The sequence below is a fragment of the Trachurus japonicus genome, chromosome 17 (assembly GCF_045865225.1).
Source record: "Trachurus japonicus isolate A0001 chromosome 17, Traja_1.0".
Taxonomy (NCBI): Eukaryota; Metazoa; Chordata; class Actinopteri; order Carangiformes; family Carangidae; genus Trachurus; species Trachurus japonicus.
Window position 1 is genome coordinate 28,905,738 of NC_140923.1, and position 72,089 is coordinate 28,977,826.

Here is a 72,089-nt window from a genome sequence, read left to right on the forward strand (position 1 = left end):
GTTAGACTCATCTGAAAAACAAAAACAACAACAGGCCACTTACTTGTGGCTTGTAACATCTTAGTTGCCAAAGTAGCGGCTAGACTTCCCTCATATCTACTGGTTGCTCCGACACGGGGGCCACAGAACCCACCCATGGTACCATGGCTCATTCTATGACGTAAGGGTGGTAAAACCAGGTTCTGTATTTCAACACATACTGCCCATCTATTAAAGGGATAGTTCAACATTTGGCAAATTGGCCCATTGCCAAATCGCTGATGGCAACAAACCGCTGAACGCAACGGCTTTCAGCGGTTTGTATGAATTTACCTCGAAAACGCTCCGTTTCGTATCGTTCCGTCATTAATCTCATAGGTTGGTGGGTTTGTTGCAGGTCACCAATTGTCTACAAAAAGCTGTGGAGTTTTGGGATGATTGTAATTTGCTGAGTTTTACTGTGGGGAAACAAGTAATTCCGTTAGCCACATACGTACTGTCTGAGCAGCAGCTTGCTGGCTCCGCCGTACTGCAAATGGCTTACACCTACAATTAAAGGTAATGAACCTATGCTATGCTATACGCGAATGATGGCATGGGCCCAATTTGCCAAAATGATGAACATCCCTTTAAAACTGTTTCAGGGCCACCACTGACATGACAATACCCAATGATACTGTTATAAGAATTTAATGCAACAGAAACTCTGTCCCAAAGCATTTGCTATTTGTTCAGGGGAAGGCGGAACTGCTATATTGATGTGAACACATGACTAGGGCTACATGTTGTGGAGGTTGAACTAATAGTTATGAGAACATTCCTTGATTGAAGAATAGCACCAAGCGATTGGGGAAAAACAGTAGCCTATAATCACTTAGGACATTACACCTGGCTTCCATGACTTCTTTGTTTGTTTCAGTTTAAGTCATAGTTTCAGAAGGCGAAAAAAAAAAAAAAAAAAAAAAACAAAAAAAAAAACAAACAAAAAAAAAAAAAAAAAAACAAAAAAAAACAAAACAGACACACAAAAAAAAAAAAAAACAAAAAACAAAAAAAAAAAAACAAAAAAGATAAAAGAAACAAAAAAAAAAAAAAAAAAAAAAAAAAAGAAAAAAAAAAACAAATATAATAAAAAAAATAAAAAAAAAAAAAAAATATAAATAAAAATTATAAAAAAAAAAAAAAAAAAAAAAAAAAAAAAAAAAAAATAAAAAAAAAAAATAAAGAAAAAAAATAAATAAAAAAAAAAAAGAAAAAGAAAAAAAACAAAAAACATAACAAAAAAAAAAAAAAAAAAAAAAAACAAAAAAAAAAAAAAAGAAAAAAAAAACGAAAAAGAAAAAAAAAAAAAAAAAAAAAAAAAAAAACAAATTAAAAAAAAAAAAAAAAAGAAAAAAAAAAACAAAAAATAAAACAAAAGAAAACAAAATAAAAAAAAAAAAAAAATAAAAAAAGAAAAAAACAAAAAAACAAAAACAAAAATAAAAAACGAAATAAATAAAAAAATCAAACAAAAAAAAAAAAAAAAAAAAAAAAAAACAAAAACACACAAACAAAAAAACAAAAAAAAACAAAAAAAAAAAAAAAAAAAAAAAAAAAAAAAAAAACAAACAACAAAAACAAAAGGAAAAAGAAAAAAAATAAAAAAAAAAAAAAGTTAATGTCATACAAAAAAGGATTTAATGTGTTTAAATTTGTGTTTTCTGCTGTTTCATTGAAATAGTTGAATAAGGCTACAAGCCATAACAGTACCGCCTTTCTACTGGCCGATTTTGGTGCAGCGGCTAGGATTTAATATGAATGAAACCTTTATGCAGCAATCACAAAAAAAAATCTAGCAATTTTCTTGTCATAGCAAACCAATTTTCAAACTTTCGACAGGCCCCAGGGGGGGTTCCTGCACGAGTGTGCTGAAGGAGACAGGTTTAACTTGACCGTTACAGTAGTTCTGTTTGTTTATCATGTCAGTTTTGGTGTGTTTGTTGGGATTAAGAACATAAATCCCTGGTGATAGGCATGCTGAACAAAGAAATAACAGAGAGAGGAGACGCGCCTGGGGTATTGCAGTGTACAAAAAACAAAAAAAAAAAAGAGAAGAAAGAAACGAAATATGATGTGTCGGGGTAATGGCGGACATGTACCAAAAGTGTGGCTTACCTGCATGTCTAATAGAGGGATGTCGATATAGGGGGATGTCTAAATAGCAAACCTAGCGGAGTAGTCTGCGGGATGTTGAGTACCGGGCGGACCCCCCCCTCGGTTTATACGTTGATATAGATGGATTTTTGTATTACCAAAAAAAAAAAAACCCCACGGCGGCTTCGCGCTTCAGGACTGCAGAAAGAATGGAGCCTTAAACAACAGCGTGTGACGATGGTGCTGACTAGCCAACAGCATTTGCCACTATTTTAGGGACCCCCCCCAAAATTTCACAAATTATGTGTTCAGGGGATCTTAAGACCCCCCTGGCCTCCCGTAGTTCGCACTCTGCACACACACACACCACACACACCACACACAGACCTCTCTTGTCACCCTCGCGCATCCAACCATGTCAGTCAGTAAAATTCCACCATATCTTCGGGCCTGCGTCGAGGTTGGACCATCCATCCCTATGTTATGAGTGCTGGATTTGCTTTTATTGCCTTTGATGCGGGCCCTTTTAAGTTGCATGTTCTGTCACGGCTGACATGTCTATTAAACTGTGCGTAATCGCGCGTAATCCTCGCCGGTTGGAATCACTTCGTCCATTTATTATGGATAAATTAGTGGGAAATTAGATAGTAGCCAACATTAAACTGAGAGTTATAATCCTAATCATTAAAAAGACGACATCCAACATAATACCAACCATTACATAAGTTGAAACATAGTGTACTGTAGGCTATGGCATTGTGAGTGCCTTAACAGTTTATACACAATGAATCTACACTCACTAGCCTATAAGGCGGCCGCTCCCACAAATCATTTCTGTGTGTGTGTGTGTGTGTGTGTGTGTGTGTGTGTATGTGTGTGTGGTGTGTGAGTGTGTGTGTTTAGTATTGTGTGAGGTGAGTTGGAAGCGAAAACTTCAGCGTCGTTGCTGGCGAATCATCTGCTGTCTTGATACCACACTGAGACATATTTTTTCATGAAGCCGTTCAGGTGCTTCTGAGAGTTTTATACATGACGGGCACGTGTGAGGCCGTCAGGCTGATTCTGAGAGCTTAATAAATGCCGGCGCGTAAGACGTGCGAAGCCGGTCAGGCTGATTTGAGAGCTTCTAAACAGACGGTGGTCGTCCCCCGTAACGTGCGATGCCGTTGCGAATGATTTGAGAGCTTATAATAATGACGGCGTTAACGTGCGATGCCGTTGAGATGATTCTGGAGCGCTTTAAATGACGGCCGTAAACGTGCGATGCCGTTCGTGCTGATCTGAGAGCTTATAAATGACGGCGTCCGTAACGTGCGATGCCGTTGAGAATGATTTCTGGAGTTTAAATGCCGGGCGTAACGTGCGATGCCGTTCAGTTTAAACTCTGAAGGCTTAGTGTGAAGACTGATGCGTTTGGTGGCGCGTTATGACAGAGGTTTTCCTCAGACCATATACCTTTTCATCTGAGGTCTGACACTGAAGTCTGATCCTGAGGATGTCCTAAAATGTACACCGTACCTGGGAAATATTTTAATTTGTGGAAAAGGGGCAGAATATGTCTCCTTTAACAGGGAAAAATTGGAAAAACCTCAGGGTGAGCAACAGAGGAGGGACCTGCAATATGTTGTATACAGAGAAGAAAACAACATAGAATATGGAAAAGCAGTAATACAAAAACAACAATTTCAAAAAGTACATGCACACTCAGAATGCATGGAATCCATAATAATATTCTTGAATTGATTAATAAAGGGAATCAAGGCTTCCAGCTGGATTTGTGACAAAAGATTATTCCATTTGAATGGTGTAAAATACTCAAAGGCAGTTTTTCCTATCTCAGTCCTAACATTTGGGGTATTAAGAGCCAAGGGATTCTGAGCACGAGTGGAGTAACTGAATCATTTATAAGTAAATTTGCTGGATAAACAGGTAGTTTGTAAAGAAGGGCCTTATAAATAAACAGTAAACAGTGTTGTTCTCTTCTCAGAGCCAATGAAGTCCAGTCAGTACATTTGACAGTGATGGGTCATGAACCCATCACCAGTAATAAATCTAACTGCCACGTGATAAACTGTGTCAAGTGGTTTTAGTGTAGAGGGACAAGCATGCATAAATGGCATCTCCAATACAGAAAAAAAATGTAGCTTGTGCTATTTGCTTTCTACAGTAATAAGGAATGTAAGGTTTGTTTCTGTAAAATAATGCTTATAAAGGCTTCAGTTTATTTAAAAGATTTTTGGAGATGTGTGTTTGACCTGCGGTGGGTCAGTGCTCGGGCACCAAGCCCTGCTCTGTGAATGGACACTGTTTCTGCCCTGCACTGACTCATGAGTCACAGAAAAGTGACCCACTTGTGCTGTTTGTGGTCTGCAGGCAGGTCTGCACTGGTGTTGGTGAGCAACATGTGAGGATTCCCTTTGACCTGGTCAGCTGACCAGCCTGGAGCGTCGGCCAAATGAGTAAATCAGTGACTACAGCACGGGGCAGCTACAGCCACTCAGAAGTGTAGACCGCCTGTCGGGGGAAATATAAGATAAGATAAGATTTATTTGTCACATGCATAATTATACAATGCACAGTGAAATGTTTTACAGTGCCTGCTTCCAGAAATAATACAATAAAAAGGCACATAATAGCATATATAGTAGCACATATAGTGTTGCATAAATATAAGTACTATAATATGTGCATAGTATAAGTGAAAGTGTGCTGATGTGCAAATGTTGAGAGTCCAAAGGTTGAACAGTAACTAATGGCCTGAGGGTAGGGATGTATAATTATTGATATGTTCACAAGCAAAGTTAGTGGTTATGACGTATGAGCCCAAAAACTAGAATAATTGTCTATAATACTGTATGGGAGCAGATGTGTAGGCACTCAGGTCAGTCAGGTGGAGGTGGAGCTCTGAAGTTGGAGACTCACTCTAGTGGTCAGTAGAGGAACTGCAGCTTCTGTCACCTCAGTGTTGGCTGCAGTTTCAGCCTCAGAGGTTCGTGCTTCATTTTAACAGACGCAAGCAACAGAACATCAAAGAAAAAGTTGAGTGTGAGAGATGTCTAAAACATCTTGACTCCATCTATTTGCTAAAAATGATATTACAGGGTACCAAAGTGAATTGTCATCCATCCAGTAGTATTCAGGACACTTCACTGTTCTCAGTAACTCAGTAACACCATCATTTAAGGACTGTGATGCTATACAAAATTATTTGATTTTATTTACTTCTTCCCACTTCTTTTTGGATATGAAAAATCTAATTTTTGAAAAACATGTCCAAAATAAACTGAAACTAACTAACTAAATATGATTACAGTTGTTCAGTTTACTTTATTCTCAATTAAAGTGACCAACAAAAACACACAGAGATGGTGGATGGGTGTTGTCACACCTATAGCTCTAACAGTATTGTGTGTGACAAGCTTTTTTCGAATAGTGATATCACTTTTGACCACTTAAGAAATGCCTGAAGTGAATAACACTTCATCATGCCACCTGTTAGTGGGTGGGATATATCAGGCAGCAGGTGAACATGTTGTCCTCAATGTTGATGTGTTAGAAGCAGGAAAAATGTTCAGGTTAATGATCTGATCCAGTTCTCCAAGGACGACTGGGTCTCTCATGTGCTGCAGCTGCAGCTCTTGTGGGCTGTTCCCGGTCTGCAGTGGTCAGGATTTATCAACAGTTGGTCCAAGGAAGGAACAGTGGTGAAAGCTGGCCTGTGTGCTCCATCCAACAGACCAGCTGCTGTTGCTCACACACTGCTTCTGATAGAAAGCTGTCAGAACACACAGTGCAGCTCAGTATGTTGTGTATTTAGAAGCAAAAGGACCAACACTACAGTATATAAAGCAGCTGGTCAGAATGTTATGACTGATTGGTTTAATGTCCTACAACGTACAGAGCAAAATCACTAAATTCATTGTTCTTGCTCATCTGCAACACAATCTAGAGCAGTGCTTCCCAACCTTTTTATGCTCGTGACCTCATTCTGACATCACAAATTTCTGGCCGTCAATCAAGATACGCCACCTCAGATATTTTTATGATGCTGCATTTTATTTGAACTCGATTTACTGTATATGCAAGAAAGTTAAAGTATAGAATACAGTTGTTTATGATTGTGTGTGGTGGTGTTTTTAACCAAGATTTTAAAATAATAATAATTAGTTAAAAACTATTTTTATCAGTATTTTTTTTTTACTAGACATTTCAGGCGGCCCCACGTGGGGTCCCGACCCCAAGTTGAAAAACACTGATCTCCCATTCTATACTTCATATGTGGTATCTAATGAGTGGGTGTTTTCTGTTTCTGTTGGATCCAGCGCTGTAGGTGTGCGTGGCCCTTTAAAGGGATAGTTCACCCAAAATTCAAATTTCACTCATTATCTACTCACCCTCATGTCGACTAAGAGCTGGGAGAAGTTTCAGTGACCTCCGTGCCTTCTCTGAGTTACAGGGGGGCTCGGCGCAGCACTGCATGTCCGTATGACGGTAGCGAACGGGGCTCACTTTTCTTCGTCCAAAAACACACACCAAAAAAACATCCAAATACCTCCATGCTGCTTGTCTGTAATGTCCCTCTTGTATTGAAGCCCCGACATGAGAAATTGTTCCGAAAAAAATTAAATAAGTCTATATTTCAAGCTTGTTTGTAGCGGAAGCTCCCAGTGTCTCAGTTCACTGCTCTTCCTGTGTCAGTGCAAATCTCGCGCGATTTGCATTGACACCCAGTTCACGGCTCCGCAAATCGCACAAGATTCTGGCAGAGCAATACTGGGAGCTTCCGCTACAAACAAGCTTAGTAGATAGACTTATTTAATTTTTTTCGGAACAATTTCTCATGTTGTGCATGGCTTCAATACAAGAGGGACATTACAGACGAGCAGTATGGAGGTATTTGGATGTGTCTTTTTGGACGAAGAAAAGTGAGGCCCATTTGCAACCGTCATATGGACATGCAGTGCTGCACGGAGCCCCGCTGAGAGTAGATAATGAGTGAAATTTGAATTTTGGGTGAACTATCCCTTTAAGAGTGATTGTTCTTTTCTCTTTTGTTCAGCTCCACCTGAGACTCCACCCATGAATGCCAAATCGCCTACAGATCTCAAATATCACATGTGGGTCTCTTCTAGTGACTCATGAGTCACTGACAGGGCAGGAAACACTGACCTGCAGGCGGCCAGAATACAGTGTCCTCCCAAACCTGGTCCTGCTGTGTGCTACCTGCTACCTGCTACCTAGGCTTGATCAAAACACTCAAAGTGTTAGAACAACGCTTGGGGTGGAATTTCTCCGTAGCTGAGAGATGTGCTGAAGGGTTTACTCTGGATCTCCTAAATTACAACATAATGAAACATTTTACAGCAGTGACATTCTACTGTTTCCATGGAGACTGTTAATTTGCCGCCATTAGCACTGCAGGGAAGCAGGTAACATTGAATAAGTGCGCCGCTATCCCATCTTCCTGTTGTTGCTAAGGTCTGTGGTACAAACCTGAAGTGATTGCTGAAATTTAAGGAGAAAATCTTAAATACTTACTTTAAGGATTCTCTTGACTTGAGGTGTTTTGTGCTCTGTTTAACTTCATGGAGCAGAGCCTCCTGTATAGTGATTCTCTGAAAACTATAGAGAACCTAAGCGGAAGCAGAGGAGAACCTCGCCAATTTGGAAAAAAATCCCCGATTGAATTGTGTTGTGAGAAAAATATATGACCTTAACCTATTTAAAACATTGCGTTTCATGCCAAAAAATCAGCAGTTTGTCGTAAACATCCGGGAACATGCGCTTCAACTGGGAGCAGCAAAGTCTGGTAGCTCTGAGTTTTTGAGTTTTTACTCAACATTTGCTTTATTTTTGTTGTGTTTTTTGTTATCTACTGATGGATGCTTCTGTGGGGAGAAGAGATTCTTCAGAGATAAGCGTCTTTCATTGACAGATCTGGAGGACACCATCCTGTTCCAGTTGAGATGAAGAGATGCTTTTGTGGTGGTTGTCGTGCTGGGAGGTGGAGATGTCCTATCGGTCCTTTCTGAGTTGTTGCTAGGATACAGACTAAACATCCTGAGGCACTAGAGCACTGAAGAAGGAGGAAGCAATTCTGGACCGCCTGGATCATGGCACCTTGACTGACCAGGAAAGCAGCGGTGGTGGACGGCTCCTCTCTCCTTGCTGCAAGATGGAGGAATGCTGCATTCAGTGGCCCTGCTCCACCTGGCGGTTCCTGCTCCACCTGGCGGCCCTGCTCCATCCGGTGGTCCTGCTCCATCCGGTGGCCCTGCTCCATCAGGTGGTCCTGCTCCATCCGGCGGCCCTGCTCCATCTTTCTTTCTTTTTTTGTGTCATTGTCGCGTGAGCTACTGGACTAATTTGAATTTCCCTCCTAGGGATGAATAAAGTATTCTCTATTCTATTCTAAAACGGCAACGGAAGAATTTATTTAGTGTGAAGATGGCTCTACGCACTACACTAACAGGCAGTGGAGTCGCTGACATGGGAAAGGGCGGCATGTGTAAGAAGCCCTGCTGTAGCTAAATATTGTAGCAAGCTATAGGTAACAAAAACTCAAACAGAGACTAATTCTGGATTTTATAACAGCTCCTTTGCCCCATACAGTACAGTACACTGCTCGACTACAGGAGGAATGCTGTTTATTAACCTCAGCATACTCACACAAAATGCACATAAATAAAGGGAGGTCACTAACCAAACACATTCACTTATGGTATCAAAGTGCTTATTTTCATGACAGTAGACTACTAGAACATTGTAAAATCAGTGCGTAGACAGTATCACTAAAGATTGTGTAGCAGATAACATCTGTGGTGATTTTTAACAGAATTAACTTGACCCTATAGGCTATCCACAAACACACTGTCCCAAAGCATGCTGGGAAACCCCTCCCACCTTCCCTCAACACATTAGAAGATGAATGAATGAATTATAACATTTAAAACAAATACCATAAGGAAGCCCTGTTGTAAATATTGTGGCAAGCAGAGTTCTATGGTACCAAAAACTCAAACAGAGACAAATTCTGGATTTTATAGCAGCTCCTGCGCCCCATACACCACCTAAATAAAGGGAGGTCACTAACCAAACACATTCACTTATGGTGTCAGTGTGCTTATTTTCACAACAATTTTGTAGAAATCAACGTGCAGAACAGTAACACTAAAGATTGTATAGCAGATAACATCTTGAACCTATATCCATAAACGCACTGTCACAAAGCATGCTGGGAAACTCCTCCCACCTACCCCCCAACACCCTAGAAGATGAATGAATTAATTCAAATATTTAAAACAGATACCATAATGAAGCCCTGTGTTGTAAATATGTTTATTACGTGACATGAAGGTTTGAGTCTTCAGTGAGACTCGGTTCTCTACACTCTGGTTAATTGGGTTTCCACCTGCCAGGTTTGTTCTAATGAGCAGCGGATTATAAAGAAAACAGTGGAGACAGTGAACCCTCTATACATTGTTGTGCTCAGACTTCAGTGCACTGTGTTTGTGTATGATGATGTGTTTCTTCCTCCAGCTGTGGGACAGATGGAGATGATGATGATGTCAATGCTGTGAGCACAACTTCAAAAACACTGGGGTGAAGTTGTTGCTGCAGAGGCTGCAGAGTGACAGCTACACCAGGATCTGTCCGTGGTGCTGAAGTCCAGTCCAGAACCGCCATGCAGCCTCAGGACTGGGTTCTGGTTCTGGTTCCGGATCTCCTGGTTCCCATGCATGCGCAGCGGGCTGGGTTATAGGGTTACTCTACAATATAGACCGAGGTGCGGGTGTGTGAACAGAGGATGATGAGCAGAGGCTGGTGTTTGGTTTGTGCTGTAACTGAGCTCAGACGGTAAGACAGGGAGAGAGAGAGAGAGAGAGAGAGAGAAGGAGAGAGTCAGGCAGAGAGAGAGAGAGTGAGGGTGAGGATGATGTCATAGTTTTTAGTCTGTGCCATGGAAGAAGCAGATGGCTGCAGCCTCCCTCCACCTTCTCCTTCGCTCAGGTTCCCACCTCCATCTCCATCCCCAGCATCAGCCTCAGCCTCAGCATCAGGACCGATCCGAGGGCGAAGACTGAGCGAACCGCAGCGGCTGAATCGTCGCGGGTAGGTAGTAGCCTATAGGCCCGGGAGAGGGAGAGGGAGAGGTGGTGGTGGGGGTGAAACAAAGCGAGAAAACCCCCCTCTCTCCTGTCAGTTGGATGCGATCGGATCCTCAACCGAAGGAGAAGTCCAGCGCGAAGACGTGATATGGACCGAAGCGTCGGAGCGAGCGCGGGGCCGCGTCCAGTCCTCCTTTCTGTCTTTATTCTGTATTATGAGCAGGCGGCAGCGTAGAGGAGCTAGTCCTGCCCAGAGAGAAGGAGAAGGAGAAGGAGGAGGAGGAGGAGGAGGAGGAGGAGGAGAGACAGGCAGAAGGGTGTCGACGGAGCGAGGCAGGAGCAGAGGAGAACAGGAGGAGGGGAGGAAGGGAGCAGGAATAATAGAGTAATATCACCAGCTTCTTAGCTATATGATGGCGGCGAAATCGGACGGGGTCCTGAAGATGAAGAAGAGCGACGTGGCCTTCACCCCCCTGCAGAACTCGGAGCACTCCGGCTCGGTGCAGGGACTCCACCCGGGTTGCCAGCCCGACTCCGCCGGCACCGGAGACGGGGACTTCGCCAACGGGGAGTCGCGGTGCTGCGGCGGCGGTGGAGGTGGAGGGGGAGGCGGCTCCAACTCCACGTTCCTCCGCCTGGGCAGGGAGCAGCAGCAGCAGCAGCAGCAGCAGTACACGGTGTGGGACTGCCTGTGGATCGTGGCCGCCGTGGCCGTGTATCTGGCCGACGTGGGCACCGACGTGTGGCTGTCGGTCGACTACTACCTCCACCGCGACTACTGGTGGTTCGGCCTGACGCTGTTCTTCGTGGTGCTCGGCTCCTTCTCGGTGCAGCTCTTCAGCTTCAGATGGTTCGTCCACGACTTCGGCACCGCGGCCGAGGACGGCTCCGCGGCCGAGTCCTCCTCGTCGGCCGCGGAGTGCGCGCACATGGACGGGAACAAGCTGCTGAGCGGCTCGGCCTCGCACGGCGACGTTACCGCGGCTCAACACCAACACCACCACCAACAACAGCAGCACCACCACCACCACCACCCGGCCACGCCGCAGAGGCAGGCGTCGACCGCCAGCAAGAACACCACCACCAACAGCACGGCCAGCACCGCGCTGGGCGGCAGGGGCACCAAGCGCTCGGCCTACTACTCGTTCTGCGTCTGGTTCGGCCAGTCCGTCATCCACATCCTCCAGCTGGGCCAGATATGGAGGTAGGTAGGGTGTGCAGGCTGGGGATGGATGGGTGAAGGGTGGATGGATGGAGGCCTCGGGATGGGTAGCTACCAGTGTGTGTCTGTGTGTGTAACCTGTGTGTTTGTTTGTGTGTGTGTGTGTGTGTGTGTGTGTGTGTGTGTGTGTGGAGTGAGTAAATGAATGAATGAGTGAGCAGAGGACTGTTGGCACCTTGGCACCACGGTGCCCCCCCCCCGCCCCCCCTTCTCTGAATGATGTCAGCTCATCAGGGCTCCAGACTTAGGCTACACCTAATGTCAATATCAATATCCTTTATTTAACCAGGTAAAAAACTCATTGAGATTTAAAACCTCTTTTTCAAGAGTGACCGGCCAAGACGGCAGCACAAAAGCAAAATAGTTACACAACACAAATAAAATACAATCACACATTTCAGGAAAACATGGTTAGACAATGCAATCACACAATCCGATTGAGCTCAATTCTCTGTCTCTTATAATTGACTTGAATTCCCCCAGAGTTACTACAAGATGTGTCAATGTCAAGTTCTTCTGCACATTGTTCCAGGTCGACAGGGCAGAATTTTTTTTTGCCCATTTCCATTCTCACTTTCGGGACCTGCATCTGTATAATGTCCAGAGAACGCAGGCCATATCGGGTGAGGTTTCTACACATGTGTAAACACAAATATGTAGACAAAAGTCCAAGAATAGATTTATTACTGTAATAAAAGTCAGCCAGTGAGAGAGTCTACAGACATTCAAAGATGGACAATGTGCGATGGCATATAAGGAAAAGTGATGTACACTGTAGTTGCAACCAGTTACTTAACCAGTTTTAAGGTTTTAAATGCATAAAAGTACCACATAGGCTAATAGTCTTTTTGACTTTGTCAGGATAGGAATCTATATTTAACAAAATAAAACAAAAAACAAAAAATTCACAAAATTCTAAAATGGTTTACATTTACATTTAGATAGGCTAACGATAAGAACAATAATGAGAGTTAAAACTGAAATCATAAGTGCAAAACCAACCTTTTCATGGATTAGGAAGCCTAACAACATAACCAAGAGATGAGAAACAAATTGGATGAAAAAAATATCATAGTGTATTTTACAGCTGATTTAGGACTCGGGTCAGAACTGACAGCAGAAAGACAAAGGTTAATATTTTAGGTGCACAAGCAGAAAATGTAGGGGCGTGCACAATAAATCCACTTGCAAAGCAAATATTCACATTTCCCTTTCGTTCATGATCCTTTACACACATTGGCCTGACAGATTACATATTATTCTTTGACTGACCTCTTCCATGTTTCACCAGAAAAAGGCAAATTTCCTGGTTGCTCATGTGCAAGTAGATGGAAAAATATACTTGCACTGTCTCCAAAATGCCCCCCTATTTAGGGGCATGCAGCATGGTTACCAGCTGCCGTCTTTAACACCCCCCCCCCCCTCCACAGGGTCGGAACATCAGGTCACTTCACTCCTCTGGAGCAATGCAAGCTGAGCAGGACTGATACTTCTCTCCATCTTGCATTCAAAATGCAAGGGGGGGGGGGCTGTCAGCAGTGAACTGATGCTGATGATATTTTCCTCTGTGTGTGTGTGTGTGTGTGTGTGTGTGTGCCACTGGAGAGAAGCTCCACGGTTGGCCTCACAGCTTCCGGATGGAGCTATATGAATTTGAATGAAGCTCAAACACATGACGGCAGGTTGACAACAACGAGCAGCGCCACAGTCACATATTAAATATCACTCAGCGGCCTGCAGCCAGGCTCCAGGATTGGATTGTTAACATTATTTTTATTATGTAGCGACATCTTCCTTTAATTGGGCAACATCCACCAGTTGGGTGTTTTTTTAATCTGTGATGTGCATCTGGTTTTACGAGCGGATCAGTTGTGTAGCCAATAAAACTTTTAAGTATGGAGTGATTACATCTGTGCACGGCCCCGTTTCCCCTCTGAAAGGAAGAGAAGTAGAAAATGGCCACAAGCAGCAACTCTTATTTCAGTTACTTCCAGATTAATCCCTTATAGTTTGCACATGAATGAAAGAAAAAAGATCAAACTTTAGACTTTACATGTCACATCTCAGCCTAAAAGATATTTAGTCAGATATGAACCAGCTGATTAGACGACGTGGTTCTCAAACATTTTTACATGACGCCTAAATTGACACAGATTAGACCACGGACCCCCATTGGACAAGATTTTGAAGCAAACACCAGAAATACACAAATATTTGTTCTGAGAATGAAGAATGTTACTTTTTTAGTCACTGTACGTTCAAATTAGGGCCAATGGCGTGAATGTCTGGAAATATTGTAGAGAATTTTCTGGAAAAAAGTGCTATTGCTCAAAAAAAAAAAAAAAATCTAGAAAAAGTGGTACAATTAAAAAAATAAAAAATAAAAATTTAATAATCCCCCCCCTCAAAAAAAGTTCAAAATTTTCTAGAAAGGAGTCGACAAAATGTCTAAAAATAAATAAATAAATGAAAGTTCTAGAAACTTTTTTAAAATTTCAAGAAAAAGTTGGGGACCCCATTGAACCCTCTCAAGGACCATTGGGGGTCCTTGGACCACACTTTGAGAACCACTGGATTAGACGATGTGAAGATTTCTCCACATGTTTTTTATCTAAGTGATTTTGCAGAGCCACAGTAATCAGACACTTTTAGACAATGATGGTGACTCATAGTGTGAGATGTTGACTGTTCAGCAGCTGAGCTGAAGCTCTCCATCGCATCACTGTAGATCCGATCGGATCAGATCAGCTGTCGTGGATCTGTCGCTGATCACACCTGCACGTCGCTGGTAGGAGTCCTGACAGCCTGCACGCTGTGTCGAGAATAGATTGTGTATGCTGTGTTACACTGCACTGTAGATGGACTATCAGTATACAGGGTGGTATACGCCTATGTTTTAAAATATAGAGCTGGATGTAAACACTGATTTACCAACCTGCATGGTAAAGTGTGAACCTCTCAGGCCCTCAGCTGGCTGCAGATGTATGTAGAGTCCTAGTCAGAAATGTATTTTATAGCTCATTGACTAACAACAGACTATATTTTGCGCTTCTCCACTTTCTCTGAATCTCTGAGTGTGACAGCAGAGGATGTCACTGTGGAGTTTGCAACTATTTCTGTTTTTTCAAGACAAGACAAAATGTTCTAATTGACAGATACACTGATGCAAACAAGTGCTGGTTGCGTCAGAGAGCAGAGAGCGTATAGCGGTCCTCAGGTCCTTCAGGTGGAGTGTCTGGTCGGTCAATGAAACAGCTGTTTCCACAGGTGATCGGTGGCTCGTATCAGCTGCTGTACAGTGTAAGGATGTGTAGGTAGTGAACTGTTTATGAGGATGGTCCCTGCTCTCTCTGTTGTTAATAATAATAAGGTAACACTTTATAATAATTCACTATTAGGTAAGCATTAAATACTGAACACATACTCATTAGTTATAAACACAGTTAAAAATGCTATTTATAAACTACATACTAATGAGTATTCATGCGTTATAAATGAAGAATTCAGTATTTATTCATGCTTAACTAATGCTTAAAGCAGAAGTAAGCGATATATTTGTGTTAATATAAGTCTTAAATAGTTATATCTTCCGACAGCAATCACTTACATAGAGTGTTTGGACCAAAACACGGGTCTGTCAGTCACTCTGCTCTGCTCTGAGCCGAGGAGAAAACTTTTCTCGTATCCTACAAGTTTTATCCAATGAGGAGAGAGAACGGCATGCAGGGCTGTGTGATGTAGGGACGAGGACCAATAGATCCATGACGAGGGCGGGGGCTGCTAACTCCATCGGCTGACAAGACGTTATGGTGCGTTCAAGGCAGCCCGTAACTCGTGTTTTTCCGACCTGTGAAGTCGTACCAGTTCGATCTGGTACAAGTTCACGGGCCGGAAGTTACGAGTGGCCGTTATAGTGACTTTCACAGGTAAAACAGGTCGGAAAAACACGAGTGGGTTGCCTGGAACGCTACAAAGTCGTAAGTCGTGACGTGAAGCTGTAATTTACGTTTTCAAAAGCCTGCCTGGAACGCAGCATTAGCCAAAACGACCGGATCGCTTACTTCTGCTTTAATAGTGTGTATTTATTATTTCATTTCGTTTTGATTTATTCCATTCATGGTTTATATACTACACATGGTTGCATATTTACATAATGTACACATAGTCACCATAAATGAAAAGGAACAGGATGAAGAAAAACCTATAGTACCTGCCCCTTTCTATTGTTATAATTACATTGGCTTACTATCAACACCAGTATTACACTATTTCAAAAAAATGATCTATCTGTTTTCCCTTTTTTTTCTCTTTCTCCTTCTTTTTTTAAAAAATTTTTTTCTTAAACTGAGATATACTTGTACAACTTTTCAGTTCCTTGCTTTGTGAATGCCATAGTTTTACACCTGCAACAGAAATACACATTTGTTTTAAGCGTAGCCTTACAAATGTATGTTTAAAATCAAGCTTCATAATACATTTTGTTTAAAAAGCGCTTTTCAAAGAACTCAAAGACGCTGTACAGGAAGCAAAATAGTAACGCAATGAAAGAAACCCAGAAAAGCATGAACCATGTTGGTGTTGCTCCTCCTGCTCCTCCTGACCAGTGCTGCAGCTGCTGCAGCTCATGTTCTGCTGATGCTCCTCTGATCTGGGTCCTTCTCATTCAGGCAGCTCCCGGTCATGGTGTCATGTTGCATTGGGTAGGCTACCACCCAGAACAGACTGGAAGCTGAGCTGTTCACAGCCTCTGTTCATGTCATCGGCCTGGACAGAACAGGTGTGATCACATTGTGATGAGGTTAGACTGAGGTCCAACCTGTTTGTTTTTATATATCAGATCAGATAGCTACACTTAATTTTAGAGAACTATCCTTGATTTTTGTTGTGCTCTGTATATGGATTGATTGATTGATTAGTTTAAAGGGATAGTTCAACATTTTGGTAAATTCACCTATTGCCATAATCCTTATAGTTTTAGCAGTAGGTTCATTACCTTTAATTATCGGTGCAAAACTTGTCCACCAGCGTGTTTTGGAGTTATTGGATTGTGTATTTGATGAGGGAAACCAAGAAATTCCATTAACCTCCATAGGTTTTTACAGAGGGGTTTGTTGATATATCATTCACAGCCTGATACAACATTTTATTCCTAAAAACATGGCGAAATTTGTTTTGTTTTTTAGGTCTGGTGACAGTAAAAACTTCTGATTCTAATATGTCAACAAGATAAAACAATAATTTTGAAAGTGGCTTTATCCGTTGTTCAGATTTTGGTTCTGGAAATATGCAAATTAGTGCATATTTCATTAGGCCTAGATATTGCCTCATTTAAATATTTAAACAATTTGACAAAACTTGTAATACAAAAAATATTCATGTAATATTTTTTTACTTAAAGCAGAAGTAAGTGGTCCGGTCGTTTTCGCTAATGCTGCGTTCCAGGCAGGCTTTTGAAATCGTAAATTACAGCTTCAAGTCACAACTTACGACTTTGTAGCGTTCCAGGCAACCCACTCGTGTTTTTCCGACCTGTTTTACCGGTGAAAGTCACTATAACGGCCACTCGTAACTTCCGACCGGTGAACTCGTGCCAGATCGAACTGGTACCACTTCACGGTCGGAAAAATACGAGTTTCCTTGAACGCACCATAACAGTCCTCGTCCCTACGTCGCCACATTCACGGCGTCCCTTGGCTGCACACACAGCCCTGCATGCCGTTCTCTCTCCTCATTGGATAAAAACTGTAGGATACGATAAATGTTTTCTCTTCGGCTCAGAGCAGAGCAGAGGGACTGAGAGACCTGTGTTTCAGACCAAACACTCTATAGAAGTGATTGCTGTCGGAAGATATAACTATTTAAGACTTATATTAACACAAATATATCACTTACTTCTGCTTTAATGTAGGCTAAATGATAAACTTAAAGGTTTCATGGTGATATCTGTTATTCACCTGTAGTGTCTCACTAATCAACTATTGGGCCTAAAATCCTTGTCTAAACAACAAGAACCAAGCAAAGGCAAAGCAATGTTGTCATAGTAACCATGGCGACGGGTGTCGTGTAAACCGTGTTGACTGTTGTAACCATGACAACCAGGGTAGGCACGGCGCTACCACCAACACGACGCAATGACGTACGTTCCATATGGAGACCTCCGTCTGCTCCTGTCTACGACGGAGAGAGTTTCAGAGTTGGTATAGACTACGTGTTTGTTGGACTAGTACTTACAGTAGAGGATTATGGGTCCGTTTGTTCAAGACACCTGCTGATACGTCACAGACATGTCTGTGTTTCCAGCCACAGTCTCACTGTGCTCTGGTGCTGTTCGTGGTGCCAAAGTCTCAGACACATTCGTACAGACACACAGGTGTAGGAGATATCAATTTGTCAGTCTACTTTAACTGACATAATGTAATGATGAATGTGCGACCTCAGGTTCTATTGTTAAGTGTTTCCTAGTGACCTTTCATTCCCACCACTAGGCAAGGCAATTTTATTTGTATAGGTGCATCTCAATCAATTAGAATATCATCAGTAGCCAAAGTCAAACAGCCCCAACCAAGTATTGAGTGCATGTCAATTGACATGATGCACTACTTTTCAGAAGGCCTACATTCCCATATTAAAAATGCTTTTTTGTAATATTCAAATTTCAAATTTCTGATACTGAATTTAAGATCTTAATTAAAGCAGAAGTAAGCGATCCGGTCGTTTTGGCTAATGCTGCGTTCCAGGCAGGCTTTTGTAACCGTAAATTACAGCTTCAAGTCACGACTTACGACTTTGTAGCGTTCCAGGCAACCCACTCGTGTTTTTCCAACCTGTTTTACCTGTGAAAGTCACTATAACGTCCACTCGTAACTTCCGACCCGTGAACTCGTACCAGATCGAACAGGTACGACTTCACAGGTTGGAAATACACGAGTCACGGGTTGCCTTGAATGCACCATAACGTCTTGTCAGCCGATGGAGTTAGCAGCCCCCGCCCTCGTCATGGATCATTGGTCCTCGTCCCTACGTCACCACATTCACGCGCATCCCTTGGCTGCACACACAGCCCTTCATGCCGTTCTCTCTCCTCATTGGATAAAACTTGTAGGATACGAGAAAAGTTGACTGAGAGACCCGTGTTTCGGTCCAAACACTCTATGTAAGTGATTGCTGTCGGAAGATATAACTATTTGAGACTTATATTAACGCAAAAATATCGCTTACTTCTGCTTTAAATGTGAGCCATAATCATTGCAATTAAAATCAATCAATCAAATAAAGACTTGAAATGTTTCATTGCGTGTACTGGATCTATATATTGTATTAGTTTCACTTTTTGAATTGAATTACTGACATAGATGAACTTTTCCATGATATTCAAAAAGCAAGTTATTGAGATGCACCTGTGTAGCTCGTTTTTTACAAACAGTTTGTCTCAAAGGGAATTTCAATGCAAACTTTATATGCATAGATAAGCTGTACAGTTATATAAATATCTATTTTCCTTTTTATTTATTTATTTAATGTATTTATTCATTCATTCATTTCGGACATGTTAGTTAAATCAGACTTCATCACACATCATCTCAGTTTAAGTAATACAGCAACATGGCTGAAAGGGAAAGTGGGAGAAGCAAAGCTTATCTAGTCCCGACCCTGGTACCCTCAGAATACATTCTATTCATCAAAATTTTCTCTTTCGACATTCCAACATAACATGATACAACAGCAGATAGTAGTACAGAGCTGCAGTCCAGTTCAAGACAGTCAAAAAAGATCACTCATAATATGTCTTAATCAGTTTCATGTCGAGGTCTTGCTACACATTTGTTGACCAGGTGTCTTATCTCTGTGTCCTTCACTGGTGTGAGAAACATTGAGTTTGGGTTGCTGTCTCCACCTTTATAAAGAAGCATTTTCTTTAATGCAGCTAATTTATTCCCTTGTTCTGGGAAAGATGAAGGCTACCGGTGTGGGCAGAGTTGTATTTTGCTTAATAACACAATGAATAAATAATAAATTAAATCAGCTAAAAACAACATATGAATACACAGGGAGGTGTAACACTGACAGGGAACAAAGTTAAATGACAAACTTAAAGGGATAGTTCACCCAAAATTCAAATTTCACTCACTATCTACTCACCCTCATGTCGACTAAGGGCTGTGAGAATTTTCAGAGTCCTCCGTGCCTTCTTGGAGTTACGGGGGGGTCTGCGCAGCAGTATTTGTCCATATAATGGTTGTGAATGGATACCACTTTTCTTTGTCCAAAAAGACACACCAAAAAACATCCAAATACCTCCATAGTGCTCGTCTGTAATGTCCCTCTTGTATTGAAGCCCCGACATGAGAAATTGTTCCGCCGGTCAGTGCAACTCACGCGAGATTTGCAGTGTCACAGGAAGAGCAGTGAACCGAGTCACTGGGAGCTTCCGCTACAAACAAGCTTAAAATATATACTTATTTAATTTTTTTCGGAACAATTTCTCATGTCAGGGCTTCAATACAAGAGGGACATTACAGACAAGCAGTATGGAGGTATTTGGATGTTTTTTGGTGTGTCTTTTTGGACAAAGAAAAGTGGTATCCATTCACAACCATTATATGGACAACTACTGCTGCCCAGACCCCTCCGTGACTCCGAGAAGGCACGGAGGACTCTGAAAATTCTCACAGCTCTTAGTTGACATGAGGGTGAATAGATAATGAGTGAAATTTGAATTTTGGGTGAACTATCCCTTTAATACGCATTAAACTGTATGGGCTAGCTGTCACTTCAGCCGTTGCTGTTTAAAGTCCTTGTTACAGGAGACACTCGTTTGCTTGACATGTGTGGTCAGTCATGTGATTGGAGGAGTTGTGGTGGCCCCGCCCCTATAGGTCCTTGGGTCGTGTGTCTCTGAGTCAGATGTGTGAGTGGTTTGTGGGTGAGAGTCACCGGTAACCCGCTGCTACATCAGCGCTGTCTCACAGAGCAGCAGTGTTTAATAGAATAGATGGAAGAAGAGAAATGGAGCAGTTACATGCTAATCATGTGTATTTTTCCTCCGGGGATCCGCACGGCTGAAATACTTCATGTGCTCCAGTGTGTCAAGACTGAGAAAGGATTTCTCTCGCGCTTGGTGCCCAAGTCTTTCTGCCTGATGCACTCAGCAAAAGTATTAGAGAGAATATTGGAAATTGGACAGAAAGATGAGAAATGTTTCTGTCAACGAGACAGGGGGGTTTCTCATGTTTCCAGGAGCTGCCCCAGTGAAAATGGACCCAGACAGTAAAGATGACGGAGGCAGACGGTAGAGAGAGGCTGGTGAGGCTGCGACCGGAAGCATCATGTTTTCAGATTGTTCCACCTCGGAGCTGTGGTGACAGTGGAAATCAGGTTGAGGATACACTACAGTGTGTGAAGCACATTTTAGATTTATAGCTTCTCTGCAGTACAAGATGAACAACAAAGTTGAACAAAGTGGACAGTTTGTTACCTGGTTGGTTCAGGAAAACAACTGTGAGGTAATGTGCTCACTGAAGGTTATCTGGTCCTTGAAGATAACTGGATTTTAATCTCAAGATTGTGACTTCATTCTTATTAATATTATCACTTCTTGTTTGTCAGTGTGGCCCTAATACTCTTAAAGGGATAGTTCAACATTTTGGAAAATTGGTCCATTGCCATAATCCCTATAGTCATAGCAGTAGGTTCGTTACCTTTAAATGTCGGTGCAGCTATTTTTAGAATGGCGGAGGAGAGCTGTGAGCTGCTCAGAGCTACGCTACGGAGGCTAATGGGATTTCTTGGGTTCCCTCATCAAACTCATCAAATACACAATCCAACAACTCCAAAACGCTCTGGTGGACAAGTTGTGACCTTCACATTCACCACGCTATGAGATAATAACAGAACGTTACGAGACAGAGTTGTTTTAGAGGTAAGTTCATGCAAAATCACTGATGCACATTCCCATCGGGGGCAGTTTTTCGGCAAGCAGTCTCTGCATTTGCCTCAAAAACAACTCTGTCTCGTAACGTTCTGTTATTATCTCATAGCGTGGTGAATGTGCAGGTCACAACTTGTCCACCAGAGCGTTTTGGAGTTGTTGGATTGTGTATTTGATGAGTTTGATGAGGGAAACCAAGAAATCCCATTAGCCTCCGTAGTGTAGCTCTAAGCAGCTCGCAGCTCTGCTCCGCCGTTCTAAAAACAGCTTGCACCGACAATTAAAGGTAACGAACCTACTGCTATGACTATAGGGATTTATGGCAATGGGCCAATTTGCCAAAATGTTCATATTGAACTATCCCTTTAACAAAGGGGACAGTTTGTTTGGTGCAGAAAAACAACTGTGAGGCAATGTTAGTTTTTTTTTTTCTGAAGTGCTCACTGAAGGTTATCTGGGCATTGAAGATAACTGACAAACAAAATGATGACTTCATTCTTATTGATATTATCACTTCTTGTTTGTCAGTGTGGCCTTAATACTCTTTAGGATTGTGTGCACTGTGAAGAGCTCTAAATATACTGCACATCCCACCTGCAGTGGGAGCAGAGGTATCTGAGTGTGCTGCTGCTTACTTTAATTTGCATTAAGTCACATCTTAATTACTGTTTTCATTGAGTCAGCTTTTAGTTATGAGATAACACTAGACTTCACATCAGCAGGTACCGATGACGTCCACAGTGACGTCTCAGAGGCTTTAACTGAACCTGCAGTGAATATGATAACACAGACTTAGATTCCCTGACACACATTTCTGTGTGATGTTCCAGTCAAAGGAAATTACTGAACATCGTCATGTTTCTAAAAATGCCACCGAACGACAACAGAAAACAGTTTCAGACCCAGAAGAATGCGTAATCAGTGGCCTCCGAGTATTTTATGTGTAAAGCAGATGTTATCTCTCATTTTATTTGCATGTTTTGTCACCCACATGAAAGAAAAACAGAAACAATCCGAAGCCCCGAGAGACAATTTACATTTTTATAGTAAACTGAGTTATGAACTAAACACTCATAGTGATTTAACTTCATGAATAATAAACCAATTAGAATTGCTACTGATGTATTATAGATAGTTTCAAAAGATGGCCCAGCACATTATTAAATGATATGCTAATCAATACTTTACATTACTGTATTATATTGAATATGAATCACACTTACTTGGCGTGCAGCATCTTAAAGAGCTATTAATGGACATGAGCAGCTTTATTCTGGATCCAGTCAGTCACTGGTGGATTCTTCTCACAATGACGTGAATCAGTCGTCACAGTGGGCCTGCTCTGTTTACAGTCTGTGATATAATATATCATATCATATAATGTAATATAAATGTAATTTTGTAGGCAGCAGCATCTCTGTAGCACAATAAAGCTTATGGTGCTCACGATGCACAATGTTGTGGCACAAGTTACCTTTATTCAAAAATCTGCAGCTCCTGCAATTTAGATTTTGGACTTTATATTCCTACATATCATATCATATCATATCATATCATATCATATCATATCATATCATATCATATCATATCATATCATATCATATCATATCATATCATATCATATCATATCATATCATATCATATCATATCATATCATATCATATGTCTGCTTGTTGTCCCTGTCCTCACTGATGTCCAGACAGACTCAGTCAGAAGCAGATGGAGACCAAACACTGAGCGTGTAAATAGACAATTGCTGTTGTGTTTCAGTCTGTATTGGAGTTCCATGCACCACCCAAATAATCAATAACAGCATTTTAACAAGTATGTTGAAAACTCACTGTAACATTATTGCAAGGGTTGTGTAACTGCACTGTTAAAACAAGCTATAGGGCTGACTGCTGGTTGGAAATTCACAGGTTTTGTACATCAAAGCATTCATCCTGACCCTGTGAGACAATAATTACATGTTACAGCAAAAACACAACTTAGTAGCCTAGTAATTATGTCCAATCCATGTTGTTCCACTAATAATCCACTCTCCTTCCAAAGGTGAACACTTTCTTTTTTTTTACTTATATATTATGATGATGAGTTTATTATGTTAGAATCCAAAGTCAATAATGATGCTGAAACACACTCACAACATTATTAGGATGAGGAACAATGCACACCGTAATTGGAGGTGCTGGCGATGGATAAAGTTGAGAAAAGAAGAACGCCACACACTCGGCTCCAGTTGCAAGAGATTTATTGACAACGTATTGACAACCGACTTGACAAAGGCCTTGTCTGGCCCAACGTTGTCAATAAATCTCTTGCAACTGGAGCTGAGTGTGCGGCGTGCCGTGTTCCTCTTTTCTCACACACTCACAACATAACAGTACCAATAACATTGTTGCAGCAAAGTGAAGAAATTGCTTCTATGGAAAACATTTGAACACCTGAACAGTGCCATCTAATCCTTCAGTCTCATCTGTACCAGACCAGTTCAAAGTGACATGATCATCACCACCAGGAACAATGTGAAAAAGGCCTAGCAGCAGATCACACCCTGAACACTCCTCTCACTCGCTGAAGGATGGCTGACGTGGGTTCACAGAGGTGCACAGCAGTGACGACAGGGCTGTGAGACTGTCAGGTCCAGGACCTGTCTGAGACTGAGCTCTGTCCAGTTGTATCTGAGGAACTAGTTTTAATGCTCCTCACTAACCACTCAGTGTTACACTGCAAAAACTCAAAATCTTACCAAGAATATTTGTCTTATTTCTAGTCAAAACAAATCTCATTATACTTAAAATAAGACTCATCACATTAAAAAGTAGCTTGTTTGTAGCTTTGTTGACTCTTTCAAGCATCTGCCAGTGAAAGCAAGTTTTTTGTGCTTGTAATAAGAAAGAAAAACTTGCTCCACTATCAGATTTTTCTACTTATTTCAAGTGAAAATTAGTTTGAAACAAGTGAAAATTATCTAAAAACAAGTTAATTTTTAGGTGATGAGTCTTATTTTAAGTGGAAAGAGATTCGTTTTGACTAGAATTGAGACATTTTGATAAGAAATAAGACAAATATTCTTGGAAAGATTTTGAGTTTTTGCAGTGTACTTCTGACACATTCACCACTAAGAGGCAATAAACTTAATCTGTGTGTGTGTGTGTGTGTGTGTGTGTGTGTGTGTGTGTGTGTGTGTGTGTGTGTGTGTGTGTGTGTGTGTGTGTGTGTGTGTGTGTGTCGACAAGTCAGGGTTTTAAATGAGTCTTTTGAAAATTAGCTAATTAAAATGTGACTTTACCTTCACTAGCCTACTGTGCAAGAATTAGGATTTGGTCCATCAACATAAACAGTAGGTGGCGCTAATTCTGCAGTCAGGTGCTACCGTGCTACTATTCACAGTAGCACCAACAGAGATGTTGGGATGTTCTCTTTACTTGTGTTGTATTATTAACTGCAGGTGAAGTTTCTGTGTGTATATTTACCTAATATATAATCATTAGATAGCCAGGTTAACCAGATAGCGTTGCACTTGCTTTAGGCCAACAGAGCGGGGCAGCTGCTAGCTCTAGCAGCTTTAGAAAGCTAAAACCACCATAATAAAGTCATCCATCAAATCAGATTTTTCTTTTTTTTTTTAAATTGTCTCTGGGCAGAGAAAATGTTAGCTGGCTCAGCCTTTGGGCAGGAGTTTAACAGTAAACAAGCAACAAACATCCCTAAACCCCCAGAGAGAAGTTGAAAAAAATTGCTTGGAAGAAGCAAAGAAGAAGTAGTTGCACAACCGTCTGACTGTCAAACTTCACATGGCAATATTCACTTCTTATTAAAAAAATTTGGACCCTACAGAATAAATATATAGCCTATATAGGAACAGATACACATTTGTCCTTGACTATGAACAGCGTTTTTCAACCAGAGGTACTCAGACCCCTAGTGGTACTTGGTGTAGTTGCAAGGGGTAACTAAAAATGATAAAATATCATTTTATTGAGTGACCTTTGCAGACATTTATCAATTTACTAAAGCAGTGACCGAAGCCATCATTATTTCAGAAGCTAAGCTCGTTGGTATTTCCCCAGTCCCATATGTTTTGATGGGAAATTAGAGCTGCAACAATTAATTGATTAATCGAACAATAATCGATTATTAAATTAATCGTAATCTATTTTGATAATCGAAGAATCGTTTTGATTGGGGTTTTTTAAAGAAAAAAAGTCCAAATTCTCTGATTTCAGCTTCTTTAATGTGAATATTTCTTGTTTTTTTGTTCCTTTATGACAATAAACTGAGTATCTCTTTGGTTTGTGGACAAAACAAGACATTTGAGGACGCCATCTTGTGATTTGGGAAACACTGATTGTCTTTTTAAATTTACTGCATGACACTGTTACTACAAACTCAACTCTTCCTGTGTTCTTTCCATATGAGCCCAACATGACTTTCAGTGGACAGTCTCCATTAATTTCTTAATAGATTTTATGCACAGCTCCACTACTTCCTGAACTTACTGGACATCATTGGACAAACTGATTCTTTGACTCCTTTTTTGTTTTTATGAACACAAATGACTTATTAATGGAAAAATCACAACATCTAATGCATCACCTCGCAGCTTCCACTGCAATTACAACTAAATGCATCACATCAATGCATCATAGTGGTAAGTGATGGAAAGCTCAATGACAGAGAGCTGCACGCTGGATGTCAAATAACGTTACCGCCTCCTGATTGGTCCGAAACGTGCCGGATGTTTGTTTTTTTTCCGCGTCTCCTGCAGTGGAGGCTTTACTGACATTTAAGTCAAATGATTTCTGTATGTCATCATTTATTCACTGAATCTGCCTCCACTGCACTTCATCATATTTTATACATCAACTTTTCCTCCTCTTCCAAACCATTTTTTCTTATGTGCAAATTGAAAATGTGCATCACAACCAGCTGCATGGAAACAGTTGCTTTTCTTTTCTTTTTTTTTAAAGCAATTTTATCATCATACACCACAGTGTAGTTTGGTGTCTCTAGGGTCAGGTAGTGAGTGTCCCCTTTGTCATCCTCTTCCTCCATGACCTTTGACCTCTTGCTGTGGAGGCTGAGTGTTTTGGGTCTGGTGTTCACAGTTGGCTGATGTTGTCCCGGTGATGTCACGGCGGTCGTGGTGATGATGGTACAGGGGCGATGCTGGTCGGTGCTGACTCCTGGTGACTAAAAGGCTCTGGCTAATGATCTGGAAGAGTCCCACTGGGATGCTGTGACATTTTCAGAAATCCTGAACATGGCGTCCTATCAGTGGGAAGACTCCGCTGATCAGAATCAAAGACTGAGTTCACACTCACTGTTACTGCTACTGGTTAAATAAACAGTTATACAGACCAGTACCAGTTTTAATTAATACATAATTCTCCTCTCCTCTCCTTTCCTCTCCTCTCCTCACCTCCCCTCTTGTCTTGTCTAGTCTCCTCTCCCTTCCTCCCCTTTTGTCTCCTCCTTTCTCCTCACCTCCCCTCTTGTCTCCTCTCCCTTCCTCCCATTTTGTCTTCTCTCCTCTCTGCCCCTCTTCTCTGCTCCCTTCTCCTCTCCTCTCCTCTCCTCACCTCCCCTCTTGTCTTGTCTCCTCTTCCCTCCTCCTCTCTTGTCTTCTTGTCTTGTCTCCTCTCCCTTCCTCTCCTCTCCTCTCCTCTCCTCTCCTCTCCTCTCCTCTCCTCTCCTCTCCTCTGCTCTCCTCTCCTCTCCTCTCCTCTTCCTCTCCTCTCAGGTTGTTTTTAGAAAGCACTCTCATGACTCTCTGCTGTTACACAACATGCCAGCTTCAAGTGCTGCAGCAATCGCGCACACGTTTGACCTGCACCACTTGATTTTTACTTCCTCTATCGGTTCAGACGCACTCGCGCACACATAAGACGCACTGGAACACTAATGCATATTCAAAGCAATGTTTCCCCCCTAAGACTGGCCTGGGGAGGTGGGGGGAGGAGAGGGAGGAGAGGGGTTTGTCTGTGAGGAGCGGTGCTGTGTGTTCTCAAGTCCCCGAACACACTGTGAATGGTTAAGTTGTGGCTTGTTAGGTTATGTGGGTTATGTAACCACTGTCCCACATGAGTGGGGCTCTAACTGATCACATGTTACATTGACCAGGAACAGTTTGGTCATGTTGATGATATTCTGAGCTCTAACAGGCTGCCTGATGTTTTTCTGTGAAAAAGCATCACAGAGGAAGAGACATCTGTCACGGTTTGTCTCTGGTTTCCTGTTCCGTCTTGTTTTATTGTGAAATTCCCTGTGTCTTGTCTTCCTGTCGTGTGCTCGCCCTCTGGTGATTACCTCATGTGTCTCACCTGTGTTCATTACCCATTGTGCTTTGTTGGTTGTTCTGTGTTCAAGTCTGCGTTCATACCGTGTTCCTGCATGTTCCTCATTTCCTTCCTTCATGTTCTTTGTGTTCCCCCATTAGTTAGAGTTTATTTCCATCAGCAACACATCAGAAAAATAACAAAACAAAGCACATCCCTCCAAAAGAAGGGGTACATGAGGCTAACCCAAAGGGTTAAAGGGATAGTTCAACATTTTGGCAAATTGGCCCATAACCATAATCCCTAGTCATAGCAGTAGGTTTGTTACCTTTATTTGTCGGTGCAAGCTATTTTTAGAACGGTGGAGCAGAGCCGCGAGCTGCTAAGAGCTACGCTATGGAGGCTAATGGGATTTCTTGGTTTCCCTCATCAAACTCATCAAATACACAACCCAACAACTCCAAAACGCTCTGGTGGACAAGTTGTGACCTGCACATTCACCACGCTATGAGATAATAATGGAATGTTACGAGACGGAGTTGAACGCTCTTGTCCCAGTGCAGACAGACTTAAGTCCACACCAGAGCAGACGAGCGATCAAAACAACAGACTGTACTCAGTAGAAAGTGACTGTCCTGGTAGAGATTAACAGATAGCCTACAGTGGCATGCAAAAGTTTGTGCACCCCAGGTCCAAATCTCTGTTAATGTGAACAGTTTAGCAAGTGGAAGATGAAATGATCTCCAAAAGGCATAGGCAAGTTAAACATGAAACAAAACAAAGCAGCAGCCTGCAAAAGAATGAGAAACCCAGGAGACTTGAGCTCTCAGATAACTTTGACCAAGGTATCAGACAAGATATTTACTGATAGTTTTGAAAGCGGGGGGTGCTACTTGGTACTAACTGCAGGGCCTTTTCCTTTTCTCTCAGTTTGAAAATGTAAAAGATGAAAATAAAAAATATATAAATATTTTTCTAAATGTAAAGGGAATGTGTCATGTTTTACTTTATGCCTTTTGGAGATCATTTCATCTTCCACTTGTTTAACTGTTCACATTAACAGAAACTTTGACCAGGGGTGCCCAAACTTTTGCATGTACACTGTACATTATAACACAATTATTACACACAGCAAAGGCCTCAATCTGAGGTGAGTGACTACATGCAAAAACACAAAGTTTATACTGTACACTATATATGTTTAGTGGTGTGTCATAAGGATTCCAGTCATGTACCATAGATATTTGATTGTTTTTTGAGTGTTTGTTGTGGTTGAAAGAATTGCAACCATAGGTTAGCGTTGTCGCTATCCCTAGTGCCGTCTAGCCATGGTGTAACTCTGGTTTGTCTGCATCAATTTTAGTCGCGTTTTTTGCTCCCCCCAACACTGGGTGACCATCAGGACAACGATTTAGGGGTCAAAAATGACTGGAATTCTCCATTAATAGGTGATAAAAACCAATCTAATAGAAGTTGGGCTTAAATCTACCTCTGTCCTTCCTCTTTCTTTCCCTCTGTCCTCCTCTCGCCTTGCTCTGCCACGTGCCACTTTATCTGTCATTACAAATTAAAAGTCCTCTGCAGAGCTGTGTAATTGCGACATCTATACCCCTAACACTGCAGCAAGTGTTTATACACTGTAAATCTTCATTACTGTCTGCCCACTTAGTCTGCGCTCTGCTGCACCACAAGTAGAGACTGTTTGTGCTCTGTACCTCCGTAATCTCATATCCATCAGGCCCTCGGCGCTCACTGTAACACCACCTGGAAAGACTGAACACGGAGCAGCAGAGCACGCCGCCGACCAACCATCGGGTGATTTATTCGCCCAAACAGCCGACAGTCCAGACACAGAGGGAAAACATGAAGTGACTGTGAAGCGTGTGTGACATCAGCAGCAGCCCACGTTACCGCAACAGGGATGTTTCTATTTTTATGAAAGGTTATTAAACCAGTCACCAGTAATGCAACGTATCAAGTACATAATTAATTTACACGAATACAAGTACAAACCGTTAGCTACCTCCCGTCCTCCCGTAGTTCCTATCAGAACCTTGGCGTAGGTCTTCAGACCCCGGGGATGTGTTTGCCCGAACACACTGGAGAGGACACAGGGAAAGACATGAGCTTCTCCCCCAGTACGTTATATCACACCTATACTGTTGCACTTCTATTGCACCATTTACTGCAGAGAGAGTACGTTTCACGGTCGTTAACCAATCAGTGATCGGTTCACATTTGTGTCACCAGCGCTGTGTCTTACAGGCAAATGTCAATCAAACATGGAGCAGCCAATGCAACACATGGCACCGCAAAATGTTAAAGGGGACATATTATGGAAATATCACTTTTTGAAGGCTCTTAAATATATATTTAGGTGTTTGTCTTTCCTTCTGGCTCCCAAAATGTGAGAATTGACAAAAAAAATCTGTAATTTTCAGCCTCCAGATTGAAATCGATGTGGTTTTACGAGCTGTTCCCTCAGTTGTCTGGCAGTGATGTTATTAGTTTTCAATTTTGCATAACCCCACCCCTACCTGGTACCAGTAGAAGGGGCGGGGCAAGCAGTGGCTCATTTGCATTTAAAGGGACAGGCACTGAAATCAGCCGTTCTGAACAGGGCTTTTTAGAGAGCTGTGATGTTTGATCCTTGGGGGATTTTGACCAAAGCATGTCACAGACATGTCTTTAAGACACCTGGGAACTATTTTAATTTGTGGAAAAAGGGGCAGAATATGTCTCCTTTAAGATATTCGATGAGTACTCGATAAATGATAGATAAACTGCGTTTTGTGTGCAGCAGTCAGTATCTTCAGTGCAGAGTGGTGGACAAGTGTTAATGTGCCTAGATGAAGTGTCCACAGTTTATGAACACTGGGGGAATTTGTCCTTTGCTGCTAATGAAGGAGCTCTTTGTCACAGGCTCATTTGCAGATCCATAATGCAGCATCACTGAACCAGACAGAATGGACAGTTATTTTATTAGATTTAACTCATCTAGGCTTATTTTAGCTTAGTTTACCTTATCTCAGCTTATTTTGAATTGATAATATTTAGCTTTTCTATATTAAAATGTGTAAAACAACTAAACATATGTTCTACAGTACGTATATGGATCTTACAGTATCCCAATGTTTCTGTCCCTTTCATTAGTCGCCTGTTTATGACATCATGCCCTCTATGATCATGTGTCTCACAGACGCTCAACATTGACTTTGATCTAGTTTTAAGCCTCATAGACTTTTATATCTGTGTATTTGGAGCAGATGAGTCTGGATGTGAAGTTCTCAGAGAAACAAGCTGAGTAGATGTTAGAGCTCAGCTCCAGCTGCTGGAGACGTCCAGCTGTGTCCACTGAAGAGCATCAGTGACTCAGTCAAACTGTTTTATTTTAGTGTTTCTACTGGTTTTAATCTCCCGGTGTGTTTGTAATGGAGAGGAGGTCCATGTTCTTACTGGCTAACAACATTTTGAAATAAGAAAAAGAAAATCTGTCGGTTACTGTCTTGATTTAGAGAGTTTTTTTTAGGGTTTCATAGTAAATCCTGGGTGGTAGAAATAAAAAAGAGGAAGACTGTTGTCGCATAAGACATTGTCAGATGGTCCATCAGTGGATACAACTGCAGCCAGAGAGTTTCCTATGGTCCTTTTCCATTAACATCAGAAAAGCTCCTGGATCCATAATAAGATACTCTGAATATATAGATTAATGCGTATTTCTAAAATTATATTACCATGGTAATAACGGCAGTGCTGATGGTGACGGTCTGACTTGAAGGCTGAATGTGAAACTCAATGACCCCACTCTGGTTTTCAGTGGATGTGAGCGAAGCAGTCAGAACTGGGACACCGTGAGGCGCTTGAGTGGCAGGTTAACAAGTCTTATCTGTAGACTTAGAAAGGCCTGAACCAACACACACACACACACATACACACAGTGAGAGATGTGTCAGGTCCATCTGTCCGCGAACAGGCTGCAGCTTTTAATGCCCTCAGCCCAGATTTAATTTTCAAATTCTTTATTGACAACGGAACTTCATTTCACGGCCCATTAGCATGCTGCTAAACGACCGCCATGTGTTGGTTTTATTGAGGCAATGGAGGAAGAGCAACAATGGAAGCGAATGAGGGAGGCTGACCGAGAGAGAGAGAGAGAGAGAGGCGCACACGCACAGAAATGTAGGCCACAGACAGAATAAAAGTAGAAATGAATTCACTTCATTAACCGAGCTCTCGCCTCAGGTCTGCAGAGGTACAGTCGGAGCTGAGTCGCCAGGAGCAACACAGTGAGCTGCTCAGGCGATGTCCATGGTGCAATCCAGTCTCTCCCGATGCAACTGCACTGTGGAACTATAAGTCTAAACTGCACATAAAAAGCTGGTGTGTTCCTACCTTTAAAGGCACTTAACCTGCTCTCAGAGTTTATCGTAGGCAATGAAACTAAAGTCGAGCTCCGCTGCAGCAGGAATCAAAGGTTTGTGTGTGCGGTGTGAAATCTGTCATTGTTTTCTCCACACGTTACTGTGACGATGCTTTTATTTTATTTAGCTTTACGACTCGGTACGACAAATTCTGTTTGAGGCAGAAGGCCCTGCCTCCTGTGATATTGAGCAGAACCATTGATTGTGAATGCTTTGAAATTGTGAGCCCCGCTGCTGCTGCTGCGGGCATGTGTATGTTGTAGCCATGTAATGTCATGCTTTATTGGGTTTAGAGTTCTCAACAGGCCTGAAAATTAAAACCAGACCCGGCTCGGCTCAACAGGCGGGTGTTGAATCCCGGACCCAACGCGCTCCGACTGAGTAGGTTTAATTAAAAAAGAAAAAGAAAGGAAGCCCGAGGCCAGACCAGACTCATTTGTATATATTTTCGGGCTGGGTTTGGGCCAAGAATACAAACGAACCAGTGTGTACAGGCGGGTTAGTCAAGCTGTCCCACTCGATTTGGGTTTAGAGGGCCTGATCATGTGCCCCACCCTCCAGCCTGCTAAGCTAAAGGGAAACTTAAAGGGATAGTTCACCCAAAATTGAAATTTCACTCATTATCTACTCACCCTCATCTCGACTAAGGGCTGGGAGAAGTTTCAGAGTTATCCATGGCTTCTCTGAGTTACAGGGGGTCTCAGCGTAGCAGTGCATGTCCATATAACGGTTGCAAATGGATACCAACTGTCTTCGTAACAAAAAGACACACCAAAAAACATCCAAATACCTCCATGCTTGTTTTGTAGTGGAAGCTTCTCGAAGCTCCTCTTCCCGGTTCGTCAAATTTGGACAAACTGGGAAGAGAACAGACCCCGGTTCGTCACATTTGGACGAACCAGGGTCTGTTCTCTTCCCAGAAGAGGAGCTTCCGCTACAAACAAGCTTGAAATATAGACTAACTACTGACTAACTGACTAATTTTTTTCGGGACAATTTCGCATTTCGGGGCTTCAATACAAGACGGACATTACATACGAGCAGCATGGAGGTATTTGGATGTTTTTTGGTGTGTCTTTTTGTTACAAAGACAGTTGGTATATTTGCAACCGTTATATGGACATGCACTGCTACGCTGAGACCCCCTGTAACTCAGAGAAGCCACGGATAACTCTGAAACTTCTCCCAGCCCTTAGTCCACATGAGGGTGAGTAGATAATGAGTGCAATTTCAATTTTGGGTGAACTATCCCTTTAACGTGAGACACTATAGGGTAAACATGTAAACTAACAGATATCACCAATGAAACTTCCCAAGTTCATCACTTACATTAAGTTACAAGTTTTGTCAAGTTTTATGTTTAAATACCTAAATTAGGCAATATCTAATTCAATCAGGATAGACCATTTACGACAAGAGAGCCAGGTTTGAGGATGAAGATGAAATTACATTTATTGTGCACGAAATAGACTTTGGCGCTTAGACCACGGGTGTAGACCAGCTGAGTAAACTGATCTGGGGATGAGAAGCTTGCATCTGAAGTAGTTATATCCCCCCCGGGCCTAGACACTGGTGGTGGTAGGGAAGCTTGAAGTCGCCTGATGAGGGAACTTCTCGGTTGAAGATCCAGGTTAAGACAGTCTGTATCTTGATGGAGGTGGTGCCGGGGTGGAGGTGGGCTGAGAGTTTTGCAGGAATGACGGCTGGATGACAGGAGAGAGAGAGAACTTTTAAATTTGACGCTAATGACTGATTGGTGGAAGGGAAAGAGGATGGCAGACTGTGATTGGCTGAATTATGAGAATGAGGGTGGAGCGAGAGGATAGCAGGAAAACAGGGAAAGGGCTTTGAGGCGTGCTTAAAGAGATAGTCTTCCTGTCTGAATTTTCGCTTAGCTTCATTTAAATATGCGCTAATTTGCATACATTTCCAGAACTGAAATCTGAACAATGGATAAGCCACTTTCAAAATTCTTGTTTTATTTTGTTGACATATTAAAGTCAAAAGTTTTAGAGAAGGGATTTTGGATATCTCTTTTTATCACTCTGTAAATGAGAGAGAAAAAAAATCAATTTTCGCCATGTTTTTATGAATAAAATGTTGTATAAATCAGGCTGTGAATGATATATCAACAAACCCCTCAGTAAAAACCTTTGGTGGCTGACACAGTGTCAGTAGTAGGAGGCCAAAAAAAAGAGTGGTTGGTTCCTCCTCTGAAATTTTTTTACTATAGAAAAACTTTTCCATTCTATTTCTGGTGCCTTTCAATCAAGCTTCAATTAAGCTCAATGCTCCAGAAAGACTTAATAATGCCTTTAAAAGCCATGCACGGCTGAATACATTTTGAAAAATTCATCTTAAACTAACCAAGCTTATATAGTGACAGTATGTGAGCAGACAGCAGATCCACCCACCTGGGTAGCTTATGTCAGAACAGTGTCTGTGCAGCAGGTGAGAGCAGAGAAAACATGGAGTTTTATTTCTATAGACTCTGAATAAGGAAGACAAGTGGAATGGATCTGAGAGGTGTGAGAGAGCAGGAGAGTGACGGTGCTCTGGAAGTACCAACCAGATGCACTGAATTAAGTGGGTCCAATATTATTGGTCTCAAATGGGTCATGATCCTGTCTGGACTAACAGGGTTTTATCAGTTTTATTTAGCTCTGCCCCCCCCATCCTCACAAGTTGACAGGATTGGCTCATCAGGTTTGTAATGTATGAATCTCTGACTGTGACTGGTTCAGGTTAAACTCAATCAGAGGATCTTTAAAGGTTTGTATGCAGCGTTCAGACTGACACTGGGCTGTTACTTTTGTCAGTGAGAGAGAAAGTGTTGGCTGGTGTTAAGATTAAGATCTTTATTATCATTGTGCAAAATACTGTTGGAGTTGGAGCAAAACCTCCAGATGCAGAAAAAGAAGAGCAAAAATAATAGCTCACTAAATTTACAGAAATTATTTAAAGTGCTTAGGTCACTATACAATACAAGCTTAAACACATAACAGTAAAAGATAATGTAAAAATAAAATGCAGATGTAATCACAAGTAGTGTAAGTAATATTTGCAGTTAAACAGTAAAAGTGACAGGTGCTGAGGTGTGTATGGTCGACTGCAATACGATGTTTGTGTGTGTTATTCAGTGCAGTTACTGTATGTTAGTGTGCAGCGCTTCAGGCTAACTATTTTTACGAGGAGCACAGTGCGCCCTAATTTGAAATCTTTGGAGCAAAAAATAAATAAAATTTGGGGGCGCACAAATCGATTCGCAAGGCAAATACTCACATTTCCTTTTTATTCATGATCCTCACACACATTGGCCTGACACCTGTAACGACAGATCTCAGATTATTTGAGTCGCTCCTTCCACATTTCACCAGTGTTAAAAAAAAAAACAGCAAATTTACTGGTTGCACCTGCCCAAGTTGATGAAAAATGTACTTGCACCCCCCATTTAGGGGCAGTCTGGATCTCTGGTGTGTGATGGTTGGATGTCGTTGCTGCGTGTTCAGCATAGTAACAACCCTGCACTCTTAGAAATAAAAGTGCTAAGTAGAACCATATAAGGTTCTTCGGCTTGTTCTCATAGGAGAACCCTTTTTGGCTCCAGGTAGAACCTTTTATAAAGGTTCCGACCTAGAACCCAACTTAAAGGGTTATACCTAGAACCATCTGTCAAAGGTTACACCTAGAACACCCAATGAGAGGTTCTACAATAAACCCTTTTATGGTGTATTGGTTTCACCCAGAACCCTTACTGGGGGTTCCATCCAGAAACTATCCGACTTCTTACGGTTTCATCTAGCACCCACACAGGGAGTTCTACCGAGAACCCTTGAAATACCCTTTCCTTTGGGGAAAGGGTTTTTAAGGGTTCTCTGGATCAAAATGGTTCTTACTGGAACCCTTATTGTTACCAAGAACCCTTGAAAAACCCTTTCTTCAGGAAAGGGTTTTTCAGAAGCAATTGGTTCCAGGCAGAACCTCAGCCCTTGTAGAAGAACCCTTTTGGAACTCTTATTTCTAAGAGTGTGTGATAGAAGCTGTTTTTCAGTCTCGCTGTGTCCTATAACACTTGTCAGACGGCAAGAGGGTGAAAAGCACCTCTGTCGATGGTTGTGGGTTTTTTTTTTCTTTCTGTAACATGACATGTTTTACCTCTGTCTGGCTGATGCTGAAGTGTGACGTGTGTTTCCTCCAGGTATTTCCACACCATCTACCTGGGCATCCGGAGCCGTCAGAGCGCCGAGACGGAGCGCTGGCGTTACCACTGGAGGATGGTCTATGAGTTTGCGGACGTGAGCATGCTGCATCTACTGGCCACCTTTCTGGAGAGTGCTCCACAGCTGGTGCTGCAGCTGTGCATCATCATACAGACACACAAGTTGCAGGCCGTGCAGGGTAACACACACACGCACACACACATGTTTGTCTTGCTGCTATACTGTACACTGCTTTCCATAACCTGCAGCCGTCATTGTTCATGGCTGTAACTGCACCTGTATTATTAATTATTTTAAATATAGAACAATGTAAATGAGCAGATCAGTACATTGATTTCTGAACTTTGACAAGTCTTTGATTTGCATTTTACAGATTAAAATCTTTATTTCATGTAGAGAAGTGGTTCTCAAAGTGTTTTTTTTTTTTTTTTTTAGAAATTTTACCAGTTTCTTCTAGAATTGTTTAAAACCTTTTTGAGAAATTTTACCACTTTTTTCTAGGATTGTTTTTGAGAATTTTTTTTCTTTTTGAAACCTTACCACTTTTTTCTCGAATTTTTAAAAAACTTTTTTTTTGAGAATTTTAACCACTTATTTCTAGAATATTTTAATGTTTTTGGAGAAATTGTACCACTTTTTCCCAGAAATGTCTCTACAAATTCACGCCATTGACCCTAATTTGAACATATACATTGATGTTCTTCACTCTCAGAACAAATATTTGTGCATTTCTGGTGTTGACTTCAACATTTTGTCCAATGGGGGTCTGTGGTCTAATTTGTGTCAATTCAGGGGTCCTCGATGTAAAAAAAGTTTGAGAACCACTGGTATACAGCACTTTTACAAAGTCCAAAGATTCAAAGCTTTTAACAAATAAGGCAGAGAAAAGTAAAGTTAGTAAAAGAGGACTTAAAGGAGGTCACAGGCTCGGTCGACCCGGTTTCCTGAGGCGGATCGCTCCAGAGCCTCGGGGCCGCCACTGCAAACGCTCTGTCGCCTCTCATTCCTGTGAAAGACGGCTCTCGGTGCGGGTTCAGAGTCTGGCGATGAGTGTCTGCAGCTCATGTGTTGTCAAACTGATGAAGATGTTTTCTGAGTTTGTTTGTGTTTAAGTCAGAGTGCACTGAGCTCTCAGGGTTCATCGCACCTGTCCCACCTGTCTCATCTGTCTCACCTGTTTTATCTATTTCACCCATTTCACCTGTGCAACTAGACCCAAACTAAATGTTTTCCTACAGTGGGATCGACATCATGTATTGGCGCCACCTCAGTAACATTTCTTCCAAATATTCTTATTGAAAAAACAAAACAGTCTGCCTTTTTAAAACAAACAGTGTCATGCATCATGAAACTATCACCGTGTGTAAATAGTAAATATCTTGTCTGATACCTGGCTCAAAGTTATCTGAGAGCTCAAGTCTCCTGGGTTTCTCATTCTTTTGCAGGCTGCTGCTTTGTTTCCATTTTTCACTCTGAAACTGTAGAAAACAAAAATAATACACTGATATTCCTGAAAATATTGCAAAAGAGTGTTTCATGTTTAACTTTATGCCTTTTGGAGATCATTTCATCTTCCACTTGGTGCCCAAACTTTTGCATGCCACTGTATGCATACATACTTACAAAAACATATCAAAATGGCAAATAAAAGAGCTTTCTCCGATTAGAATGTCATCATGACCAGTACGTATACAACTGTTTATTATGCATTATCATGTACAGCAACTGGGCAGTACCTCTAAGTTTGTGAAATTAGAAATAAAGGGTTGCAATTTGTGGAAAAACCTTGTCCGTACATCCTCTCAACGTACTGCATATTTAATATTCTAAAGTTTTAGAAAAAACATGGTGTTTTCAAGCCGGAAGGATATTTAAAATAATACATTTAATTTTAACGCACTTTTTCAAGTGCTCATAGATAATTACAATGTACAATATCAAAAAATATTATGAGAATTAGTTAGTTAGTAACGAAGCAAAACAAACAAAATACAGAAAAGATATACACAATAAAATACAGTAAAGCACAGAACAGAAAGGATCAGAGAAAACAATTACAAACGGAGGACAGGGAATTAGTAATTAGTGATTTGAAGTGATTCAATGGGACAAGTGAGTTTAACTTTAGAGTTAGCTGTAGATGATTAAATAAAACTCGACTCGAAGATAGAAGAACAGAAATTAGACACATTTAATTACACATTAAAAGCCAGTTTAAAAGGTGGGTTTTTAGAAGGGATTTGAAGGTGTGGAGGTCTGTACAGTCTTTGATGAGTTTAGGGAGTGAATTCCAGAGAGTGGGTGGGGCCGCAGTAATGGAAAAGGCTTTGCAGGCTTCCAATTCAACAGTAAAGAATGATAAATAACATGTTTTATGTGTGTGTGCTGTAGGAATGACAGCGGCGGCCTCCCTGGTCTCTCTGGCCTGGGCCCTGGCCTCCTACCAGAAGGCCCTGCGAGAGTCCCGGGACGACAAGAAGCCCATCAGCTACCTGGCCGTCATCATCCAGTTCTGCTGGCACTTCTTCACCATCGCGGCTCGGGTCATCACCTTCGCCCTGTTCGCCTCCGTGTTCCAGCTCTACTTCGGCATCTTCATCGTGCTGCACTGGTGCATCATGACCTTCTGGATCGTCCACTGTGAGACGGACTTCTGCATCAGCAAGTGGGAGGAGATCGTGTTTGACATGGTGGTCGGCATCATCTACATTTTTTCCTGGTTTAACGTCAAGGAAGGGAGGACAAGGTGAGTGTTCAGAGTGATGCACCTTGAATAACAATCTGTCAGTCACTTCACTGTTTCCAATCAAACCTTTAATAAACTTAATATAAGTCTTAAAGGGACAACGAGGAGTTTCTAATCGGTTATAAAAAAGTCTCACGTTAATGTGGATGAATCTCCGCTACCCACACTTGTTAATGGGCCCATTTTCGATAAATATATCGATCTGTCTCTATCGTTATTTTGTTACTATTAGTGGTGGCGGAGATGCTGGTCGAGCCGACCAGCGTTTCTTTACTTTCAGTTTCGCAACGAGTCATGAGAATAACGTAGCTGAATGAAACTGGCCAGCGCCGAAGCATTGACTGTAAGCGCCGAAGCAGTCTGAGTTCACATGATCTCACTTTAATTCCAACAAAATTGACTTTATATTAAAAAAACTAAATGGATTAAATATTACCGACCCTTATAATTCCCCCGGGGTGGTTTTCAAAAGTATCTCCGCCGAACAGGACGTCCTAGACCTGCAGTATCCGGACATAGCCTACAACTTCCTGATCAACTAGGCTACTCTACAAGCATACAAAAGCTGGCTTCTTGCTCTTAGTGCTCCACAAAATGACACAAACAGTAAAGACGGTGACAAAAAGAAAAGAAAGAGGCAAACACATAAGCTGTGAGTCTCCTTCGCCTCCAGCCTTTTCCAAGCTGACCCAGAGCCGGTCGCGGCGCACCGCCGTGGGCTGATCAGCACCGGGGAGAGCTCCCGGCACCCCGGACAGCTACGAGCTAACGTTAGCCATGCTACACTGCATTAACTGGGATGATACGACACTTACCCTTCTAGTGAGGATACAGCAGGTTTTTGCTGGTAGATTCCACAGCTGGATGTTCATCACAAAGCCAGACTGCGTCCACGTGTAACCCTCCAGGCTTTTGTATGCTTTTGGAGCAGGGCGATGCAAAGTTGATCAGCTAGCTGTGTCCGGATACTGCAGGTCTGGGACATCCGCCGGCGGCCGGAGATACTTTTGAAAAGCACCCCGGGGTCGGTAATATTTAATCTATTTAGTTTTTTATATATAAAGTCCACTGTCGTTGGAATTAAAGTAAGATGTGAACTCAGACGGCTTAAAATCTTCGGCGCTGGCCATTTTACTGCCTAAATGTTATGCAGCTGTTCTCCTGGTCCACCGTGATCCACGTCTGCCCTCCTCCTGCACTATCTACATGTACAATCACATTGTTTACGTTGTGTGTTTTAATTAGGGCCCGTTTATAGCCCGTTTGAGAATAATCGGTAATCGGCCAAAACGCGCCGATTGTCGCAGATATTTTCAGAAATAAAATGCAGGGAATAAGACTTGGTTTTACTTTTACTTTGGAAATGTCCCCCCATTTGAAAAGATCCCCCGACATTAGGCTATTAATCCTGTAGAGGGCGCATCCAAGTCCATCCACTATCCACTAACCACCTGACAGCACAGCAGAGTGATTGATCTGCAGCAGGACACGCTCCGCCATAGCCTCGTCACTCACACACATCACACAGCTTATTAACAACTTGATTAACTGTTAACTGTCTCAAAACCAGTGTTGCAGCTGGCTTTCTTTTTACTTTTTACTTCTTCTTCTTTTTTTTTTTACCACGGTCGGGTTGTGAATTAATTAATTAATGCTCGTGACTCCGGCCGTGTTGGGTCCGAGATCCAACAAGCCGGTCGGGTTTTACCGTTACCGGCAGTATGCCCGTTTATCACCAATAAACACAGTGGATGAGGTGGGTGAGTGACTGAGCTCAGGCTGTGTAAAACGGGGGGGCGGTCTCTGACTGCAGCGGGACTATCATGTCTCTGCTCCGTTACACTGAGACTGGCCGCCGGTGAGCGCTTTTGGGACCGGCTAGTCGTTGAAAACAGCGGTGATACGTGCTTCCACTTCGAGATCAATAAACCAGAAACGTCTGGAACAACACTGGAAAAAGTCGCTTTTGATTTAAAAAAAAAGAGAGAGAGAAAGAGACCGCTGTGCTGTGTAAAAACAACAACAACAACAAAGAAGTGTCACATGTCATGACTTCCTGTATCTGGCCCTTCAAAATCAAAGCCCTATAGTCTTTCATATACAGTTCAGCCATATTGATTTTGGCTTAATTTTGACAAGACAGGGCTCCAAATGTTTTTTTTTTTCCTGCGACCAATCGACCAATGAAATTTTGGTCGACCAGTGCTTGGTATACTATTTGGGGGCAGCCCTAATTTATATATTATATAAAATATATAGATATTACTTAAATTAATACAATTTTAAAACTTTATTTAAAAAAAATAATAATCGGCCGATTAATCGGTTATCGGATTTTTCCCCCCCTAATAATCGGCATCGGCCCCAAAAAATCCATATCGGTCGGGCCCTAGTTTTAACTAGAAAAAGCATTTCCAAGAATGGAAATGGTGTGACTGCTGACAGCAACTGAACGCTGTTGCAGAATTAGCAAATAGTGCAAGCAGTGATCACCATACAAATGTTTGACCAAGGTCGGAATCGAACCCACATCCTCATGGTCATTAGACTTCCACTCTGCCTCTAGGCCACAGTGCACACACAGTTGCAGAGACTGTTGTCTGTTAATGATCTGCACACTGTCAACATCAAGAAAGCTTGAGAGTCAAGCTTGAATGACTTAGAATGAAAATTTCTATGAATTTCAGGCTGAGCACTAACCATATGGCCACAGAGAACCTGAGTTACAATGAGCTTTATACTATGAGGAATCAAAGACTGTCCAATGACAGCTGAATAATTGGAATCAAAAGTCAAGCAATGAAGTGAAAAGACTGAGGCAGGAATCGAACCCATGACCATATGATCACTAAACCTTTACTCTGCCACTCGGCTACAGAGAGCACACTGCTTTCAAGTCTGTTGTCATTCATTGTAATGTGATGATGTGCTGCAAACTGGTACGAGTAATCAAGGAGATAACAAACACCTGTAACCAATTGAAGGCGGGGGAGGAGAGCAGAATTCAACATAACATAACAAGAATTCTTCCCTTGGATTCGAACCAGTGACCTTAGGGTTGGCAATCAGTTACCCTACCCCCTACACTACAGTGGAGTTGTGAAGAAGAGAGGTTGAGACTTTGATGAATGTGAGATTTTTTGTGAAAAAGTTAAATATTTGAAAAAGTATAAATAGTTAAAAAGAGAAAAGTAATGCCGATAAAGTTCAAAAAAAGCTGCACGTTTTGATATATGAATTGTTGAAATAGCACAAAGTATGAAGGACTAGAAGAAGACCGTAAAAAGGCGGAAGAAAATGGCCAAACAGAAGAACAATAGTGTGACTGCTTCAGCAGTCACACTAATTAATCCTGTAAACACACACAGTGTGACCACGGTACCGGCAGAGTGACAGGCAGGCTCATTGTTAATGTGCAGAGGGATGAAATGACAGCTGTTACTCCCCACAGTGACTCCCGACACGTAAACCTAAGTTAGTTGCTTCTATACTGAAAAAGTCTGACATGTCAAGCTTTAGGGTGTATTAGAGGACTAATTTATCTGTCTAACCATCATAACTATGACACCTGAAACGGTAAACACAGCTGATCGATCGAAAAAAATTAAGCTGGAGTGAATTTTTTCCGTCACTGAAAACAGCTGGTTCTTGAACGTAACTTACCGGTCAAAGTAAGACGTATCCTCAATATGTTTTGCAGTTCTGTTGGGTCATACTACATGCTGACACAGTTAGACATGTAAGACTTGTATGGGCTTGGAGAAAATCGCTTTGTTAATTTCGTTCCGCACCCGGCTCTCCCCTGTATCTACTCTATGAAAATCTTCTGATTACTGCCAAAATGGCGTCGCTGTCAGTTTCGGGGCTGCGTGACGTCATCTCCCGGAGCTCTATACTTCCTTGTATCCCACAACCTTTATCCAATGAGGAGAGAGAACGGCATGAAGGGCTGTGTGTGCAGCCAAGGGATGCGCGTGAATGTGGTGACATAGGGGCGAGGACCAATAGATCCATGACGAGGGCGGGGACTGCTAACTCCATCGGCTGACAAGAAGTTAGCCAAAACCACTGGATCGCTTACTTCTGCTTTAATTAACAAAGATTACATTATGTAATTTCTGAATATTCTATTGTATACACATAGAGAGTTGTCCTTTGTAAACTCTGTGTATTTTTTTTTGTTTCACACATATGGGAGTGACTACAGTATAATGGTGATGATTATTCTCTCAATCCAATACCAATCGATACCTCACATTATCCTGTCTGCCACCTTTTTAAAAGTTACGGAGCGATAATGGTCCACACTTTTTACATCTCTGGTCTTATCAGCGACAGCCATACAAGTCACATTCACCCATTCACACACACAGTAGGCTATACAGGGCTTTTCTCAGACACGCACATTCACACCCTGAGTGTGACGCACTTAAATCAGGCTTCCTTTTTTCATTCACTCACCCATAAAGGACGTGCAAACGGTTCGAACCCCACCTGGGGCAGTCTGTACCGTAACACAATGCACAAAACACAAATATGTGATCAAATGGCAAATGCCAATGTGGACACTGGAGATGCACATTAAAGGGATAGTTCACCCAAAATTCAAATTTCTCATTATTACTCATTATCTACTCACCCTCATGTCAACTAAGAGCTGTGAGAATTTTCAGAGTCCTCCGTGCCTTCTCTGAGTTATGGGGGGGTCCGCGCAGCAGTATTTGTCCATATAATGGTTGTTAATGGATACCAACTTTATTCGTCCAAAAGGACACACCAAAAAACATCCAAATACCTCCATACTGCTCCTCTTGTATTGAAGCCCCGACATGAAAAATTGTTCCGAAAAAAATTAAATAAGTCTATATTTTGAGCTTGTTTGTAGCGGAAGCTCCCAGTGTCTCGTGATTTGCACTGACCGGCGGAACAATTTCTCATGTCGGGGCTTCAATACAAGAGGGACATTACAGACGAGCAGTATGGAGGTATTTGGATGTTTTTTGGTGTGTCTTTTTGGACGAAGAAAGTTGGTATCCATTGACAACCATTATATGGACAAATACTGCTGCGCGGACCCCCCCCGTAACTCAGAGAAGGGACGGAGGACTCTGAAAACTCTCACAGCTCTTAGTCGACATGAGGGTGAGTAGATAATGAGTGAAATTTGAATTTTGGGTGAACTATCCCTTTAATGCCAGGTGTCTGATCAAACACAATTTGATCAAATTGTATCCAGATACAATCTGGATATGAGACGCATGTTAATGCCAGGTGTAAACGGGGTGAAAGGGAACTCCTAAATACAACATAACAACAGCTAGCACTTCCACCAACACATTCACCTGTCCTAGTACAACTGGAGACCAGTGCTTCATGTGTTTCTATCTGACTGTTTCATTCCTTCTCTCTGCTCAGGTGCCGGCTCTTCATCTACTACCTGGTGATCCTGGTGGAAAACGCTGCTCTCAGTGCGTTGTGGTATCTGTACCGGTCACCTCAACCCACCGACGCCTTCGCAGTGCCGGCACTCTGCGTCATCTTCAGCAGCTTCCTGACCGGAGTTGTATTCATGCTCATGTACTATGCCTTTTTCCATCCCAACGGGCCGCGCTTCGGACGCTCGCTGAGCGGCCAGGGTCTCGACCTGGACCCCACCGCGCAGTTCTCCACGCTACCTTCGGAAGGCGCCACCAACTCCCTGCGCTCCAACAGGGGCGCCACCACCACCCTGGAGCGCGACATGGGGAAGTATTCCGAGCGGGACGGCTGCATGCCGGTGTTCCAGGTACGGCCCACCGTGCCGTCCACGCCGTCGTCTCGTGCGCCGCGCCTCGAGGAGACCGTCATCAAGATCGACCTCTGCAGGAACCGTTACCCGGCCTGGGAGCGCCACGTGCTGGACCGCAGTATTCGCAAGGCCATCCTGGCCATAGACTGCTCCCTGACTCCTCCACGCCTGCAGTACAAAGACGACGCTCTGGTGCAGGAGAGGTTGGAATATGAGACCACTTTATAGTTCCACCCTGCTCTCAGAACCTGGACAGGGGTTAATTATCATAGAAACAGCAACAGGAACTGTGGCAATAAGCATTTGTTACTACCAATCTCACTCTTCATCTCTCACTCCCCCTTTTTTTCTTTCCATCCCTTGGCATCAGTGACCGTAGAGCGTTGGGCTCCATTGGAGGACCGATCCGCCGCAAATTCAGCCGATGTTGCTGGATGTATCTGGGTTCTTTTGTAGGGTTGTTGCTGTTATTTTTACTTCCACTCATCAGGGAAATCCTGTGTGGTACAGACTAAATGTAAAGTCCACAGAGTGCTTCAACACTCAAACCCTACAAGAGGCTGATGCGCTGTTTGGTTGAGTTGGGGATAAACGTCCATCTGGGTGAGTTTTAACTCGTCACACATTTTTCCCTCCTTGACGTGAAAAAAAACTGCTGAAATACACAGAAATCCTTCTGATGAGACGTGGGGGAGGAAATGATCCCTCATTCATCACCAGTACTAAACTGTCATGGCTGTCTTAACGCGCTGACGTCCCACTGTTTGAAAGTTTTACTGATTGTGTGATGACGATCCCATAGCGACCGCAACCGGGTGGGTACTTCCATCAACACGCACACGATAATGCTCGTCACTCCTGTTCTCTTAGTGCCAAAAAAAAAAAGGTTCCTCTGAAGCATCCTCGCACTCCTGAGGATGCGGAACACCTTAGAGATGGCTGTGTGGTCCGACACGTCCTCCTCTGGCCTTGACGCGTCGTTTCCTCCTGGATGATTGTCTCCGCCGGTCAGATGGACAACTACAAGGCGAAGACAGTGGATAAAGTAGCATCTACACTCAGTCATTGTGTTTTTGTTTGGATGAAATAAACCAAACCCAGGCTGGAGGGAAGGACGGGGAGCAAGAACTCAGGTGCAAACAACCTGACGGACATGAGCTCGCGTTTTTTTTTGCCAAGAAAAAAAATCTTCCTGGCAGCTCAACTCAACTATTTGTAGTCGAGCAACATGAAACCTGGCTGAGCATTGACGCCGGCCTCTTGCTTGTCTGTGGCTGAGAGAAGAAAACCGAGCGAAGGGCCGAGAAGAAGACAAACTAGCGGAGACGACAGGAAGTGGGAATGAGTCGAGGCTGGGGAAGAAGAGCAGACAAGCAGCCGTCTCAGCCATCTCAGCCAAACCACTCAACCACCAGGATGTACAGTACTCTGATACTACATGCAGCATTTTTTTTTACTTTAGAGATAATGTAGAAGGAACTGATGTTACTGTAATTCTGTTTTTGTGGTTCAGTGTGTATGTATCGGCAATAGTGTGTGTGCGCGTGTGTGTGCGCAAGTACACGTTTTTGTTACCTCCTGGAGACCTTTTCCAGTATAAACACCGACCTTGTTGGGACCAGTCGTCCTCATAGGGACCAAACCCTGGTCAGAATGAGGTGAGACATCATTTCTGAGTTCTGTGGTCCTGGTTAAGGCGTGAATGGAGGTTGGGTTAAGGTTATGGTTAGGCATGGCATATTATGATCAAGGTTTAGGGATAAGGGTGTCCACAATGAATGGAAGTCAATGCAAAGGCCTAACAAGGAAGAAAAGTTGTGTGTGTGTGTGTGTGGCAGCTCAGACATGTGGTTGGACACCTGACTCAACTCTGTGCCATTAACAACGAGGGTTCACCTCGACACTTCGACGTCACCTTTTAACCATGTTGCATCAAATCACAGAGCACATACGATGGTGCTGCTAGTGTTGAATGAGAAATGCCAACAGAGTGAGTTGTGGGTGAACTGTGAAAGCTTGGTTGAGGTCGAGGCTGATGACATCTGGACATTAGGACACATCTGGTAATTAAACGTATCAAGTGGGTTTTTTTTATGCTAACCATTCGTCCAATAATGTTCATAAAGTTTACGGTCACATGACTGAATGTCCAGAAGGTTCCATCAGATCATCCATTCATGGTCCTGGATCGAGACTAAGAGTAGGTTCAGACTACATGATTTTTTTTGTCTTTCCTGATGGTTTCCATGTCAGATTAAACGATCACAGTGACATAAATTTGTGCCGTGTCTTGGTCGGAAGACTGGCAACAAGTATGACCCAAACCAATCATCGATCACGACCCTGTGCGAGTTCATAGGTCATCGGGGAGGCGTGGTAAGAAACTGTCAATCATAGCTAGCTACTGTACTGTGTGCAATGCTAATGTTCTTTTGCTTGGAAACGAGGAAGAAAAGTAAGAAAAAACAATGGTGGAGCCGTTCCTGGTCTGGTGAAGAGGACAGTATGACTGTCTGTCCTTCACAGGGAACATGAGGCAACGTTAACCAATGTGTTAACTCAAAACTATTAACTTAGACTGTGCACATGTTCACTGTGTGTAAACAATGTGTCAAAGCGCTCTGTCATCCACATCATAGTAGGAGATGTCAGACTGGGCGAAGAAAAATTCAAAAACATTCTAACATGCTAGACTTTCTGTTGGGGCGTGGTGGAGCGCCCTAGACACAAAATCGCTGTTCGTCAGTTATGTTAAACTTCATCATTCCCAAACGTTCATAATCTGGCCTGATGCTGGAAATGTGTCATCCACGACAAAATCGTGTGACAATCGGCCTGAAATCATGTAGTCTGATACTTTCTTAAAGACCCCCTCTGATGAAAATCATGTTTTTCGTGCTTTTCACATGTTCCTGTGGCATTTTTCTGATGTTAAAGGCTGGCTATGGCTGGCTGGTTGCAGAGCAACGCAGTCTCCGCCCACCACTCAGAAGCGCATTGCTAATGAGCTGCTGGTGCTCTGCAGAAGGAGAACCCTGGGAAATGGCACAGGTTTTGTGATTTTGGCTAAAAACTTCATAACCACAATTTAAAGACCACAGAGAATGCTTTAAAATAACCAATAAGGGTCATTGGAGGGGGACTTTAAAGGGTTAAAGCCCTGCTAGCGTCACCTTGAGACAAGGTCGTGTTGTGTTTGAGGTCATAGTTGTGGTGCTGAATATGTAAGGATGGATGATCAGGGCCCCACTGCTGACCTTCACATGTGTTGACAGTCTGGATGTGAGTTTTTTTTAACATTTCTGCCTGATTGGTGAAATGAAAATGAGGGTCAGGGGTTTGCGTATCCATGGTGTTGAGGTACCCTGCCTTGATCAAAGTGTAGGACAGGGGAGGGAGGAGACAAACCCCAGGCTTCAGGTACCAGCAGAGCATCAGGGTGCCCTTCAACATACTGTGCATGTGTGAAAAAAAAAGAGACTGCAACCGCACTACACCCCCTCCAACCCAGACAGCTTGACTTTCAGGGAATGCAGGGAAAGCCAGAGGCAATGACATCATCACACAGACGAGCTGTCAGTCAAATGCACCATGTATGATTTATATCGTCGATGCGTTGCCCCTCAAACACTTAACGGCCTGTGCGTGTTTAAAATGTTAAATGTGTACACAACGGAAAGTCCCGAGCTGTCGTTTGTGTTTCGTTGACGTCACAAGTGCAATGTCTGTTGTTTTTTTTCGGAGGATGAGGAAGAGGAGAGAAAAGCACAAAACAAGTCAATGGGATAATCATGGCATGAGACTGTAGACCTTCATCCTCCTTCAACAAACCAGCCACAGGTGCACTGAGCTCCTCTGACCTCATGGTCTCGTCAGTATCAGCTCTGTTCGCTCATGTCAAAGACTTTTATTCAGCCCATCACCTTATGATGGTTTTAGTGACACATCTAAACAATTTGAACTAGTTCTTGTGTAGCCCACTTTACCCAGACAACAGGACGATCCAGTGCCCTGAGAGAAACTGGGATCTTCTAGATGTTAGCTGATTAAATAGAAACTTTAACGAACAACTTATAGTTTTTATATAATAACTGTGTTTTGTTTGTTGGTGGTAAGACAAAGAGGTAACACTGGAGTATCTTGAATGATTTGAACGTGACAGAGACAGACTTTAAAGGACCACGCAGGGAGTTTTCACTGACTTTACATGACAGCCTGAGGATGCTTCAGAAACTTGGATGTATTTTGTCTACTGTTTTACTGCAACCACAACTCAAGAAAACATCATCTGTATCTGTATATGTAGTATCTGTGTTGATTATTGTCATGCTAATGACTTCAGATCCATCTGCCATGTTTTCCTCCTCGGCTTTATTTTATTGAAAGTGTCGAGCCATAATTTCTCAGTGTAAATCTCAGTGTAGTTTTACATCTCCTCTCTCAGGCTTCACTCTGGAGCTCAAGTAACAACAGGTCAGTGTCAGCCAATCAGACGAAAGGAGGCTGTAAGGCTCACTTCTGGCTAATGATAACTGCTTTGTTGTGACATCACAAGGTCACAGGAAGTCCTGATGCAGGACAAAAAAACCCCAGTAGTCTAATCTTTGTATGACTGAATTATTCTGCATAAGACCCTGATTAATACTCATAGTAATGCTGCATTAGCATCAAAACAAATCATAATACATATGTGACCTGATCCAGCAAAATGAGTCGCAGTGACCCAAATTTCAAAATTGAGATTTTGGTATCAATGGAAAGAGGAGAAAATAAGCTTTAAAATGATACCCTAGTCAAAGTCATACATTGGATAGTTTTTAAGATATGGCGATTTTAATGATGGTCTTCCACTCACTGCTTTCGATTGAAAACCTGAGAAAAATGCGTTCAAACAATTTAGAACGTCTCTGGTTTAAAGCCTTCTGTGAATCTGGCGTCTGTTCCTTACCATGTGATTACACATACCTTGTAGAGGCAACATTCAATGACCCTCGGAAAGCAGAATGTATCTATTCAGATGCTGTTTACAGCTCGTCTCTATCATAAACGGTTCAGAAGATATTTCATGTTTAGTAAAACATCTGCAAGCGTTAGCATGCTACGTTCGGTTTAGCATCGATGCTAACGCTCGGTTTAGCATCGCTGCTACCGCTCAGCTGAGCATCTGGCCCTGTACTACGTGATTTCACGTGGCTACCCTTGTTGTCATAAATGCACCATTCAAGGACCCTCGGAAAGCGGAGCATCTGACGATTCAGATGCAGTTTACAGCTCGTCCCTATCAGGTTTAGAAGTTATTTAACCTAATGTTGTGCTCCTCTCTAGAGGGTTAAAAGTTGTAAGTCAACTTTAATCGTCATTTACGTGCCTTTCCTCAATTATCTGGACTATGAAACTTTGGGAGATTGTTTTTGAATGTCATTTCTTTGAAATTAGCAAAAAAAATTTTTTTTGAGTTTTTATTGATTTTCCACGTTATCAGCTGATTATCTAAAAATAGAACGTTGCGACTTCCGACTCATTTCGCCAGAGCGGGTCACATATGTAGTCTAAGAAAAAAAGTGGAAAAGTCAGGGGGCAGGGGGCCACTTTAGTATTCTTTCAGAGAGCCCAGAATTCCTAGCAACGGCCCTGTCCTGAAGGCTCAGTTTCAGAACACAGGCTGTGTGCATTTCTCTGTGGACTGAGGCTTTGACACTTCCACATTGTTAATATAGAACCTGCTTTATAATCAAACTACACATGGACATCTATACCTGTATATCACTATCAGGATCACTTACAGTTTCATACAACATGAGAGGAATCCAGTGGAGGCCGCAGATAAACTACATCCAACTATCTAAGAACGTGCAGCCTGTCAGAAAACATTTGTAAAGCTTTGATGTAGACGTGATGTGCAGTTGGAGGTAAAACCTGCTGTGTGGCCCTTTAAGTGTGTCATACGTTTTATTTGTTTACAGTGCTTGGCTGCTTTTATCATAAGTTCAAGTGTCTTATTCTTTCAGTTGTGACTCATGAAACAGTTGAAAACATAGTTTTTAGGTTTATTTGTTTGCCTTGTTGCCACCACACAACTCTGTGTGTGTGTGTGTGTTTGAGTGTGTGTTCTCATCAGTGTGTGTGTGAGTGTACAGAGAACACTTTCAGCTGCTTTAATCACAGATCCTTTAAATTATTATTTGGCCTTTTACTTGATTTGGAGCTTTAGGTTTACATAAGGTGAACTCCACTGATCCTCCATCTGACTGGACTGTTGGTGGTCAACCTGCAGCGTGGCTCATGTAGACACCGGGCTTTGTTCTGCTTTGTTTCGTTGAACTGTCCAATAGAAAAAGCACAGGTTTCAAGACGGCACAATACTGTTAGACTTGGAGAATGGACGGCACGCACTGTACAAGGCTGCATTTAAACAGCACATGGACACATGGAGGCATGAATCAGGAAGTCTTCACCTCAAATCTATTCATTCTTATACTGAATCATTTCCACACCATGTGGCTCAACAATCACTGGACCATTGATCCTAATTTACAAAGGGTGGAATATTTCTGTTCAATTTACAAAAAGATTTCATGGGCTTTTGGAAATATACCAACTTTCAATGGAAATGATTGGGAATTTATGGGAATTAACTGGAAATTGGGGGTATTTTGAAGAAACTGTATCATTATGCAAACATGAAACATTTTGTTTTGGCCATGCAAAAAACAACAACATTAAAATACATGACATTTCAACAGATTTATTTGTGAGTAGAGCTTCAAAACTTTAATTCTTGTAGGCCTATTCAATTGTGATTGAACGACAAAGGCCTCTCAAACTTCTCATGCCCAGTTTCTGCATGTTCTACATTATTATACATAATTATGTGTGTATGTGTATCTACTGTATATCAATCTCTATCTATCTATCTATGATACAAAATTAATAAATGTAAAACATGCAGGAATTAGGCTTGAAAAGTTTGAGGTTAGGTTTGATTTAAAATTTTGTATTTTTATTCCCATATATTCCCATTATATCCCATGGAAAGTTTCCAACTTTGAAAATTGCCTGGAATTTTGCAGCCCTAATCCTAACTCACCAGCAGAGGTCGTCACTGGGTTTATCTGTGAATCCCCTCACACCTGGAAGGGAGTTGATGAAAGCTGTGTTTTAAACAATCAGTTGAGACGATGAAGCTCAGCAGTGATGATGAGGATGATGATGATGATGATGATGATGATGATGATGACGATGATGATGATGATGACGATGATGATGATGATGACGATGATGATGATGATGACGATGATGATGATGATGATGGTAATGAGACATCTTCTGTCTGTGTAAATGCAGCCTTTTGTTACTTCAAAGGGACATGAAAGCGTTTCGGTGATACGTTTTTTTGTTTGTTTGTTTGTTTTTTGCAGTGTCTCCCTACTGATCCAGTGTAGCCTTCGTTAACTCATCACCATCTCGTGAACACACATATTGAAATATATGATGTATACTTATATCTACTGAACATAAAACTACCTCAGTTTGTTTCATGGACAGAATACCCTCCACCCTTCATCTGCAATAGAATTACTCCACAGCAGTAAACTGTGTAACACTGGTGGTAATGATTTTGATGAAATTGATGAGAAATGGACTGCTCGCTTATTTTCAGCTTTGCAGAAAATGTGCCAAACTGAAACAACAGCGTTTTTCAGAACTTGATTCACGCTGTGGTTCTCCAGATGATTTCCATCTTATTCAAAATTGGTTTCAATTATTCATTTATTCTAATTTCGGCGAGATTTTTAAAAATAAAACAGGATTTTCATCATGGCTCCGCTGCAATTCCATGCAGAGTTTTTGACCCTAAATATTTTTTGCAGCAGAAGGGTGTGGTCTTTAATGTACCACAGGTGCTCAAGTTCTCCAGGATCTGAGTGGTGGTGGTGGTGGGTATCCTGCTCACTGCAGGAAGTCTTTCATAACCAGGACACACATCAACAGACTCCCTCCCTCACTCGGCTCATATCTCTTATAAGCTGCTTTCTATGTTTAGTTTGCCTTAAAGAGAACAGATTTCTATTTTTGTCTTTATTTCCACCTCATCACCCGGACTTTGTTTGAGGCTCTGCTGAGGGCACAGCTTGGTTTTCTGGTTAGCCCAGTGTGTGTGTGTGTGTGAGAGAGAGAGAGAGAGCGTGTGAGCGCATGTGTGTGTTCTTACACTATTCAATAGCATAACATGTCAACAGCAGTTACTGTGCTTCTACTAGGGACTGAGTCCCCACCCCCCACCCTCCAGAACCTGTTGCCTCTGCTGAGGTCAAACAGCTGGTTCCCCTTCACAACAGAGGTGTCACTAAGATGTCCTCTTTGGGGTGGGGGGGGGGTATTTGGATAATTTGGGTGGGCAACAACAAACATTTTTTCAGGGGTGGGTCATTAAAGGAGACATATCATGTCTCTTTTCCACAAATCAAACATCACATCTCTTTTCATCCTCTCAAAACAGCCCTGTTCAGAACGGCTGGTTTCAGTGCCTGTCCCTTTAAATGCAAATGAACCACTGCTTGCCCCGCCCCTTCTACTGGTACCAGGTAGGGGTGGTGTTATGCAAATTTGAAAACTAGTTACATCATTGTCAGACAACTGAGGGAGCAGCTCATAAAACCACATGGATTTTAACGGGAGTCTGAAAATTACCGATTTTTTTGGCCGGAAGGCAAGACAAACACCCAAATATAAAGAGTCTTCAAGAAGTGATATTTCGATAATATGTCCCCTTTAAAGAAACATGCAGTTTGCAAAACAATCAAACTCAAGTGTGAAACTATACAAGACTACTGATACAATTTATAAGAACTAGAGAAAGAATGAACAACAATCATGGGAGAATAGAAAAGCGGTGAATTTTTAAATGACCAATGACAAAATTTAAAAAATATGAAAGAGGTTTCATTGGATGCAGATTCATCTGGTTAGGCAAGGCTTATCGCTGGGTGGGCAATGGCCATCCCAGCCCACCTCTAGACACGCCCCTGCTTCACATCATGTGTGACAACACTATGAAGACACAAGACATGTAAAGCTTTGTTCATCAACCACCTTCTCCTTGTGCATCTTCATCCTGCTGCCAGTGTGTGATAAAGACTGAAAGTTATTCAGGCTCATTACATTAACATTGAAATACTGAAAATATGACAGAAACATCATATTGTAACAGACATACTGTACATACAGGCTTAACTCAACACCTTCATTCAGTGGTTCACACCTGATGGCTCATTAATGTTGGTGGCCCATGTGTCTGATACTGTAATAATAACACACAGGCCAGGTGATGCCTTCTCACAACTATTTTCATTTTAATAATAATAATACGGAGATCAGTTTTTATTTCTCTTCTCCATCATCTGTCTCTGACTCTTTTAGTGCACAATCAGACTGAGAGAGTAAACACATGCTGTATAAGATGTGATCCAGACCCTGACTCCAAAATATATAAATGATCAAATTGGTCTCAGATGATCATTTAATCTCATTTTGGCAGGAGTCTTTCAGAAAACTGGGTTTTCATCCATCCTCGATGCTATACCCCAGGGCCCAGGCTGTGTGTCTTCTGAGTGTCTCTGCTGTACAGGTCTGGACCTGCCCTGCAGACACACAACAGGCTCAGCTGGCTGCTGCAGTCTGGAGGCTCAGGAAGACCAGATCTGTGGTGCAGCAGCAGCCTCAGTCCAGTCCAGATCACTCAGCCTTAGTAGAAGCACAGTAACCAGCAGGCGAATAATGATAAGAGTCCAGTCACACTTGTATAATCATCCTGTACAGATGTCTGTGTAGAGAGTGGGTTGAACATGGAGTACCACAGGTAGTGAAGCGATCAACATAAAAAGCTTATCTGTAAATAAATGTATGCAAAGTGTACATGTTAAAAAAGAACATTCCTCTCTTTGAGTTCTGACTGTGAAGGGTGTCTTTAGAGGTCAGACGCCACCGCGATGGCTGTAACTATGACGATATGCTACAGAGAAAAAAAAAGATTAAATGTGGTGTATGTGGTGTATTAAAAAAAAAGATACAAATGTTTAAGACAAAAAAATTGGTCTTTTCAGTAAGTTGCATTGTGTGATGAAAGTTCAATGGGGAAAATACATTTTATTGTAAAAATAAATCAAGAGTGATGAACATGATCAAAATGACATTTTTGTATATATGGGATTTTTGTAAATTTTTATTTGAATCTAATGCAACACAAACTACCAAAATTCATTTAATAAAGTACACTGTGGTCATTTTTTTGAGCTCTAGTTTCTTGTTTTCATCTGGAATTTGGTCTGTGATGCCGTGGTATTACTGTCCTCCTGCTCATCATCATTATTATTGTAGCGTATTGGTAATACATATTAGGGGCCAGGCAGCCTAAGCTGCAGGGCACAGCAGTCTTCTTCCTCTTCTTAGGAAATTGCATACATGAGAAATCGAATCACCAAACTTTGCACAAAGGTCCAGTCCCATGGCAGATTTGCTCAGCTGCATGCAAATGTCAGCTTTCACCAAAATGTATCCCTAATACTTTAGAAACTTTTGTATGATTAAATCCAGGGTAAGTTATGAAGTATATCACTAAAACTTATTAAACCTTTCTTGTCCCACAATTTTTTGCTCAATCGACACCAAATTTGCTGCACTGCATCTTCAGATGCTCCTCCACAAAAACACCACCCAGCTTTTTGATATTTGAAAAATTGAGCCTACAGTGCATGAAAACGTTTGACTGTAAACATATACCAGTCAGTTCTTGCTAAATACATTTTCAATCTTCCTGAAAAAAAAGAGACAATATTTTGGAGTCGTGGTCGATGAAGTTTAGCAAATATCAGAATCTCAAAACAAAACATTTTGAATTCTGCTCTCATGTGAACAACTGCAGTCAATGTAAGAGTGGCATTTATAAACATCAGATTTTCTCTTATGAAGCAAAACACTTATCGTTAAAAACAAATCACCAACATTTCCATGCTATATTTTCAGATTTTTGTCTTTACAGCTATTTAAAATCTGCCTTGACAGCTGGCTTAGTCCATGTGTGAAGTATTTGTGTATTTTTACTATTATATATTTAGCTTTTGTTTTAATCCGTTTTTAAAGCTGGTAAGCTCTTCTTATATTATTCAGTTTGAGTTTAGTTTTTATTAGTGAAATTTCAGAAAAGTGAGAGATGTGAGTCTTTGGTGGTTGGACCCATCATCATGTCGTCATACAGTATGTGAACAGGGGGTGAGGCTCTGTGGGGTGGGGGTGGGTCTAAACCCTGATGGGTGATGGTCCTGAAGGTAGGAAGAGGAGAATGAATTGGAAGACTGGAGGTGGAGGAAGTGGAGGAGGTCACAGTGATTCACCTCTGTATGAAGAGATGGAAGCTGACAGCAGGAGAGAGGAGAGCACGTTTAAATGCATGACAGGGAACCACTTGATTGGCTGCTTGAGACTGTGGAGAGATCTGATTGGTTTCAGAACACTTGAAGTCAGCTGATTACGAGGAGTGGGTGAGAGAGGGAGAAAATGAGACTGTGAATGGAAGAAGAAGATAGGGAGTCCTCGTGACTGAACTTAGTCCGAGCTTCATAAAAGGGAGAGGAACTCACATGACACGTCTTATTAAAATAGATTTATTAACCACTTGAACTGGATCTCAATATTTAAAAGTGCAACATTTATATTATATCGACATAATTTAAAAATATCATCTCAACATAAACATGGAAAAAGGCAACGAGTTCACAGAAGTAAAGCGTCCAGTTGAACTTCAGTCAGACACACAAAGGCTTCTTCTCTCATGTCTCAGTTGGCAGTGACTCTGAAGACGACATGTGCAAAACCACTGGTTCACGACATTAACTCACATGCAAATATATATATTTACACTGGTTATTACACTTTATCTCTGAAGCAGAAAAAGTTACACAACACAGGTTTAGTTTGCAGCTCTGATGGAGAAGCACTGAGGATCACATTACATCATGATTAACATCGACACACGAGTCTGCACTGATGAAGTGATGAGTCAGTATTTCTGTTGATATGATAAATACAGTGAGAAGGTACGTGGAGCTTTGTGAAGGGAAACTGCACAGGTAGGAAAGGAAGTCTGGCCCAGACCAGGACTGGAGGACGATGCCTCCACACCTGGCTGCACCGTACCTTGCACACAAACACAGAAGAGCCTCCAACTGTCAGTCAGTTCCAGAGGGTAGCACCTGGAATCTGCCCAGATGTGGGATCATACTGGACCAGACTTTGTCCAAAGGAGCTGAGTAGATGTTGGAAGTTTCATTTTCTATCTGGTTTTAGCAGTCTCACACACACACACATACACACACACACGTTTTCCACCTACAAAGCTGCTCATGAGCGGTGACAGTACTGTGCTTTTACTGGCCATGATTTATGAACATCAGGACACAACATCTGCATCTATGCTTCAATTCCAAAAATACTCTGCTGAATAATAAATGTATTGTGCTTTGGATAAAGATCTGATCAGTTCACTTGTGTTGTGAAGGACCTCCTGAAATCTACACTAAAACCTTTGTCTGGACCCTGACATCCTGACACATCATCAAACATATCTTTGTTTTTGCTGTGTGCAAATCAATCTTCAACTTCCCCATGCAGTTTAGAATGACACCCTCACAGTTATTCAGTCCCTCTTGATTAACATTATGTTGATAGACTCATAGATTCAGAGCAGCATTGAACCTCCCAACAATCAACACAGTCTAAATATTAAAGGACCTATATGGAAGTTTTGCTATTGCTACATAGCTAATGTTAGCATAAGCTGTTTACTCATACTTGTGTAGTATAGTAGCAGCTCCAGGTTTAGGACAGGCTGGATTCTACAGTGACACAGTATCACCATCAGTGATGAAAATGTCAGAGTCCAAGTGGAGCTAGCTGGTTAGCATGCTAACGTTAATGGAAGAGAAGAAGTGACAGACATGAGTTAAAGGGATAGTTCACCCAAAATTCAAATTTTCAGAGTTATCCGTGGCTTCTCTGAGTTACAGGGGGTCTCGGCGTAGCACTGCATGTCCATATAACGGTTGCAAATGGATACCAACTGTCTTCGTAACAAAAAGACACACCAAAAAAACATCCAAATACCTCCATGCTCCTCTTCCTGGTTCGTCCAATTCCGCTACAAACATGAAATATAGACTTATTAAATTTTTTTCAGAACAATTTTGCGTTTCGGGGCTTCAATACAAGACAGACATTACATACAAGCAGCAACCGTTATATGGACATGCACTGCTATGCCGAGACCCACTGTAACTCAGAGAAGCCACGGATAACTCTGAAACTTCTCCCAGCCCTTAGTCGACATGAGGGTGAGTAGATAATGAGTGAAATTTGAATTTTGGGTGAACTATCCCTTTAACACTGGTGTTTGTTTTCATCTCAGAGACAGGTGTCACTGTTGCTGCTGGTGAGTAAAGGGGCAAATTTTGATGCCAAACCTTTCATCAAACGACTCTTCCAGATTGGTGAGTAAACAGCGGGTAATGCTAATGTTAGCTACACAGTGATAGCAAAACAGTCCCTTGAAGGTATCAGAACCTAAAATGAACTCCAAGCCTTGACAGACAGCTGCACACTGCAGAGATCATCACTTCAGTGACAGTGGACGGTTCACTGATTTAAAAAAAAAGAATATACATGTTTGATACATGATTGATGATGTCACCAGAATTCAAAACTGAGAAATCAATCATATGAGGAGTTTTCTACCGTGTCTCTGTGATTTCATTTGAAGTCAATTATATTAGAAATATCAGCAGATTCGTACAACATTGGACAAAATCATAGGGACATACATTATACTATAATTCTATACAACACAGAGCACAGCTTCACAAAGACCTGGTCTGGAGATGAATCAACACCTCAGTGACCCAGGCCATGTTTGCAATCATAACCTCTGGACTGGATTTCACTCACAGGAGGTATTATCATTTATTATTTTGTATTTAGCCTCTGTGGCAATTTACATGAATATTATACAAAATTTATCTTTATAAAATATTTTTGGAAAAAGCAGCAAATTGTTCCCAAAAAAAGTATCTGGACACCAACTTCCCTCTGTCCCTGCTCCTGATAGTCACACCTCCATGTGACAGCTGGTTAAATGACTGTGGCAGTCTCCAGGAAGTTAGACCTGAAAAGTGTTGCCTATATATATTATTTTATCCATTGATTAAAAGCTAGAAAAAGTCAGTGTGGTCAATGTAATAATGTTAATCTCATCTGCACCATATAATCATTAATAATAATAATCATTCTCTGTGTAAACTCACTGACCCGATATACTGACTGAGCAGCATCATCATCCTCCTGAATGTTCTGATATCACACTCTTATAAATAAACTGTCCAAATCCTGCGTCTTTTAACTAAGGTTGCCATGGTTACTACTGTTACACAGTGTTCAGGCGCACTTTATATAACTTAGGCTCCCTTCAACTTGGCTGAAACAGACCCATTACCCAGTGGCGTTCTTAAAGGGATATTTCAACATTTTGGTAAATTTGCCTATTGCCACAATCCCTATAGTCATAGCAGTAGGTCCATTACCTTTAATTGTCGATGCAAGCTGTTTTTAGATCGGCGGGGCAGAGGCGTGAGCTGCACAGAGCTACGCTACGAAGGCACACGGTATTTCCACGTTTATGTCATCAAACCGGAAATCACTCTCCCGAGCAGCTGTGTCTAGAATGTAGTTTCGGTTACGCATTTGCCTCGAAAACAACTCCATCTCGGAACGTTCCATTAATGTGCAGGTCACAACTTGTCCACCAGCGCGTTTTGGAGTTGTTGGATTGTGTATTTAATGAGTTTGATGAGGGAAAGGCGGAAATACAGTGTTTCCTGCAGAGCTCACGTCTCTGCCCCGCCAATATAAAAACAGCTTGCACCGACAATTAAAGGTAATAAACCTACTGCTATGACTATAGGGATTATGGCAATAAGCCAATTTGACAAAATGTTGAAATATCCCTTTAATCGCCTGACCATTGCTATGACAACATCAAGGTACACAACTGAAAGTGTGTCACACTGTTAGCAACAGCTAGTGATCACCTTTCAAGAACATCCCCAATGTCTGTCTGAACCTCCAGGGACTGCAACAGCCAGTCCTACTGCTGAGTCATGGATCAACAGTAGTGCTCACGTTCATTGAAAAATACTGGTGATAAATACCTGGGAGAAGCTCCATTTCTAACCTGACAGTGTCTACTGGTGGAGGATTTGGTGTCGAAGTGAAAAACTAAATCTCCTACTTGACAACGATTCAGATTTGACCTGTAATCTACAGAGACTTCATGTCCAGTGAGATCAGTAACACCTGTGTCGTAACACATCTCCCAACGTCTCCCACTCTGAAGAGCTGATACAGTGATGTCGTACTGGGAAAAACAGTGATTTATCACTTCTGAGGTTTCATTAGTGTAACGTCCAATATCAGTTTAGGAAGTCTGGCTTTCAACAGATGCATCCTGGGAAAAGGAAGTCCACGTAGACAAAAATACACATCTTAAAAACGTGCAATATAAACACGACGTACGTGAAAGGAGCCTCTGCTGCAGTCAGTCAGTGTTGTCTGGGGAGGGAAGGGGGGGCGGTGAGGAAACCGTGCAAATATTCCACCAAACCTGCAGTGCTCTGACCACACACACCCACGCACACACACACACCGCACAGTCGGTGTGTGTGGTGGTAGTGGTTTCCGTGGCTGTTAACGCTCTTTGTGTTTGGTGTGGAATCTTTCCAACAAGGCTCTCAGGATGTTGCCAGGGATCTTCTGGTGCTGGTCTATCAGAGCACGCACTGCCTGCTGCACCTGCACACACACACACACACACACACAGCATTAGGTGAAGCCTTTCACTAGTGCTGTGGTTAATGGTTAATGGTTTGTTGACCAATTTACAATGACAAAACTATAGTAAGTGTCTGTGTCCTTCCTCTCCTCGGCTGAATGTGGTTATTGCGGGGGCAGCCTCAGGTTAGTGCTCCAAGCAGAGAAAACCCACAATGGAAGAGACTGACCTGGACTAATCAAACCCTGTGGTGCGTTTACTTCCACGAGAAAAAACAGGCTCTGTAGAGCTGGTTTCCTTCAGACAAAAGATGTTTAATGTATTGAAAATGTTTTTAACTTGATTTTTTGTGACTATTTTTCACATTTATGTTGTTCTTCATCTCAGTGTACAATGCACGCAACTAACAACTTTAACATATTTTAATCGTCATTTCATGCCTTTTTTGCGTAACTTAGTAGTTGGAGAGGAGAGAAGAGAAGAGGAGAGGAAAGGATTGGAGAGGAGAGGAGAGGAGAGGAGAGGAGAGGAGAGGAGAGGAGAGGAGAGGAGAGGAGAGGAGAGGAGAGGAGAGGAGAGGAGAGGAGAAGAGAAGAGAATAAAAGAGGAAAGAGAGGAAAGGAGTGGAGGTGAGAGGAGAAGAGAAGAGAAGAGGAAAGGATTGGAGAGGAGAGGAGAAGAGGAGAAAATAAAATAGAACAGTAAATGAGTGGAGGTGAGAGGAGAAGAGAAGAGGAGAGGAAAAGGGTGGAGTGGAGAAGAGAAGAGGAGAGGAGAGGAGAGGAGAGGAGAGGAAAGGATTGGAGAAGAGAAGAGGAGAGGAAAAGAGGAGATGAAATGGGTGGTGTGGAGAAGAGGAGAAGAGAAGAGAGGAAATGAGAAGAGAAGAGGAGAGGAAAGAAGAGGAGAAGAGGAGGAGAGGAAATGAGAAGAGAAGAGGAGAGGAAAGAAGAGGAGAAGAGGAGGAGAGGAAATGGGTGGAGAGGAGGGGAGAATAAAAGGGGAGAGAATAGAGGAGAAGAAGAGGAGAGGAAAGGAGTGGAAGAGGTGAGGAGGAGAGGAGGGGTGACTCAGTGGCTCACCTTGTGTGACCATAAAGACTTTGTCCTAACCCAGATTAACCCCCCCCCTTCCCCAATCTCGCTCTGTCCCTAGTTTCCCTGTTGCTCTCTCACTGTCGACCACCTAATGAGCAGTAAAAACTACTGTTGTTGCTCACTTTCTCTGCCAGCTCTGCAGCTTCTATGTTGGGGTCGTAGGGGATGGGGTCACCGAGGAAGGTCCTGAACTTCACAGGAAATCCTCCATAAACAGGAACAAAAGGTATACGGAACCTCTCATACATCCAACGGAAGAACCCTGTGAGAGGGACAGAGAGAGGGAGAGGGGGGAATACACCGACACAACAAGGTCACCATTGTGTACATGTACACACCTGTGCTGTGTGACTGTGTGCTATGTGCTTTGTGGTTTCACTTACTGAGCGTTCCCAGAGACCTGAAGCCTTCCCTCACATTCTGAGTAAACATTGGAATGACTGGCTGAAAAAGAGAGAGAGCGGAGGAAGAGAGGATCAGAGAGGAGGAGGAGGAGGAGGAGGAAGATGCTGCAAGTGTGTAGTTTACAGTATGCTGTGAGGAAGATGAAATGTGTCAAGGAAACACTTAACACTTTTCCTCCACCAGGTTGAGCTGGTTGAATCTGATCAGTTATTTTCATTGCAGACACTACGGACTTGTGTTGCTTCCTGAGAGCCATTTTATTCAGGAATCCTGCGAAATGGTCAGTCAATTCATTTTTTTTTTTTGGTGGGGGTATTTTCAAATCATGTTGCTTTAAAGGGATATTTCAACATTTTGGCAAATTCACCTATTGCCATAATCCATAATCCCTGTTTTAGGAGTAGGTTAATTACCTTTAATTGTCGGTGCAAGCTGTTTTTAGATTGGTGGGGCAGAGACGCGAGCTGCTCAGCTAACGCTATGTAGGCTCATGGTATTTCTAAGTTTCTTTCATCAAACTAAATACACGATCCAACAACTCTGGTGGACAACTTGTGACCTGCACATTCACCACATTACGACACATGAAGCAGATACTCAGAACTACTTTTGCTTTTGAAGTCACTCTGCCGAACAGCCGTGTCGGGAATGTAGTTCCGGTTACGTATTTACCTCGAAAACAACTCTGTCTCGTAACGTTCCATGATTATTTCATAGCGTGGTGAATGTAGCGTTTTGGAGTTGTTGGATTGTGTATTTGATGAGTTTGATGAGGTACAGGCAGAAATACAGCGTGCCGTGCAGAGCTCACGTCTCTGCCCCGCCGATCTAAAAAAAGCTTGCACCAACAATTAAAGGTAATGAACCTACTCCTAAAACTATAGGGATTATGGCAATAGGCACATTTGCCAAAATGTTGAAATATCCCTTTAATACTTATCTAAACTAATAATAAATGTTCAATAACCTGTGTGTATAATGTGTAATGTATAATGTTCTTGTTTAGATCACCTACATTTTAGTGACATTATTACAGACTGCTCAAATACAGGATGGATGGACATGGATACTGTTTTGCACCTCAAACTTGGGGCCCCGGGAATTATGATTTCGTAGAACATCATGTTATTATACAACAGTAATATTAATGTTAAAAAAAAAAAAAACTCATAAAGAAAGGTAAGGGGAAATGTACTGAATATATATACCTTTATTTACACATGTATCAATTTCTTTTTATTGTTTTTTGGGGGGTATATGCTTCACATGAGAGATGTCTAACAGTTATGGTATTATTATAAATAACCACTAGTAGGAAATATAATTTAAAAAATACAAAGTATCAAAAAGAACAAACACTATATAAACTGTAGCCTCACTGACAGCTATAGGAGACTTCACTGACCACTCACCACTTGAGAGTCGATGGCCACCTGAGCGAAGCCTTTGCGTTTGCCCCAGAGCAGGGGGTAGGTCTCGTCGCTGAGCAGAGCCTCCCTCACCCCTCCAGGAGAAATGCCCAGCAGGTGGCCGTTCCTCAGAGCCCGCACACACTCCTCCTGAGGGCCGTGGATGACGCTGAACACCTCCAGCAGCAGCTTGAAGCCTGGAGGGACAGGACAGGATCAGATGAGACGGGGCGGAGACAGAGTGGAGCTGAGGGGGAGGGAAGAGAAATTCCAGAAAAACCAGTTGAGTTGCGGAGAAAAGTTGAGTATGTGGCTCTGTGTTAGGGATCGTACGTTATGTGTGCCATACTCACAGGAAACACTGGTTCATGTGACCACATTTATTTATTACACCATTTTAGGTTTTTTCAGTGTTGGTTCTTAGCTTATTTATTAAAGGGACAACGAGGAGTTTGTATTTGGTTATAAAAAAGTCTCACATTAATGTGGATGAATCTACGTTACCCACACTTGTTAATGGCTCCATTTTCGATAAATATATCGTTTTGTCTCTATCGTTATTTTGTTATTATAATTAATGGTGGAAATGCTGGGCGAGCCGACCAGCGTTTCCTTACTTTCGGTTTCACGGACGCTGCCTGGCGGTTCATGATAATAACGCCGCCGAATCGCCGTTTATGGCCGGAACTACGGCGGTAGCTGATCGTCTTCGAACCTCTGACTTTAATTCGTGATGAATGAAAACATTCTGGGCAAGACGTCGGTCTTGCGCCGGTCCAAGAATTTCACCGTGTGCGCAGAGGCTCATGGTAAATGTAGTATGAGAACACTTTGCTTTCCAAAACTCCTCGTTGTCCCTTTAACTACCGGTATTTATTTTAACACTGGTCCTGGGAAACACTTTTCCTTCTTTGTGTTTTTAACATGCTGAATGACAAATAAAGATTCTGAATGCTGCAGCAGCTGTTTTCTTCTTGTTGATGTTGCTGTTCCTTTTTGATCAAATGTAGAAAGAGACTCTAGTGTAAGGACCCAAAGTGCTTGATGTGAAGTAGAGCCCTGCAATCCAGCCTGAGCCCAACGGGGCCCCGCTTATTTACACCCTTGGGGCCAATTTTCACATCACAGCTCACAGCTTCAGGCTGTATCGAGCTTCTCTTTATGTTTTAGACATCCATCAATTAAAATAAGCTTTGTGAAGTTAGCAATGGTAAAACAAAAAGAACCAGGTTGAAATTAACTGAAATTAAGAATGGCCCTGTTCTGTGCTGAAGCCTTGACTTTGATGCACAGTGGGAGGTAAGAAAAGCTGTTGATTTTTTTTGTTATTATTATTATTATTATTATTATTATTATTATTATTATTATTATTATTATTATTATTATTATATGTTTACCATAGTTTGCTGTTTGCCTTTTTACAGTGGTGGTGGTGGTGATAATAAACTTATATTGTGAAGTGACTGAGTGGTGTCTGCTGTAGGCAGGTCACGTGATGATTTGAGAGGCTGAACCATAGACTGTAAACTGATTGAACGTGGTCAACTCAGCCATGAGTCACGTGGCCGATCGTCACTAAAAACATTGATGTGATTTGATCCAAACATTTTTTTAAATTAAGTTAATTTAAAGAAATGAACAGAAACATATCCACTTTGCAAAGCAGATTAACAATTGTGCATTGAGCCTTAATACTTGCTACCTGCTTGATCTTTATCTATCCAGTCAAGCGTTTTTTTCACAACTCACAGCCAGTCTTAAGTGGTGGTGGTTAAAAACAATCCAGCCAAGAATGATCTGACAGAGTTGTTTTTTAAAATTTTATTTCTTAACACCAGCTTGACCTTCATCTATCAGAGTTTTTTTCTCAACATGAGACTGGACATTACATACACACAGTGCCGCCGGGACAACACTGCACTGAGGGCGGTGGGAGGCTAAATGTTTATTCAGTGGATATGTGAAATCCTGTTCTATTGCAACTATTGCAAAGAGAGGAAGTCCACGACGCAGGCTGCCCCAAAGGTGGGTGGTGGAGGTCAAGGAGGCCCAGCCTAGTGTGGGGAGAGGAAAGTGGACTCACATACAACCCATGACATATGTCTCCAAAGGGGAAATTCTTTTCCACAATAACAGGTGCATTATCAAATGTCAATAGCAACCATGACACTGGACATTACATAGACACAGCGCAGCCAGAACAATGTGGGGAGTCCTGTTCTGTTGCAACTATTGCAGGGAGAGAAAGTCAACTTCCAACTCCAGTGACTCAGGCTCCCCCTAAGGAGGGTGGTGGTCAAGGAGGCCCAGCCTAGTGTGGGGAAGGGAAGGTTGACTCACAAACAACTTGTGATGCACAGCCCATGACATATAAAAGGACCCAGCAGAGCTCGCTCACACACAAGCTCCCAACTGAGAATGTCTTGAACAGCAGTGTTGGACAGCAGGACCTGATGAGGCCATTGATGCTTACTATGGATCTGCTTCTCAGTGGCATTTGAAACGGACACAAGCTCACATACAAGTTCCCAACGGGGAATGTTGCCGAAGAAAGGTGTAAAAGACTGACAATCCAAGACTCAGGCTTCATGGTCAAAGGAGACACGGTCGAGCTTGGGGAGGAGAGAATCGACAAAGACACTTTTTCTTGTTGCTGTGAACATGGACAAAAGGATCAAGGTAAGTTTTGGACGGCAGGACCTGATGAGGCCATGGATGCCCACTAAGGATATGCTGCATGCTGTAGTGAAAAAGGGCCATTGGTCTTTTTGGCAACAAAATCCTCGCTGGCCTTAGCACACACCAACATGTTTGTTAACAGTGTGTGGGGAGAGTATGATGGAAGGAAGGAGGCGAAAGTCACTACGGCAACACAGCGCAGATACATGAACTGGGGCTTTACTGTAATTACCCTAGTTAGAGTAAAAAATCTATTTTACAATTTTACCTTTTTAACATCGTTCTAACTAAATAATTGCGATTACGATTTAAAACCGAATAATCAAACAGGCCTAATTTGATCCAGAGGACACAGGATGGATGTTTCAACAATAGGGCTGCATCAGTAATTGTGTTAAGAGGGAAAAAAACAAAAAAACACACAGCTCCAGTCGAGTTTGGGTCCAGAATTCTGATCCTGGGCCTTGGCCGGGCCAGGACCAAGATATGAGTCTCTAGTCTCAAGCATTCATGCAATATGCATCCATCACACCTGATAACATTAAACAAAACAAAACACATCATGTCGTAGGTGCTCGGTGCTCGAGTGGTTCCAGAGCACGTCCCATGTTGGCATATGCCTAAAGGTGCTGATCGCCGGTTCGACTCTTGTTGCGCATTATTCCCCCAGTTCCTCTCCCTGTGTTCCTGTCTCATACCCTGTCCTATCAAATAAAGGCAGAATGTGTCTTAAAGGTATAATGTGTAGGAATTCCCCCCATCTAGTGGTGCGGTTGCATATCGGAATGTATTCTTGATGTTGCATTCACGTGAAATCGGGCAGACGTCAGACAGACAACAGACGCTGTATGTAACAGGATAAACAAGCGTCTATGTAAACAAGTGGTCCACCAGCACGAGGCAAAACAATACAGGCGTGACAATATGTTGTCATGGTGATGTATTGTTTACCTGACCCACGTTTTACCGCCTTTCTCTCGTCCAGTAAAATGACATCCGGTTGGTTTGCCGACGGCCGTCTGCCTGACTGCACCTGAATGCAACATAATTTTACTGAACGTAAAAAATGGCGATGCAACATGGCAGCCTCGGTTCGGTGCATCGCCCACTTATGTATTTGTAACAACTTGTAACAACTCATTCTAAGGTACGAGAAAGCTTTCATTTGTATGCGGGTGTGATTCCACTTCAGTGAAATACGTATTCATGAAAGCTATATTTGATTTTTTCTAATAAAAAGCCAAATAAGTTACATACTGGGGCTTTAAAAAAAACAAAAAACACAACATGTTGCAAGAAACTGGGCCCCTCTGAGGCTGTGTTGTAATATTCCACCGGACATCTACAGTACATCAGTTTCAGATCACTCTGCTTGTATCTAACAGGCAGTGTGTGCGCTCTGTCCACCTGTGTGTGTTGTTACACATTACTTTCCAGTTGATGTGTGAGCACCTGGGATCTTGAAGAGGAAGTGGTCGGCCACAGAGTGGCAGGTCCGTCCCTTCTGGATGATGACGCTGGCCAGGAAGTAGTAGTAGTCGATGGGGATGGCTCCGTGGTAGTAAACGATGAGCGCTGGTCCTTTGTCAGGGATCTTCTCCATCCCATGGATCTCGTAGCCTGACGACACATCCATGTTATCACTTTACAGGCTGATAAGAGCCGTGGGCTGGCAGATCAGTAACATACTACTAAAAACATGCAATGAGACATAAGATGTGTGATGTCACAGCCTCTTTCCCATAGACCTAAATGCAGATGTCACCTTAGTCACTGTTACTATGGAAACACTAGCTGAGCATCTCTGTGACTAAGGCTCCTGTCATCTGACCCTCGACAGTGAAGCCTAGAGAAAGCTTTTCCTCTATACTCAACTGGACCCCATCAACATTTCCATAGCTGCCCCAGAGCATGATGGGATGTTAAAGGGAATTGAATTTTCACTCATTATCTACTCACCCTCATGTGGACTAAGGGCTGGGAGAAGTTTCAGAGTTATCCGTGGCTTCTCTGAGTTACAGGGGGTCTCGGCGTAGCAGTGCATGTCCATATAACGGTTGCAAATGGATACCAACTGTCTTCGTAACAAAAAGACACACCAAAAAACATCCAAATACCTCCATGCTGCTCGTATGTAATGTCCGTCTTGTATTGAAGCCCCGAAATGCGAAATTGTCCCGAAAAAAATTAAATAAGTCTATATTTCAAGCTTGTTTTGTAGCGGAAGCTTCTCGAAGCTCCTCTTCCCGGTTCGTCAAATTTGGACGAACTGGGAAGAGGACAGACCCTGGTTCGTCCAAATTTGACGAACCGGAAAGAGGAGCTTCCGCTACAAACATTCTTGAAAAATAGACTTATTTAATTTTTTTCGGGACAATTTCGCATTTCGGGGCTTCAAAACAAGACGGACATTACATACGAGCAGCATGGAGGTATTTTGGATGTTTTTTGGTGTGTCTTTTTGTTACGAAGACAGTTGGTATCCATTTGCAACCATTATATGGACATGCACTGCTATGCTGAGACCCCCTGTAACTCAGAGAAGCCACGGATAACTCTGAAACTTCTCCCAGCCCTTAGTCCACATGAGGGTGAGTAGATAATGAGTGAAATTTCAATTTTGGGTGAACTATCCCTTTAGCTGCTTCACTGTACACTGTAGTGAACCACTCTTGTTAACATTTCCATGTTTTTGCATATTCTGTGTGATAAACTGTTGTCTGTTTCTTGCCTTGCCTCCACTCATTTATTTGTTATTTACATATGTCGATGTGATCTTTCAATTTCATTTATAAAGGAATAGTTCACCAAAAAAGAAATTATGTCATTGTTGACTCACCCTCATGCTGATGAATACTCGTAGTAGTTTTGTATTCCTCAAAGTGCGAAAACTTTATGTGAGAGTCAATAGGGCCCAACACAAAAAAACACCCATAAAACTACACAAAAAAACAAATATTCCTCCATAATGCTCGTCCGCTGCAATCCAAGTGTCCTGAAGGGATATAGTCCAGAGTTTACCCGAAACGACGCAGCATGCATCGCGTGAATGTGAGAGCGCGCCCCAGGCAAATTCAATACAGGACTGTTTAGGCTGTAAAAATGTCCTAAATGACGTTGTTTGGAGTAAACTCTGGACTATATCCCTTCAGGACACTTGGATTGCAGCGGACGAGCAGTGTGGAGGAATATTAAATGGTTTTTGTGTAGTTTTATGGACGTTTTTGTGTCGGGCTCTATCACTCTCATATAGAGTTTTGATCCTCCCTCCCAGGTCTCCAGATGCACTTTGAGGAATAAAAAACTACTCTGGAGTATTCATCAGCATGAGGGTGAGTCACTAATGACTGAATTTCATTTTTTGGTGAACTATTCCTTTAAATCCATGAAGAGCTCTAATGGATTTAATGGAATATTTAATTAAAGGGTAGGCATTTATAAGCTATATAGCTTCAGCCTACACCTTTTCGATCTATTTATGAGTTGAACGAATGATGGTATTATGGAAGGTTGACTGACTGTGATTGATGCTCAACTGTAAACAATTTTGTGTAAAAGATCGAATAAACTACTACTACTACAAAATCAACAAGGTGTAGATTGTTAAAAGAAAATGCAAATAAAAAAGTAATAAAATGTAAAAAAGCGGTCTGAATGACTTGGATGATCTAAACTGTATGAAGACTGAGCTTCTTTGACAGCAACGTTTCCTCTGGGATCAACACAGATCTGTCTTGTATGAATATGATGTTAACTGTGTCAGTACTGAGCTCAGCATCTCTCTCCTCTCACGGTGACAGTAGGTGTGTGAGTGTCTGTGAACAGACAGGACCTCACCGTGCCATATGGCTCCATGGCCGTCCCACAGAGTGGCCAGCGTTTTCCTGGCTCCGTCCCACAGGTTGTTGCAGTAAGCTTCCCTCAGCTGATTCTTCCTCTGTCAGAGGAGAACATCAGGGACAGAGTGAAAAGCAGCGAAAGCAACAGATTGTTACTTTCTGTGTCTCAATGCAGCTGTTTATCCTTTTGTTTAAACTACATGGGGCATGTCTCTCAACACATGAGGTGAAATGTTCAGAAGAAGCCTCACACACATACTTCAAAGAAGCGAGACCATATCACTCCCATTCTGGCATCATTACACTGGCTCCCTGTTCACTTCAGAATACACTTCAAAATTCTTTTGATCGTCTACAAATCCCTTCATGGCCTCGCCCCTTCATATATCTCCGAACTTCTTACCCCCTACACTACCACCAGAACCCTCAGATCCTCAGATCGTGGCATGTTGGCTGTGAATCGCTCACAGAAAAAAAAAGTCAGGGGGCCGGGCCTTTTCTGCTGCAGCCCCTCGACTCTGGAACAGCCTGCCAGAAGCCAAAGCCGACTCTGTTGAGGCTTTCAAGAAGCTCCTTAAGACCCATTTCTATGTTTTGGCTTTTAATTAGCACTTAATCTGTTTTTTTGATAACGCTGGGATTTAACAATTTAATAATTTGTATCTCTTCTTTTGATTAATTGAAGTGTATGATGTTCTTGCATTGTATTGATGTTGGTTTATGCCTATGTGACCTGTTGACTGTGAAGCACTTTGGTGCAAATGCTCTTTGCTTTTAAGGTGCTATATAAATAAATTAAACTTAAAACTTTAACATACAGGTGCATCTCAATAAATGAGAACATGAAACTCATATTATATAGATTCATTACACAGACTGAAATATTTCATGTCTTTATTTATTTTCATTGAAATTAATATGGGTCACATTTAATGAAAACCTGAAATTCAGTAAATCAAAACATTATAATATAGTAGAAAAGTTCACTATTGCAACCTAATGGTGTCACACTCTAAACAGCTAATGAACTCCCAACACATGCAAACGTTTCCTGAGCCTTTAAATGGTTTCTTAGTCTGGTTCAGTAGCTCCATTGACCTCCATTGTTTTCTACTTTATTCAGATGCACCTGTAAGTAAATTAACATTAGACCTTTAGTTCATATTTAAAGTTAACATTAAACTCTTTGCCTCTGTCGAGAACACTGACTGGTTCATAAATAGACTGACTCTATTTAAGCCAAAAACCCTTAGACACCTTATCCCCAGGCCAACTCAGGCTTAAGACCTATGTTACCATGGTAACGTGGCGATAAGTCATCAGCAAAAGAATACCACAACAAAAGAACAGGAAACCATGGCTGATAATTTGTGGTTTTACTAACACACTGTTCTGGAGAGAGAGAGAGAGCAAAGAGGGAGGGAAAGAATCAGAGCGTAGAGAAACTGAGCTGTTCCTCTGTCAGGCAACTTATTTATATCTTCATTTACCCAGAATTCATTGTAACATAGTCCAGCATACAATAACTAAAATACTTTGTCTGACATATCTCAGTCTATTTGAAGTCTGGTGGCAAGACAAGGCTGCCTCGAACTGGAATCAGTTATAAAACCCTTTTGTAACATCCCGCCTACTTATCTAAGTGTATAAAAGTATAAAAAGTGTCCAAAAATACAGGATGGCATTTAAATAATCTGTGTGCACTTAGTTAATGAGTGATATGAGCTGTGATTCAGCGTTGATATGGTGCAGGAGGAGTGTGTGTGTGTGTGTGTGTGTGTGTGTGTTTGTACCTTATAGACGTGAAGGAAGAGTATACTCAGGTAAAGCAGGATGACTATGAGGAAGGGCACGATGAAGACGATGGCCAGAGGAGTGAAGACCCACAGCAGGTACTCCAGGACACTCAGGTAGTCCTCCAACTGGCCCAGACCTGCCCACTCCTCCCACGCGTGGA

General features: G+C 42.1%; 2 protein-coding genes across 4 annotated transcripts in view; one reads left to right on the forward strand and one right to left on the reverse strand.

The window, feature by feature from the left end:
- Nucleotides 1–10,312: 10,312 nt before the first annotated feature.
- xkr4 (XK related 4) lies at nt 10,313–45,971 on the forward strand. 2 transcript variants are annotated; one of them, XM_085804837.1, is made up of 5 exons: nt 10,313–11,197; nt 11,240–11,427; nt 36,274–36,473; nt 38,687–39,041; nt 44,457–45,971. In XM_085804837.1, the coding sequence occupies exons 1-5, from the start codon at nt 10,634–10,636 to the stop codon at nt 45,055–45,057; spliced, it is 1,908 nt and encodes a 635-aa protein (XP_085660963.1). In that variant the 5' UTR covers nt 10,313–10,633; the 3' UTR covers nt 45,058–45,971. The 2 variants fall into 2 exon arrangements, with proteins under 2 accessions (XP_085660963.1, XP_085660962.1); XM_085804836.1 differs by having other exon boundaries at nt 10,313–11,427.
- Nucleotides 45,972–59,919: 13,948 nt separating this feature from the next.
- tmem68 (transmembrane protein 68) overlaps nt 59,920–72,089 on the reverse strand; it is a 15,583-nt gene continuing 3,413 nt past the window's right edge. Inside the window, exons 3-9 of one of the 2 annotated variants that reach the window (XM_085804839.1) lie at nt 71,926–72,089; nt 70,131–70,230; nt 67,746–67,913; nt 63,618–63,811; nt 62,184–62,244; nt 61,923–62,062; nt 59,920–60,723 (exon numbers count right to left, since the gene is read on the reverse strand). The exon at nt 71,926–72,089 is cut by the window's right edge and continues 10 nt beyond it. In XM_085804839.1, the coding sequence (XP_085660965.1) occupies nt 60,619–60,723; nt 61,923–62,062; nt 62,184–62,244; nt 63,618–63,811; nt 67,746–67,913; nt 70,131–70,230; nt 71,926–72,089 (932 nt within the window). In that variant the 3' untranslated portion in view covers nt 59,920–60,618. The remainder of the gene's footprint in view (nt 60,724–61,922; nt 62,063–62,183; nt 62,245–63,617; nt 63,812–67,745; nt 67,914–70,130; nt 70,231–71,925) is intronic. The other variant, XM_085804840.1, reaches the window with a different exon arrangement.

What these genes read in the sequence shown, in the direction of transcription:
- xkr4 (XM_085804836.1), top strand. Translation starts at nt 10,634, where the DNA reads ATGATGGCGGCGAAATCGGACGGGGTCCTGAAGATGAAGAAGAGCGAC. An exon ending in CAGCTGGGCCAGATATGGAG is followed by an intron (nt 11,428 to 36,273) that starts GTAGGTAGGGTG and finishes TGTTTCCTCCAG; the next exon opens with GTATTTCCACACCATCTACC. An exon ending in CAAGTTGCAGGCCGTGCAGG is followed by an intron (nt 36,474 to 38,686) that starts GTAACACACACA and finishes TGTGTGCTGTAG; the next exon opens with GAATGACAGCGGCGGCCTCC.